At 51.9% G+C, this 54,868-nt stretch overlaps 4 protein-coding genes across 5 annotated transcripts; 3 read left to right on the top strand and 1 right to left on the bottom strand.

Moving 5' to 3' along the window:
* Positions 1-11,821: 11,821 nt before the first annotated feature.
* On the top strand, positions 11,822-31,852 carry SLX4 (SLX4 structure-specific endonuclease subunit). Its single transcript, XM_054180591.1, has 13 exons — positions 11,822-11,864; positions 12,366-12,540; positions 14,190-14,405; positions 15,625-15,839; positions 16,912-17,225; positions 19,324-19,606; positions 20,964-21,046; positions 24,549-24,695; positions 25,589-25,758; positions 26,127-28,567; positions 29,048-29,150; positions 29,357-29,836; positions 30,439-31,852. The coding sequence occupies exons 1-13, from the start codon at positions 11,822-11,824 to the stop codon at positions 30,779-30,781; spliced, it is 5,013 nt and encodes a 1,670-aa protein (XP_054036566.1). The 3' UTR covers positions 30,782-31,852.
* Positions 31,853-35,284: 3,432 nt separating this feature from the next.
* LOC104300297 (zinc finger protein 501) lies at positions 35,285-39,032 on the top strand. The gene is made up of 2 exons (XM_054180484.1): positions 35,285-35,549; positions 37,852-39,032. The coding sequence occupies exons 1-2, from the start codon at positions 35,459-35,461 to the stop codon at positions 39,030-39,032; spliced, it is 1,272 nt and encodes a 423-aa protein (XP_054036459.1). The 5' UTR covers positions 35,285-35,458.
* A 5,784-nt stretch (positions 39,033-44,816) lies between these two features.
* HMOX2 (heme oxygenase 2) lies at positions 44,817-50,324 on the top strand. Its single transcript, XM_009900528.2, has 5 exons — positions 44,817-44,928; positions 46,517-46,634; positions 47,693-48,184; positions 49,435-49,555; positions 49,638-50,324. Exons 1-5 carry the CDS (start codon positions 44,846-44,848, stop codon positions 49,760-49,762), a joined length of 939 nt encoding a protein of 312 aa, XP_009898830.1. The 5' UTR covers positions 44,817-44,845; the 3' UTR covers positions 49,763-50,324.
* A 1,750-nt stretch (positions 50,325-52,074) lies between these two features.
* Positions 52,075-54,312, bottom strand: CDIP1 (cell death inducing p53 target 1). 2 transcript variants are annotated; one of them, XM_009900529.2, is made up of 5 exons: positions 54,236-54,312; positions 53,830-53,928; positions 53,276-53,422; positions 52,757-53,018; positions 52,075-52,283 (listed from the first exon to the last, which is right to left on the bottom strand). In XM_009900529.2, exons 2-5 carry the CDS (start codon positions 53,912-53,914, stop codon positions 52,172-52,174), a joined length of 606 nt encoding a protein of 201 aa, XP_009898831.1. In that variant the 5' UTR covers positions 53,915-53,928; positions 54,236-54,312; the 3' UTR covers positions 52,075-52,171. The 2 variants fall into 2 exon arrangements, with proteins under 2 accessions (XP_009898831.1, XP_054036462.1); XM_054180487.1 differs by having other exon boundaries at positions 52,080-52,283; positions 52,757-53,021.
* Positions 54,313-54,868: the final 556 nt, after the last annotated feature.

Below are 54,868 nucleotides of genomic sequence, written 5' to 3'. Positions count from 1 at the left end.
CACTTCACCTCCCAGGAGAACAGGGCAGATTTTGGTTTATAACAAGTTAATTTAGTCTGCCAGTCTAGCTCCTGCTCTCTGCCTTACCAAATGGAAACAGGCATCTTTTCCTGGCAGGCTTGCAAGAGGAGATGGATATGGTGGCATGCCCCAGCCCAAAATTCACACTTCAGAGGAAAAACAAACAAAAGCAAACCTGCTCTTGAGGAAAATGCTACGCTGGGGCTTGCTTTGCCCTTTCAGGAGAAGCAGTGGGCTGAGCACTGTGCTGAGCTTTGTCATCCAGCATGGTCAGAGTCCGTGAAAAGCAGGGACTAACAAAATAAATTAGTGCAAACCCTAAACTTCACTCATTGGAATTGGCAGAGACAGCTCAAAACCAGAGTGTGGTGGTAAATGTCCTACCTTTCACAATGTGTATTCAGAGTGGTGTAATTTGAGAGAGCTGCCTGCACCTCTACAGCACGCATTAAGCCAAGATTTTCATACTGGAGTCTGAAGCACTGAGGCCTGAGCAACTCTCATCAGTTTTGGGCTCTTCACAAATGACATTGAGGTGCTGGAGCATGTCCAAAAGCTGGGGAAGAGTCTGGAGAACAGATCTAGTGAAGAGTGGCTATGGAGGGTGTTGAGCCTGGAGAAAAGGAGGCTCAGGGGACACCTTCTGGCTCTCTACAGCTCCCTGAAAGGAGGTTGGAGCCAGTGGGGGGTTGGTCTCTTCTCCCAAGTAGCAGAAAACAGGACAAGAGCAAATGACCTGAAGTTGCACCACGGGAGGTTTAGATTGGGTATTAGAAGAAATTTCTTGACTGAAGTGGTTCTCAAGCCCTAGAACAGGCTCTGAAGGGAGGTGGTGAATCCCCATCCCTGGAGGGGTTTAAAGATGCAGAGATGTGGTGCTGAGGGATGAGGTTTAGCACCAGACTTGGACAGTGGTTGAACATGATGATCTTAAAGGTGGATTCTGTGATTCAGCATCACTTCACATGCTGGTTTCTCCTGACCCAGGTGTGTCACAGGTTTGCAGCTGGCCATCAGCTCATGAAGATACCCCTCCACACCCTCCCAGTTATTCTTGTAAATCTTTATGCTTTTGAATTCAGCTCAGGTTTAGGGTTTTGTGCAACAAAGTGCTACAGTGACTTGGCATGGTCATCAGGTGAAACCAACACAGTGCCTCAGTACATCACAACCAGAGTGTTTTCAGCCTGTTTGTGCAATGTGCCCTTGCAAGTTCTTGCAGGATTTTCTTCAGAGTTCTCTTCATTCCCATAAGTATAGCTACTTGAGAAAAAGCTTGAATAAACCAGCCACAAACCAAAGTCTTTATTCACATCAGTTTCAGGTTCTCATACTGACGTGGGCACATTGCACCTCCTAGGGGGGAGGTTTGCTGCAAAAAAATGCACCTTCATCCCGGCCAAAATACCCAGGGGGGACAGTTCCTTGCTTAGAATTCAAGGCTTTCCAGCTAAAATGGTTTGAATTTGGCAGGGGTTAAAAACTATGCTGCTTTGCTGGGAGGGAAAAAGCACGGAATACCCAGGAGGCTGTTCCATGTTACAAGTTAGAGTTGGTGGGGTTTGTTTTGTTTTGTTTTTCGGTAGGATTTCTGACAGGCGATGCCATGGCAGTGTCAGCTGCTTTTGGTGATGGTACAGATCATAGGTCTCTACAACTACCTGAAAGGAGGTGGGAGCCGAGTGGGGGTTGGGCTCTTCTGCCAATGAACAAGAGGCAGGACAACGGGAAATGGCCTCAAGTTGTGCCACGGAAGGTTTGGAGCGGACAGGAGGAACAAGTCATTACCCCCCGAGTGTTCTCAAGCCCTGGCACAAGCTGCCCGGGGCAGCGGTGGGGTCACCATCCCTGGGGGTGTTCAAGCAGTGTGTGGACCTGGCACGTAGGGCATTGGTTTCGTGTTGCCCCTTCAGTGCTGGGTGGAAGGTTGACTGCACGATCTTTGAGGTCTCTTCCAGCCAGACATATTCTGCGATTGTCTTTTCCAGCCCAAGTGATTCTGTGACTATAAACGCGTCGGCCGTTCATGCACCTCCGGACTGCGCCGAGGCCGGGCCAGCCGCCTCTTCCCCTGGAGCACTGCCGCCCCCGGTGGCCGCCGAACCGTTGGCCTGAGGAGGCTCCGCCCCTCGCCGCTGCCTTCCGCGGGGGCTCCTCCCGGCGCTCTTCCGGAGCGAGGAGCCGCGCGAGGAGCCGCCCCAGGAGCCTCCGCGCCCGCCAAGAGAAGCCGCGGCCACAGGGCCCCGCGCAGGGAGCGGCGCCGGCGCGCGGGGGGGCGGGGGGGGAGGGTAATCACCATGGCGACTAGTGGCGGGAAGCGCGTGCGCCTGCGCGGGGCGGGAGCAGCCTTGCCCGCGTGCGCATGCACAGTGGCCGCCGGCGGGAAGCTGACAGACGGCTGGCGCATGCGCCCCGCACCCGTTACGGGCCGAGGCAGACGGTTGTTGCCCCGCGCATGCGCTCCATCAGGGTATTGGGGCTCCTCGTCGTGGCGACGGGGCGCAAGGAGGCGGCGGAAGGCTGTGGCCGCGGCGGAGAGAGGTGAGCGGCGGGCCGGGGTGGCGGGCGGAGCGGGCTGGGCAGTCCCCCGCACAGCGGCGACCATGCGAGCCGCAGCGGTGGGCAGGCGGCGTGACGTCATGACGCCGGCACTATCGGCGCGGCCATGCGCCACCTGCTGGCCGTGAGGCGGTGGCGTCGACCCCTGGAGCGGGCGTCAGCCTCTGGGGTCCTACGTAATGTGTGCGGATGTGACGTCGGTGGTGAGACGTCATAACCCAGAGGAGCGGGAGGAAGGACCCCGCGGGGCCTGGTTGTCCCCGGCCTCCCTGGAGCACGGAGCCGGCGGTGAGCACAGGCGCTTGTACTCGGTGGTCTGTCATAGTCCGCGCCGCGGCGCAGAAGCCTTGGGGCAACTCCGAGCATGGCCTTGTAGTGATGGCGCAGCCAGGGACCTCGAGCGGCTGTGCTGCAGCGGTTGAGGATGATGAAGCTCCATCCTGGGTGGTAACATCATAGCAAAAGTTCAGCAGTAAATCAAAGTGGTACAGTGTGAGGGGAAGTCTGGTTATGAGGGTGTCAGAGTTTTAAGGACTGACAAGAAGATTCATTAAAAACTCTGTTCAGTGCATCCAGTCTCAAACTTATTTCAAGCAGTGTTATCATGCAGAGCAGTTCTGAGAAGTCTGCCTGCTGCTTCATGATGAACCAGTGTGGATTTTATCTTTTTCTTCCAGTCTTGGGGGGTTCTCCTTGAGGAGAGAGAAGGTGTCAGCTGGCTTACTGACAATGCTTTGTCCTTGATCCTGCAGATGTAGAAGTGCTTCTTTTAGCCATGCTGGTTTTAAATAAAGCCCAAATTACACATGCTAGGCAAAAGCACATCTTGGTTGTACTAAGCAATTTGCCCCTCAGTTTAAGAAGGATATTGAGACCCTTGAACGTGTCCAGAGAAGGGCAACGAGGCTGGGGAGAGGCCTCGAGCACAGCCCTGTGAGGAGAGGCTGAGGGAGCTGGGGTTGCTTAGCCTGGAGAAGAGGAGGCTGGAGGAGGTTGGTCTCTTCTCCCAGGCAACCAGCATCAGAACAAGAGGACTCGGTCTCAAGCTGCACCAGGGGAAGTTTAGGCTGGAGGTGAGGAGAGAGTTCTTCACAGAGAGGGTTGTTGGCCATTGGAATGTGCTGCCCAGGGAGGTGGTGGAGTCACCCTCCCTGGAGGTGTTCAAGAGGGGATTGGATGTGGCACTTGGTGCCATGGTTTAGTAGCCCTGAGGTCTGTGGTGACAGGTTGGACTTGATGATCTTTGAGGTCTCTTCCAACCTTGGTGATTCTGTGACTCTGTAATAGTTTAAACAACCTGGTCTAGTGGAAGGTGTCCCTGCCCATGGCAGGGAGGTTGAAACAAGATCTTTAGGGGATCTTACAACCCAAATCAGTTTATGACTCCAGTAAACCCCCACAGGCAGTGGCATTGGCTGATGCTCAGTCTGTTGTCTCCTGTATAAACACTCAAAAATCACAGGCTGGCTCCATATTTTGGCTGCAAACAAAGAAAAGACCACTGATTGGATGTTTTTTAAATCTACTCAAAATCCTGTTCTTCATCTCCTCCTGGTGCCTTCTCCCCCCCTTTCATTTTGCTGTTTGGATTAAAACAGTTTCCTGGGTAGCCAGAAGTCATTGTATCACTTTATATTATACAGATGTGTCAGGGGCAGACTGAAAACAGAAACACAAAGAATTTTTCTCATAAGCTTTACATTTGGAAGACAATGAGCCCTGAGTACTTGTGAGCATTTTCTTGCACTGGATCCATTTTTTTTTTTGTCCCCCCCAAAGAAACTGTCAAATAGTAGAAAACAGCAATTTAAACAGGGTGTTTGACACACATCCCTCTGGGTGACATCCCATCCCTCAGATGTGTCAGCTGCACCCCTCAGCTTGGAGTTCCTGTGCCAGGATGTTATCTTACATAGCTGGTTTTGGTACTACTTTGGTTACTTTCCATTCCCTGAAAACCAAGTCAGCTTTTAATAAGTACCCTTCTCTGTAGTGATTGGTGGGGGGGGGGGACTAAAATGTTTTTATCCAGTCCTTTCATTCTCCATCCTTTTTTCTTTCTGGTGAAATCCCTGCCTTTGCTGTTGTTTTCATTCAAATCAGCATTTTTGAAACCAGCTGCAGCTGTGTGCTGCTGTGTTTGCATACAAGCCATCAGCATTTGCACCTGAGCAGCCGTTAGGTGTTGTTGCTATATTCACTTCCCCTTTGGCCTTCCAGGAGGTAGAAGTTTGGTGAAGTGCTCTGTGATGTGAGGTTGGTTTCTCCAGTGTTTGAAAGGTGGAAGGACATTTTGTCACGTAAGTAGTGACTGCAGAGCCATGTCTGGGGGTGTGATAGTGTTTCCTGGCTATGAAATACTTTGCCATGTGTACAGGGTACTTAGTGGGAGGAGGAAAAGAAATGTAAACATCATGCTCAGGTGGCTCTGCTGGGTGGTGCCCAATGACAGGACAAGGGGCAGTGGTGGAAGTTTCATGTCAATATGAGGAAGATTTTTTTCACTGTGAGGGTGACAGAGCACTGGAACAGGCTGCCCTGGGAGGTTGTGGAGTTTCCCTCTCTGGAGATACTCAGAACTCACCTGGATGTGTTCCTGGGCAATCTGGTGTAGGTGATGCTGCTCTGGTGGAGGGGTTGGACTGGATGAGCTTTTGAGGTCCCTTCCAGACCCTGAAATTCTCTGCTTCTGTGGTATGAGGTGGTAGCAGTGGGAAGTGTTAGGTAGATGCTGGTGCTGGTCATTGCTAAGATTACTCATTAGAATCTGGTTATGCTTTTCTTCACTGTTGTTTTCTTGCTTAGAAAGACTTGAGTTAGTTTCTTATTTCCTGGTTTTGGTGTCTGGCTTTTTTTACCCTTTACTGGAACAGGAGAGTACCTGACTTGGAATTCCTGTTCTGCACTTTAATTTGTTCTCTTCTCACAGAAGGAGCACTCCTGACCTCAGCGTTGATTTTATTTGCTCTTGGACAAACAGAGACCCTGCATTGTACATATCTAGTGTTGTATGGGCTGCCCAGGGAGGTGGTGGAGTCCCCATCCCTGGAGGTGTTCAGGAGGGAATTGGATGTGGCACTTGGTGCCATGGTTTAGTCCTGAGGTCTGTGATGATCTTTGAGGTCTCTTCCAACCTTGGTGATTCTGTGATCTCTGTGGTGTCAATGTTAAAAGTGTTGATCTAAAGGTAGAGAACAGGCTGTAGTGAAGAGTCTCTCTAGAGGTAAGGAGGAGAATGGTCTTTTTCAGAAGTCACACTGTTGACATTTAGATTCTTTTCCATCAGGAACCTGTAGGAAGAATTTTTTTGTTAAGGATTTGGTCTGGAACAATCCCTGGGGACCACCTTCTGGTGTGGTTTCCAGAACAAACACTGCAGGAATTCTTCCCTTTGCAGTATTTAGACTGGCTTGATTGAAAGTTTGGCTCTAACCTTCAGATGTTCAGATTCCTGCAGATTCCACAAAAAGAGAAGGGGAGGAGGGTGATAAAACTTCCAGTGCCAGCTCAGCACCAAGCACCCCATCGTCCTCTCTGCTGTCCACACTAATTAGCAGCCTGGGTTCGTGCAGGCCATGGCAGTTAACTCATTTCTGAAGACTGAAGGTTGTTCAGCCTGGAGAAGAGAAGGCTCCAGGGAGACCTTACAGCAGCCTTCCAGGATTTGAAGGAGAGCTGTAACAAAGGCATGGAGTGACAGGAGTAACAGCTTCAATCTGGAAGAAGCTCAAGTTATATTAGGTATTAGAAGGAGGAAATTCTTCCCCATGAGGGTGGAGAGGCACTGGGACAGGTAGACTAAATCAGACCTTTCCCTTCCATTTTCCAGGTTCCAGCTTTCATTCTGCTCCTGCTTTGTACCATTTTGCTGATCCACCTTTACTTGAAGGGCACAGCTGGGCTGTAGATTTGACATCTGTGTGGACTGGTAAGTGCTGCTATTTATTTTATTGCATAGAATCATTAAGGTTGGAAAATACCTTCGAGATCTTTGAGCCCAACCAATACCCAACTGCCATGACCACTAAACCATATCCTGAAGTACCACATCTACAGCTTCTTGAACACCTCCAGGGATGGGGACTCCACCACCTCCCTGGGCAGCCTGTTCCAATGCCTGACCACTCTCTCAGTAAAGAATTCTTTCCTAATGTCCAGTCTGAATCTCCCCTGGCACAATTTAAAGCCTTTTCCTCTCATCCTATCCCTAGTTACCTGGGAGAAGAGACCAACACCAGCTTCACTACAACTCCTTTTGGGTAGCTGTAGAGAGCAACAATATCTCCCCTCATCCTTCTCTTCTCCAGACTAAGCAACCCCAGCTCCCTCAGCTGCTCTCATATGATGCCCTCCAAAGCCCTCAGCAGCCTCATTGCCCTTCTCTGGACATACTCTTTCCTGAACTGTGGTGTCCAGAATTGAACACAGTCCTCAAGCTGTGGCCTCACCAATGCTGAGTACAGGGGCACAATCACTGCCCTACTTCTGCTGGACACACTGGTTTTGGTACAGATCAGGATGTCACTGGCCTCCTTGGCCACCTGGACACATTGCTGGTTCATGTTCAGCTGTCCACCAGCACCCCCAGATCCTTTTCCACCAGGCTGCTTTCCAGCTGCTCTGTCCCAAGCCTGTATCACCGCTTGGGGTTGTTGTGACCAAAGCACAGGACCCAGCACCTGGCCTTGTTAAACCTCATTCCACTGACCTCAGTCCATGGATTTAACCCATCCAAATCTCTCTGCATTTGGCTAGCTTAGTGATTTGTGGAGTCCTAAAATCTTCCCAAATGAATTGAATACTCCAGTGGAAGAAAGCATTTTCAAAGCCACTCCTTTTTGAGCTCTACAAACTGTTGCCAAAGCTGGCAGTTAGGTACACCAACAGCAGCAGCAGAAATACTGAACAGAGCAGAAGCCTGTAAATACAAGTCTGGAAAGGGAGGAGTAAGAACTGGATTCATAGCTTTACATCCTTTTTGTGTCTGATTTGATCTACTTGGGGCACTGCACATTGGCTGCAAATGCAAAAGTTCTGATCTCTTTCAAAGTTCAGTACCAGGAGCTCACTGTTAGTAACACAACAGTACAAACATGTCTGGGGGAGGTATTTAAAGCCGTGGAGGATGTAGGATTCTGTTTTTCTGCACATGCTGTCTCCTGCTCAAAAGCTAATGCTCCATTTACAGTGATAACTACACCAAGATTCTGCCCAGGAAGGTTAAATTTATGAACTGGCTACATAAAACTTCGGTTTCTCTCTGCACAGGAAATGACTCCAAGATTCACAGCAAAATCCTCTGCTGATGTGGGAGCCAGAGTTTAAAATAAATAAACCCATTAACATCTGTAATTGCTTAGAGGAAAGGCTGAGCCACAGGAGTGTGCAAGCAGCGTTCCTTCGCTTCGCGTGTCTGCAGCCAAGCTGTTGGACAAAACAATCCCCCATGTGTTTTTCCTGCTGGTTTTTTGAGCCTTTCTCTGCCCAGAGCTTTGCTGGAGAAGCTGAACCGCAGCTGCTGCCATTCCAAGTGCAACACTCTGGTTTAGACTTGAAAGAAGTAGGGTTTGGGAGCAGTAGAAAGCCTCTGGTAAAACAGCCTGGATCGGAGTGAACTTCGGACTAGGAAGAAGAGGACAATCAAAAGGTCTAAGAATAGAGATCTAGTTTTAATGTTACCTGGGGGTTGATGGCATTTCCAGCTGCACACTGTGCCCAGTGCTGTTCCAAGTAATCCCTAGCTAGCACTGCTGTTCTCACTGTAGCTGAAAAGGTGATGCAGCTCATTGACAAACATAATTTGTTTGGTCCTTTTCCTCTGACAGCAGTTTGCGAAGCACAGTCAGTGCCGTGGGTTATTGAGTACTCAGAGGAAGAGCTCAGGATCAGTTAGTAGGAGAGCTCATCCTGAAGGTGAACATCCATGGGGAGAAGAGGAGGGAAAGGATCAGCACCTTTGATAGGATTGTTCTCAGCCATGTCCCAGAAACCCTTCTGCAATGCCTGGAGCTGCCTTTATGTACTGCTGAAAAGGAGGTCGGGCTCTGCTCTTTATAGCTGCGCTGTCGCATTTGCGCTCCAGAATAGCTACTGGATCTGAAGGGCTTTTTTTTCCCCTCTTCCTTTGCTGCACTCACTGATTTTGTGTTATGTAAACATAAGTATGAATGCATACAAAAAAAGGACAGGTCTCAAATCCTGAGCTGTGGGACAAAAGCCTAGTCAGGATCAGACAGCTGCTATGAAAGCTTTCCTCTTCTTTCCTAGCCTGCTTTGTGTGTGTGTTTAGTACAGTTACAGGGACAGTGTTTGGGGTCAATGTGTTCTCTTTATAATCTTACAAATTCCTTCTTCAGAGTTCTTCAGCAGCCCTGTCCCACACTGTGTTTGCATTCTCTGTAACCACCTTGTTTTATTTCTTCATTTAAGGGCTTTACTAAGTGTCTTTCTGAAGCGCTGGATCATACCATGAGGATCTACTCATGCTCTGCAGTGATTCAAGTGCTGCTTAACTTAGGGTCTGCATGCCTCTGAAGAACCAGCTTGTGAAAGCCAAGATCCCCAGAGAGAGAGTGTGCTCTACTAAATGGCTGTGAGTTATGTGGAAGAATGAACTGCCAGACCAGCACAGAAGTGCCCATTCTGACCTCATGGAAGTCTGGGGAATGGAGATCTCTCAGATGGTGGAAGGGAACTGGTGAAAATTGCAGGTGATGCAAGCCTGAACTGATTCTCCCCTTGGCCTCCAGTCCTCACAGTGTTGTTAGGCCACAGTGTTACTGGAACTTGCAGGCCAATGGATGACCAGGACAATGATTTCAAAGAGTTGTGGGCAAATATTTTGGGTAGAGCAAAGAAAAAAGCTGGGGGTGCTGAGGCATCAAAGAAGGCTCAGAACAGGTCAAGAAGCACTTCAGCAGGAAGCAAATCAAAAAGAGGCAAAGCTGCTGCCAAAAGACAAAACCATCCTCACTTACCAGCAGTAAAGGAAACAAAGTTTCCTCGAGATTTGAGTCCAAAGGAGCAGACATCGGTGCACAGAGAAGGTGGTGATGCTGTGGCCCACAGTAGTGGTGAGGCTGCACAAGGGGATGGAAGGAGAAGCCCTTTCCCTGCCAGCCAGCTGAGTTCAGGGGCTAGTGAATGCAGCCAGAGGACTCTGACAGGTGAGTCAAACTGTAAACAGGCTAGGACTGAAAAGTCTCTGTGGTTCAGTGGAGCTCCTCAGAAGCCCACCTGGAGAGGACCTAGAGCAGCACTGATCAAAGCAGGCTTGCATCATCCCTGCTTAGGCTTATCTAGAAGTTTCATTTAGGAGCATTCTCTGTGCTACAGCAGGCAGAAGATGTAAGGTGAAGCCTTGGTACAAAGTGATGTGTTGGGGAGTCATTATTCACCATTTTTTGCACCATCAGAACTGAGAAAAACACCCCCAAATCATCTAGAAGCAAGCTTAGAATATAATGAATTATTTTGCCACCCAGTGCCTCACTGTTTGGTGAAATATATTGCCACTGGATCTTGCCAAGGCCAAAAATAGAAATGAGTTAAGAAGGGTGTTGGATTAATTCATAAAGGATTAGCCTTTCAGTGGTTATTAAACATAATGACCAGAATGTGGTCACCAGTGCAGGAAGGCCTTAAAGTGATCAATATGGGCAGCTAGGGAAAGGATTATTTTGTACCTGTCCTGATAAGCATATGGTGCTTACAGCACTCAGAGACAAGATACTGGGCTGGTAAGACCTTTGGTCCCATTTTGCTGCCCACAGCCACAGGATACTTCATCTGGCATGCTGAGCTGTTAGCCTGGCATTGCTTCTGCCTCCTGCTTATTACTACCTCCCTTTGGGAGCTCCAGGTGCTTTCAGCTTAGAGCCTGAAGGTTTGAGCCACAGATGGATCTGGAGATCAGAGCAAAGAGCAGCAGGAACCACAGGACATTCTGTGGTGGGGCTCTGCACAGCTGTAGGAGCTGCCTTGCTGCTTGTTCTAGCTGGTGACCTTCACCAAAGGCCTCCTTAGTATTCAGAAAGATCCCTGAACTCCACTGAGGCACAGAAGCCTGATGCTGTTACTGTGGTGATAAGTATAAAGTCAAGTAATAGCTGGAAAATCAGTCACCACTTCTCCCACAAATGGCTCTTGCAAAACTCAGCCTGGCTACAGCTGTCAGGAAAGGCTTCCCCACAGCCCCCTGGGTAACTCGGCTGCGTGTTTAAAACCGACTGGTAAAGCTCTGCTGATTTCTCTCCCTCCAGTAAATGCTTTGAGTGGCTCTTCCCAAGCTACCTTGTCCTTCCAGCCTGCCACACAGCCAGGGACCTGCTCTTCCCCCACCTCAAAGATACCGCCGCTGGCTGGGTCGAAACTGCGGGTGGCAGAGCTGGTGGTGGAGAGAATGCAGCAGTTCAAGAGAGTGGCACCTGAGCAGCTAAAACACAGCACAGAGGAGAGTTTGGCAAAGCCTGCAGCCAGCAGGGATTTCCCTGATGAAAGCCAGGAGCAGAACGCAGCAGAGAGGGGTATGTGTCTCCTGTTAGCTGTGGTATGTGCAGAAGGAGTGCTGAGGGCTGCTGGGAATGGTTGCACGAGAAGCACTCTGGATTGCTGGGCTTTGTTCCCAGCTGGCCTCGTGGCTCAGTGTACAGCACTGAATAAATCACTCCAGCTCACTGAGACAAACTTACTGTCTCTATTGTTAAAAGAGTCACCATCCCAACTCTTCTCCAAGGCTGAATAACCTCATGGTGGATTCCAGAGGGATAACTGTCTTCTTGGAAACAGACTGATACTCCAATGGGATCAGTGAACTTCTTTGTCCTTCCCTTGGGTTAGTGTTAGGTAGCTGGGAGGTGAATTTGACTCCTAGGTAGCCCTCATTTTTGGTACATCTCCAAGCACTCTATAATGTAAGCTCATAGAATGGTTTGGGTTGGAAAAGACCTTAGAGATCATCTGCTTCCACCCCTCTGCCATGGACAGGGACACCTCCCACTAGACCAAGTTGCTCTAGGGTCCATCCAACCTGGCTTTGAACACCTCCAGGGAGGGGGCATCCACAACTTCCCTGGGCAGCCTGTTCCAGTGCCTCCACACCCTTACTGTAAAGAATTTCTTCCTAATCTGTAGTCTAAATTTGCCCTCCTTAAGCTTCCCTCTCGTCCTGTCACTACCAGCCCTTGTGACAAGTCCCTCCCCAGCTTTCTTGTAGGCCCCCTTCAGGTACAGGAGCTGGTCCATGCAGATGAATTCACAGCAGTTTTATCCCACTGTAGTTCTTTGTAAGTCAAGGCCCTTTTGATTCTGTATGGGCATAAAAATATGTAGTGTTTTAACATGGAGCCTGTGTTCTCCCCAGGAACTTCAGCCAAAACCTACCCACCATGTGGCTCCAACCTGAGGAACAAACTGCCACCTCCTGCTCCTTGGTCCCTGCAGTCCTGTGGCATTGTTTGTGCAGTCCCTTGAGGGAGATCAGATGTGAAGACGCAAGAAGATTGCAATTCATTTTGATGTGTCTAGTTCAATAACCTAATAATGGCAAACACAGCAGCTACAGGCCTTTCACACAGCATTCTTAGAGCAGCTACAGGCCTTTCACACAGCATTCTTAGAGCAGCTACAGGCCTTTCACACAGCATTCTTAGAGCAGCTACAGGCCTTTCACACAGCATTCTTAGAGCAGCTACAGGCCTTTCACACAGCATTCTTAGAGCAGCTACAGGCCTTTCACACAGCATTCTTAGTTTCCAGTCTGAGCTCATCTCTCCTTTCTTTGCCAGATATCCACTGCCTTCTGTCCGTGGAGCATGACAGTGCCCTGGCTTTGGCTCTTGAGCAGCAAACCAAAGAGGAAGCCCTGGCAAGCCTGGAGGATGAAGGCTTGTTTTTCTGTCAGATTTGCCAGAAGGATCTCTCAGCCATGAACACAACCCGACGAGAGCAGCATGTTAACAGGTGAAAGAGCAGCTGATGTGTCCTTTCCACACCCTCCCCTCTTCACCTCTGAGACTGCTCACTCAGTTTAGCTACTGAAGAATTTGGTGCCAAGGGAGTCTGACCTTGATGCCTGGAATTAACAAGTCGTTTTGATCTCAAAGCAGAGGCTGATTGTCTTGCCCTGCAGGGCTCCTGCTTGTGTGTGGTGAGGGCTATGCTGCTTTCATCAGTGGTGTGGCCTAGGAGTGAGTGTAAAAGGGCTGTCCAAATGACTGAGGGCTCACTGCTGCAGGTTTTGAGAGCCTCTGGTTTCAGCCAGCAAAGCAATGTTTGCTCTGCTTTGCTAAAAGTTGGTCAGCTAAGGACACCTAGTGTGTCACTGTGTATCCACACTGTTTGCTGAGGGAAGGGTGATGCTATTCAGAAGGGTGACTTGAAATTAGTGCCCTTAATTTATCAGTTTCTTTGGTGGTAAATACCAAGTAATAGTATGTACAGATAGCTCTGGAAATTAAAAGTCTGTGCCTCTGTTGAGAAAGTACCAGAAACAGCACACCTGAATGATTAGAATGTCCTAATTTGAGCACTTCCAGAAGACAGGAATGGTTAGATTTGTCCCTGCTGAGTGGCTCATATTCATTAGCTTGGCTGCCCCTGCACTTTTAGAGGTGTTCTTGCTGTTTCTTTCTTCAGGTGTTTACTGCTGCTTGAGAGGACAGAGGTTGTGAAACAGTGAGTGTGTCAGAAGTGCTTTTTGGAAACTCAGCCTGCTTTCTGAACTATTAAGCATGTATCATATGCTGAGATCACCAGCTTAGGTTAGCATGGATTTTTGGTAGCAGTCTGCATCACAAGAGGTAAAGCTGATAGATGCAGTGGCAAACTGCACCACTTTGCATCACCAAGCCTAGCCCATCAGCTAGGCTTAACAGGGCCCCGTGTGTATCATTACTTAATCAGGGAGTGATTTTTTTATTACAGGTATTGCAGATCCAGGATTTCACACCCAGAAGCTCTTTGGAGAGGACAGAAAAAGAATAATTGCCCTTCTTTGTACATAGTTTTGGCCTACCAGAAACTGTTAGAAGTTCATCATCCTGCACTCTGGAGTGCAGTGTTGATTTCAGCTGCTCCTGTTTCTGTCACACAGAGCAGTGGCTTTGTCAGGTGGGATACCTGCCTTGGAAAGACTGGTGTTCTCAAGAGTGCATGTGGTCATGCCTACAAAAGTAGTAGGAAGGGCAAGAAGTAGCCATGTTTCAGGTGAGGAAGACTGACCATTTCTGTAGTAGGCAACAGTGGCTTGTCAGCTGGAACGTTAGAAAGGTTTAGTCATGAGGTCTGTGGTGACAGGTTGGACTTGATGATCTTTAAGGTCTCTTCCAGCCTTGGTGATTCTGTGACACACAGTATGGTTAAAGAAGGTAATGACCTGCACTTGCTTTGGAGCAACGTTTTCAGTGTGCCCCTGAGGCCACAGCCTTCATGTGACTGTTAGATGTCATGGGCATCACGGTGGTGGACACATCATTGTTGTTTCTTTAGGGGATGTTTGTGGCTGTTACAGATGTTAGAGATGTTTGTGCTTCCTTTGCTATAACATGGTGTCCATCTTGGCCTGGGCAGTGTCAGAGCCTTCAGAGGTAAGCTTTGTCATCGTCTCACAGGTGTCTGGACCAGATGGAAGAAGCACAGATGTCATCCTCCAGCAAACCAGTGGTCCCTGAATGTCCCATCTGTGGCAAGCAGTTCCAAACCCCCCAGAGCAGAGTCAGTCACTTGAAACGCTGTGCTGTGGAGATGGAGGTTCCTCCTAAGCTGCTGCTGCAGGCAGTGCAGTTGCAGGTGTCCACACTTGGTGATGCACCTCCTCAGTGCCCCAGGTAAGCTGGTAAAAAGAAAAGGTGCTGGTTGCTTTCTTTGACCTGAGACACTGAGCCTGTGCTCTTGGGGATGAATAGTAGAAGCAAGCCATATTTGCAGGCTGGGTGGGCCTCAGGTCAAAGAAGGTCAAGTAGAGCCATGACCTGGCAGTGCCACATGAGGAGAACATGGTAGGTGGTTGGAAAAACCATCTTGCTTTCCTTCAGAAGTGGTCAACAGGCAGGAGCAGAATGGGGAGCAGATAAGCTTACACTGGTTGTCAGAGCTACTTGTGCTCTGAGGCAGTTCCACAGCAGAGCTGTGGTGTCTGAGCTTTTTGAGCAAACCACACCAGTGTGCTGTCTGTCCTGAGCATCTGCCCTGCCAGGGCATCAGCTGCTCAGCCTGTGGCTGTGCTTTACACCCCAAGCCAAAGAGGAAGCAGAGGAGATGGTCTGAGATGTGCTTGGTACAGAGCTGCCTCTGCTGTTGTGGATTTGAGCAGAATCTGCAGAGTGCAGTAAGTGGTGCCTGGATGAATTTGTAGAAGGGCTCTCAAGTCCCTTTGTGCTGTTTCCTCTGGAAGCAGGAAAGTGGGAAAGCATTTTCTGGTGATCTTTTGCCCTGTTTCAGCTTGGTTTTCCCCTTTGGTACAAAGAAGCATTCAAGGTAGAAATAGCATCTGCTTACAGCAGTGCTCTGCTCTTGTGCTTACTTTTTAAAAGTAAGGCTTCCTCTAAATTGCTCTAAGTGCCTTGGATGATAAAAACTTTGCTCTCTGCTAGGGAAGAAGGCACTGAGTGTTTTTTCCTTGATACTGGAGTCATAGAGTCATGAAATGCATTAGGTTTGAAAGGACCTTTAAAGACCATCTAGTCTAACCCCCTGCAGTCAGCAGGAACAGCTGGAGCAGGTTGTTCAGAACCCCAGACAACCTGATCTGGAATGGTTCCAGGGATGGGGCATCTGCCAGCTCTCTGGGCAAAGTGGGTCAGGGTCTCACCACCCTCAGTGTAAAAGAATTCTTCCTTCTCTCTAGTCTAAATCTCCCTCTTTCAAACCATCACCCCTTGTCCTGTAACATCAGGCCCTTCTGAGAGGATTGTCCCCATCTTTCTTACAGCCCCCTTTAAGGGCTGTCTCTGAGCAAGCAGAGCATCTGTTCTGGAGTGCTCAGTGTTTCTTGTCTCTGATCCAGTCAGCTTCACTTGGGCTTCCTGCTGCATTCTTGTATTTCAGCAACCAGCCGAGCAGGCCAAAGCGAAAGGCTTCCTCCAAAGAGGACTCAAAGACAACGCAGAAGAGGCCCAAAATGGAGACTAAAGATGAAGATTTGCTGGTTGCTATGGCAATGTCACGCTCTCTGGCAGAGCAAGAGAGGCAGGAACAAGCAAAAGCAGTTACAAATGTGAAACCAGCGGCTGCTTTCCCAATCAAATGGAAGCCAGGATCAGGTATGTGACAAAGGAGTTGGTGTCAGAGGCTGTGAGGAGTAATGTAGCACAGTCTGCTCCTCACTGAACTTTCTTGTGGGGTGTAGCAGGGATGACAGCCCTGTTCCTGGTTTATTTAAGCTGTCAGAGCTTCAGCAGTCTGCAGTGTCCACACACAGTCAAGAAATGCTCAGGATGTCCATGGGTTTCAGTGAAATCCTTTAAGATCTTGCTGGGTTTTTTTCACTGATTGTTTTGAATCAGTGAAATACTCTTCAGAGAAGCTGTTAGGTTTTGTGAACTCTGGGAGGGAAAATAAATAGCCTCAAAAGATGATTGTTACTTCCCCTGCAGTAGGTATTTCTCTATCCATCCTGCTGCAGCCTGGATTAGTGCAGCTTTCCCAGACATCTCTCCTATCTCTGTTTTCTTTCTGTAGTGTATACTGCATGCTGTTGAGCGTGGGTTCTGTTATTCCAGTGTGCAGAAAGGTTGAGAAAGGAAGACAACTGCCAGGGGAGAGTACTGAGTGCTGTAGAGAGGGGAGACTTCACTCTTCGTGACCCTGCTCAGGTCTCCTGCCAACAAGTACACTCCCAGTTGGATTTGGGGTTGGGAATTAATAAGGCAAAGGCAGTGAGACCAGGATTTCCAAATGAAAGCTGCTCAGTGTTTGTGTGAGCAGGGGTTTGATGTTACCAGTGCCCAGTACACAAGAAGCCCTTCAGGGATTTTCTCTCCCTGTTTTGTGAAGCACTGCCACACAGGCACCGTTCCGTGCCTCTGGCAGGTAGACTGGATGGGCATCAGCTGCTTCCATAATGATGAGAGATTGCAGAGATGTGGCAGCTGCCAAGAGGGAGCCAAGCAGTGTGAGCAGGGGTCAGTCAGGCTTTTCTGGAGTTGATTGCTCCCATAAGGAGGATGTGAGGCTGTGGACCACCTGCGGAAATCTTCAGAGCGGAGTTCAGCTTGTAGCTGCTTTTTGGTCGTAACTGACCACAGCACCTGAAGGAGCTGGCCTGTTCTGCTCCTCTGCCCTGTCTGTTGAGCTGTTTATTTATTTGGGCTTCTCTTCCTTCCCTTCCTAAAGAGAAGAAGCGACGCAGAAGAGGCCCCGCAGCCCCTCCTCCCTTGCTGCTCCAGGACCCCGAGAAGGTTCACAAGAGGATCCAAGAGCGTGTAGCTATGCTGCTTGCAGAGGAGGTGGAATTCCCTCCCACTCCTCAACTTCCCACTAGTAGGATTTTGGAGAATGAATCTGGGAAAGCAACCTGGCTCCAGCCATTGTCCAAACCCAAGGAATGCTTTTTATGGAATATCAGTGCTCTGACAGGACCTCACAGCCCTGAGTCATTCTACACTGCTGCATTAACCCCTCCAATTGTGCCTTGGAAGCCTGTGCAGGTGGGATGCTCTTCTCTCCTTGCTCTGCTATTTGGGTGCCCTGGTTCACTTGCCCTGTAACCCTTCTGTTGCCTCATTTGGTACCTAAATGAGTGATCTCCTGCCTTTGCATGCTCACTGCCTGTGCCCTGTTGTCTTACACAGATGGGTTTTAGGATCATGAACTTTCATTTTCCTCCTTTAGAGAGGAGACTAAGGCTGTTGCTTGAGCTTTCAGAAAATAGAACTAATGGGAACAGAGAGCACTGAGTAAAGGGAGCTGAGCCCATCCTGCTCATTTTGCCACTGGTTTGAGTGTGTTTACAGCAGCCTGACTCTTGTTTTCCTTCTTATCACTTTCCTCTGATGGATTCTGGTATGAGCTTTGCCTGTGAGCTGCACTCTGCAGGGATCTGGGTGAAAAGTTCAACTGAAGACTGGTGTTTGTTTTGCACAGAGGAGAGGGTGGAAAGCATTTGCACCTTCAGGCTTTCCAGGTGCATCCTGCTGCCTCTTGCTGCAAATGAGCTCTGAACCACTTTTCAGTTCCACTCTTTCATTCCATTTTTCACCTAGATCTCCTGCCTCTTTCAGTGCTCTGTATTTTCCTAAGAGCTCTCTGAGAAAGATTTCTCTTCCCTCTCTCATGCTTTCCTTGAAGAATTACTTGGTGCCTCTGTTCAAAAACCACTGTGCATATGTAGTTGCTTTATTTAATCCTCCTTCCCTTGTCAGAGCCCAGAGTTTCTCACTGGGTGATTGCAGGCTTGGGCTGCAGTGGGGTTGACTCCATTCTGTGAACATTGCTAACATTTGTTCAAGCCAAAATCTGCCAGAGAAGTTCTAAAATAGAAAGTAGGAAGGCCTTTAAAATCATGGCAAGAGTTTGTTTTCCTTCTTGATTCTTTCCATTCACAGAAATGGCTGCACCATTTCTACTTTGAAATTAACAAACCAAACTATTTTTATGGGGAAACAGAGACCAGACCTGGAAAAATATCAGCTCCAAGGTGGAAGTCTGATTTAGTTTCATATAACTGCAAAAGCATTTCAGAGCTCAGAACAGGAGCACCTGGAGAGCTTCAGCTGTGACTGTTGCCAGGTGCTCCAGCTATAATGAAACCTGTAGATGTTGGAGCTGGGAGCATTTCCACCATCCTTTCTCCCTGCTTGGAAGCTGAAGAAAAGGATTTGGGGGTGGATGACAAGCTCAGCATGAGCCATCAATGTGCACTTGCAGCCCAGAAAGCCATTCACATCCTGGGCTGCATCAAGAGAAGCATAGCCAGCAGGTCGAGAGAGGTGATTCTCCCCCTCTACTCTGCTCTGGTGAGACCCCCACCTCGAGTACTGCATCCAGTTCTGGAGCCCCTAGTACAGGAAGGATCTGGAGGTGCTGGAGTGTGTCCAGAGAAGGGCCATGAGGGTGATCAGAGGGCTGGAGCTCCTCTCCTATGAGGACAGACTGAGGGAGTTGGGACTGTTTGGTCTGGAGAAGAGAAGGCTCCAAGGAGACCTTATTGTGGCCTTCCAGTATCTGAAGGGGGCCCACAAGAAATCTGGGGAAGGACTTCTTAGGCTGTCAGGGAGTGACAGGGCTGGGGGGAATGGAAAAAAAAAACAGCAATGGGTAGATTCAGATTGGATGTTAGAAAGAAGTTCTTCACCTTGAGGGTGGTGAGAGACTGGAACAGCTTGCCCAGGGAGGTAGTAGAAACCTCATCCCTGGAGTTTGTTAAGGCCAGGATGGAGGTGGCTCTGGGCAATCTGATCTAGAGTGAGGTCTCCCTGCCCATGGCAGGGGGGCTGGAACTGGATGGTCCTTGAGGTCCCTTCCAACCCTGACAATTCTGATTCTATGACATGCTCCTGGAGGGTGGTTTACCTTCTCTGCTTTTTCTGTTGTAGTTCCCTTTGCTTTGTTCAGAGCTGTCCTGTCTGAGTCCTTCGTAAAACTACAGACAGCTTTTGCCTCAGAAGCCCCTGTACCTGAGGAATGCTCTGCAGTCCTTCACTAGATGTTTCAGAAGTGTGAAATGGAGACTGTACTTTGAGCTCTGCAGATACACAACACAAGGCCTAATTTATCAGTATCCTTTTTCCCTTCTCTTTTGGTCAGAATCATAAACCGGAGAACCTTCTGCCGTCGGTGGGATCTGAGCAGCCAGAAGTGTCCCAGCAAATCCAAGCTGACCTCAGTTCTCAAGAGCCCAATTGCACAGAGGCTGGAGGCCAGATCTCTGATGAATCCAAGTCAGGCCCTGAAGGAGATGGGCAGTTTTTATCTCACAGCCAGAGGGATGCTCAGACCCTGCAGGACCTAGCTGAGTTGGCCAGAGAAGGACTTACCCTCACTCAGTGGAAGCTTGATGCTGCCCACATTCAGGCAGCAGAGCAGCCTGGTGAGTTCTGGCAGCTTTGTGAGCCTTGACCCTTGTCTCTTCAGCTACACAGAGCCAGGCTTGGGCTGTGCTAAGTTGGGAGAGCCATGACAGCACCCACAGGATGCTGGTGTTGAGCCAAAAGGTGGTATAGAGAGGGGACATAGTTCTGCAGTAAGCTTTAAGTACAATCAGGCTGATGTTTCTGAAATGGTTCATAAATCCCCAGATTTAAGAGAACTCCTGGACAGCAGGTACTGCATTTTATTTTTAAATTCCTTTAAGATACCAAAGTTTTCTGCCAGGAGGGAGCCCTGGTATGCTCAGCAGCTGGGACAAAAGCCTCATCCCTGCCCTTTGGACAGTCCTTCTGTTATGTGCATTGTCTTTTCAGGTCTTGAGACAACTGGATGAGAGAGATGTGCAAGAGGGATGATTTTGTGTTGCTGCATGGATTTCACAAACCTGAAGTTTGTCTGAAACAGGGTTGAAAAAATACAACAGCTAGAATTCCTCTGTGGGCAGCTCTCTGATGATCCCAGTCATAGCTGCACGTGGTGCATGCCTGCACATTTCAAGGTCAATGACATCCCTTGAAATGGCTGTTCACAGAGGCTATTGTGTGTCTCCTGTCCACCTGTGAAAGAGAACATGATTGCTAAGTTCACCTGGCTGCATTTTCACTTGGGTGTAACACTCCTCACTTCCCTTCCTAAACTGCAGCAAATGATTCCCAGTCCTATAAATCCTTTCCTGGGATTTCAGTACATTTCCCTCCCTTGCTGGGTGAGGGAAATAATTCCTGCACTCAAATGTGTATTGTGTGTGCAATGTACATGAACCCAGGAGGAGCAGGAACACTGCAGACACAAGATGTTAATTCTTTCTGTGGCTCTGATCCTGTTCTGTGCACTCAGAGCTCTGGCTGTGTGGAACTGGTTTCACTGGTTGCCTCTGAGTCCTAGGGCTCCCATCATTTTGTCTAGGTTGAGATACACTCTGCCTCCCTGCTGGGATGAGACTGTGGCATGTCCCATCCCACTTTTCCCCCTGGAGGAGAACAGCATGAAAGCAGAGAAGCATGTGGCATTCTGCAGCTCCTCCATCTGGATGATGATGACACAGACAGATCTGCAGTAGATCAGTGCTGCTCATGGCTGGATGGTGCTGGGGTACCCACAGCCTGGCACAGCCCAGAGCAAACCCTCTGAAACAGACATGAGGGAGAGGCTGAGCCTTCAGCTCAGTCAGACTGGTTGCAGCAGCTGTCTCGGGAAGCTGTCATGGCAGGGATCCTGGCAGGAGCTCTGACTCCACTCTGGTCTCATGAGGAAGTTGTATGTGATTTGTGATGTGCATTTTCTTCTTTGAGGAAAAGAACTGACTCCCAGTGACATTCCATGTAGTGGCTTTGTGCCCCCATCCAAAGAGAAGAGCCTCCTGTCAAGCAGCTGTAAAAGAGTAAGGACAACCCTTTTCTTTCACTTCCTTGGCATTCGCTTCTCTCTGTGAAGAATAATCAGTGTGTGCAATTCCTAGAAACAGGAGTATTTCCTGTTTCTTCCCATAGAAACAAAGAGGTGCTTAAGGTTCAGGATCACTCAGGAAGCATCATGGGCACAGCTGAGATCAACACACATGGTGGTATTTCCCTGGTGCCCACAAACAGGCCTTGGATTGTTCAGCACTTGTCCTGCCTGATGAGAAAGATGATTGAAAATGACAGGTAGCAGGAGGCCAATCTGTGCATAGTTTATATAAAGAGAAGCAGGTTAAAGAGTTATGTTGCAGTATCCACAGTATTCTTAGGATCACAGACTGGTTTGGGTTGGAAGGGACCTTTACAGCTCATCCAGTCCAACCCCCCTGCAGTCTGCAGGGACATCTCCAACTAGCCAGAGCCCTAAACAACCTGGCTGCAGTGGTTCCAGGCATGGGACATCTACCACCTCTCTGGGCAGCCTGGGTCAGTGTCTCACCACCCACTCTGTAAAAAATTTCTTCCTTGCATCCAGTCTAAATCTCCCTGGTTTAGTTTCAAACCATCACCCCTTGTCCTGTCACAACAGGCCCTGATAAAAACCTCTGTCCCCATCTTTCTGCTCAGCCCCTTTAAGCACTGAAAGGTCACAGTAAGGTCTTGGGCAGACTGAACAACCCCAACTCTTTCAGCCTGTCCTCACAGCAGAGGTGCTCCAGCCCTAAGATAATTTTCTAGCCTGCTCTGGTCCACCAGGCCCATGTCTCTCCTGTGCTGAGGACTCCAGAGCTGGCTCCAGCACTGCAGGTGGGCTCTGAGCAGAGTGGAGCAGAGGGGCAGAATGCCCTGCCTTGACCTGGCAGGAGCTAGGGGTGCAGCTGCACCACTCTGCTTTAATGCCCAGGCTATCCAAGAGAAAACTGGCAGCAGCCCAGGAGAGACAGAGCTGCCTGTTGCTTCCTCCAGGCTCACACCCCTGGCTACCTGGGGTGGTTCAGAACGGAGCTGTTCCTCCTCTGTCACCTTCCTCTCCACACTGTGCCTGACAGTGGAAGAGAGACTCACCCTGACTTCTCTCCTGTGCTGTAAAAGCCTGGCAGATGATGTGGCAGGCTGTGAGGTCCATGGGAGATGAGCATTTTCTAGCTGCTGACGTGAGCTTTTGAAAGGTTTAGTCTAGAAAACCCTCAAGAGTGGGAGCACATCAGAGACTCTGGCTTGGAAGCCAGTGTGCTCTCAGTGGAGGCTGGGAGAGGAACACAAGCTAACAGATGACTTTCTTTATCAGGCCAGCAGTGTTCTGTAGATCCCACCTTGCCCCCAGGTGCACCAGTGGATATGCAATCCCTCATGGATGTGTAATGCTTTCTTCAGTTAAAGTACATAAACCCCAAAACCTGATTCATCTTCTTACCAAGGTCATCCACTCTGCCTGCTGAAGTTGATTATCATCCCTGGTTTGCTAATAAAGAATCTTGCCATGAAAGCCAGTGGCTTTTGATGCCAGGCAAGTTTTGATGATTTAAGAAGGGACTTTCATACTGTGCTAACAGAATGAAGAGACTCCTGAAAGGAGACAGTTCACTCAACTTGAGCATCCTAGCTGCTAGCTACAGAAACTCTTTGAGGGGGCTAAAAAACAAACTCCTTAGCAGGAAACCCATTCTTGTTTAATGAGCTTCTGAGTCTTAAGCCTTTAACAATACAGAAGCTGCTCTGGTGAAGCTCAGTTGCTACCAGCAAAACCAGGATGATCATTATTTTTTTTGGCAGATTTAGTGATAGTTCTCCTGAGCAAATGAGGAGTTGCTGAAGGGTTGGGTTGGTAGTGTGAGAGGTTTGTGCTTTATATGAGCACAGTTGAAACACATAGAGCAAATACATGCCACACACACACACACCCCTAAGACCTTTGTCACATCTGTGGTGACCCTTCTCAGCAGGAGAGTGTGCTGGTGTGTTCTCCAACAGGAGCACATGCCCACCCAGAGCTGTCTTCAGTCTGTTTGCTTTGTGCAGCCAGGAGGTTTCTGGCCTTATTTAATTTCTCCATTCCTGACTGATAATTTTAGCACCAGCAGGAAAGCTGTTCTGGGCTTGCTGCCTGGAACAGAGCATCAGGAGTCTGTGTTTGCTGGCTTCCTGAGGTACTGTCTTGCAGGTGTCTTACCTGCCAAGAATAAGAAAGCAAGAAACATCAGATTAGTTTCCAGACTGAGCTTCCTGTCTTCCCCTTGGAGAGCAGTCCACATCCCTGCCATGACACGCAGAGCCTTCTGCAGCCCACCTATGAAGGGCTGGAAGAAGTGTCCTGGTGTGTGTGGCTGTTCTGGTGCTAATTCACGTTGGCTGCCCACAGGCACATGCTGGAGAGAGTAGAAAGGCTGTGTTTCCACAGCCCACTGCTAATGTGGAAACCTGCTAATAAAATAAAGAGCTGTGTTGTTCCAGGTGGAACTACTGCATCTTGTGCAGATGTTCTCTGGAATAAGACTTGCAGTTCCTCAACTCTGCAGTAGGTTTGAAAAGCACAAGGTCAGTGATTAGTATTAACTACAGACTGGTTTCAGCTTACAGTCAACCAGCCTCAAAAGCCTGAGCTGTGAGCATTTGACACTGCTGTAAGGCACTGGCCAGCTCCAGAGCCACGCTTACCTAGAGGGATCTGAGCCTTTAGAAGGTTGTCTGTGGTGGGTTCCTACTGGGAGCAGCCCCAGAGCAGAAACAACATTGACCCAGGCCTGACCTTACCGTCACCAGTAGCAGACACAGGTGTCTCAGTCAACAAGGCCTCCCCAGAATTCCATGAAGGGGTTCCAGACTGATAATAGAAATGTTGTTTCTTTTGTATAATTGGGAACAATTTTCAGAAGGGGTTTCAGTAACAAGCACATCAAGTCCCTCTGAACTCAATTCTTGTATCAGTTTTGTTCTCTGTGGGCCCCTTGTTGCAGAGCTGCTCTTCTCAGCTGTCATTGCCACGCAGTGAACAAGAGAAGAAAGGCTAATTACCCCATCCCTGAGTCATCCTCTTTCCTTTGACTCTAATTATAGTGAATTGAGTTCAAAGTGGAAATTACAGCTTCCTAAAAATGTGGTAGAAGGCAGTAGATCAAGAGGCCAGCTGTAGGCAGTGGGTAGACCACATCAGGAAATGGTGTGGTGAAGATCTGAGGGTGATAATGTGCTGTAATACAAGGCAGAACAAGTACAGCAGGGTACAGCACGACTGCCCTTTCTTCACAACTGCCAGGCTGGAGCAAAAGGGAGCCAGAAAGGTCTGTTAGCCCCACCTGCTTATTTGTCCTATCGACCTGAAGTTGATAATGCCAATTACTGTCTCTAGGAGACAAAGGCAGTGTGTCCAGATTGGGGCCCATAGTACAGCAGTGCTGATAAACTGGGTTATTCCTTCTTATTTTCCAGGGGAGTGTCTGACAGCTGTAATGTAACCTCTGTCTCTGTGTTCCTTCTGTGTTCTAGTCCCCTCTGAAGCTGCTGGCTGAAGAGTTTGGTGCAATGGTCAACAACCCCCACTTAAGTGATGTCCAGTTTCAGGTGGACTCTGGGGAAGTCCTTTATGCCCACATGTTTGTGTTGTATGCACGGTGTCCACAGGCTGTTCAGGTGGTAAGTACTGCTGGGATGCCTTCTCTGCTTCAGGGAAGCCCAGAGTGCCCACACCTAGGCTCAGTTACTGCAACAGAATCAGCACAGAGCACTGCTGGGCCTAAAGGCCAGTTCCTCTGGGCCTGCAGTGGTTTCTCAGCTCAGAATCCTGGCAAACTGGTAGAAAATGGGGTACTTTGTGGAGGGAAGCTGTGTGGAGGCAAAGATCCTTTACTGCATTCTACCTGGGAGCACCTGAGAAGCTTTCCAAGTGCTTTTTGCCCTTGAATTTTCATACCTGTGCAAGCACAGACTGCCTTGTCCATCTCAGAGTGTCCTGCCTGTCACCCAGGCTGAGAGGCCCGAGTCTGGAGTTAGAAAGGTTCTGGGAAGTACTTGAAGATAACCTGTACAGAGGTTTTGTCACCCTCACAGTTGTTTTGGAGGTGGCTGCACTGAACTGTGCTTTTTGCACAGCTACTGAGGTAGATCTTGCAATCAAGAAGCATTTTGGATTGAGTAGTTCCCAGCCTGCTGCTCTGCAGCCTCTTGCTGGGACAGTGAAAGGTGCTGAGCCTAACACCTGAACTCTGCTCATTCATGAAGCTGCCACCATGTGGATGCACACAGCAGCTCCCTGACAAAGGCAGCTCTCTTTGGAGGACTCAAAGACCATCTTGTATATGTGTGACTAAAGCTTTAGCAAAGCTAACAGCTGTAGGGTTAGGAAGGAAATGGCTTGGTCCATATGAAGCTCTGCATAAATGCTCATCTGGGCTTCCCTCTGAAGCATCAGCTCCTGGTCCCAGAGTAGGACTTTGGTGATGAAAGGAGTAAGCTGATAGGAACAGCAGTGTTGGTGTTGCTGTTCCTTTGCTAGCAAACAGGCTCTGTGTGCTTTCTTCTCACCCCAGGTTCACAGTGAGGGGTTCTTGGTGGAGGAGGATGGGAACGCGCAGACACGCAGGGTGCTGCTGAGCGACGTGACGGCAGGGGCAGTGTCTGCCTTCCTCCACTACCTCTATGCTGCTGACACTGCCATCCCTGCTGGGCTGCTGCCCCAGGTCGGGGCTCTGGCTGCCAGGTTTGTATCATCCTTTGCTGGGCAGCTTCCAGCCACTCTGCCCAAAGCCTGGAGCATGGCATGGGGCTGCCAGACAGACAGACTTGTATGACATGACAGACGTTATCCAGCCCCAGCCATTCCTTGGGGCAAAGGGAGGCTAGCACAGCCATGTAGCTGCTCAGTCTCAAAGATAAGGAAGTGTGAGCCTGCTGCTTTCATGTGGGTGACATCTGGAAAAGGGCTTTCCATATTTTAGGAGTATATTGGATGTTGTGCATCTTGGGGAACCAGCATCCTCATGCAGATTCTTTACAAGGCTCAGGCAGCCAAATGGTAAAGAAGTACTGGAGGAGAAAAATACTAACATCACTTTTATACCCTTACAGGTTCAATGTGAGGGAACTGATGGCAAAGTGTGAAAACAATGCTGGAGAGAGTCAGATGTCTTCTGAGCTGGATTCAGAAGATGATCTTATCTCTGTGAGGGATGACAATGATTGTGAGGACAGAGCTGAGAATTTCCAAGACCTCTTGAAGTCAATGTGGGTGGGTGAATGTGAGGATGAAGAAGCAATGCTGAGCCCTGAATGCCAGAGGGAAGATGACAATGGGGTAGGTGAACAGGAGCTGGAAGAAATCTATGAGTTTGCTGCAACTCAGAGAAAGATGGCTCAAGGTGAAACAAAAGTGAGCAAAGGGACAGACTGCAGCATCTGCGGCGATAGTGAGACAGCCCAAGGTACAGACCAGCAAACTAAGAGATCTGAATCTACTTCGGCAAGCAACAGCTCCAAAGCTGCCAGTGATGTGGAAAGATCTCCATGTGACTTGTCTCCACAAGGAAAGAAAACGCAGACCATGAGTAGGTGCAGTAGCATGAGTGATCCACAGAGCACTTTTGTGCCTCCCCACAGTGAACCTGGGAAATGGGACAGAGCATGCCATGGTGCAGTTGCTAATGAAGGAGAGCCTGCTAGGACATGTGAAGATGTGAAGGATTCCAAGTCATCTCAGGTCTCACATGATGAGGCAGATCACTGTGAAAAAGAGTTTCCTGGCTTCCATGGTGATGCTATGAGAAATGGAAGTTATGAACCTGTGTTTTCTGTAACTCAGATTGATTACTGTGAGCCTTCCCCAGTGAAAGAAGTTGTCAAAGGATCAGGGAAGGCTCCTAGTGAAAACCATGTGTTTGGTGTTAATGATTCACTTCTCTACAGCAAGTCACAAAAAGACTTCTCTCCCTGTAGGAATGAGTTTTATGGGAGTCCTCCTCCCAAGCTTTCTGTGCCCATTTTTCCTGCAGTTGGTTCCTCACCTGCCACTCCAGCATCGGAGAGAACGTTTGCCAGAGCGCTGGTGTCGACACCAGAGCAAAGCAAAGTGGAAATACCAGTCCCACCTGATGAAGTGCACTTGCAGAAAGCCAACCACCTGGATACTGCATCAGGAAAGGAGAACCCAGTTTCTCCAGCAGAGCTTCCCCACATTGATTTAAACAAGCATGCAGATGCCCCAGTGTTGTCATCACCAGTCAGCAGAGCTCAGGGTGCTGCAGCTCAGGGGAGCAAGGAGGGTGATGTTATTGTTTTATCTTCTGATGATGAAATGGAGTTAGAACAAGACAAGAGATCACCAGAGTCAGGCTCTGCTCTGAAAAATACAGAAGTCCCTGGGCAGCTCAAATGTGCAAGCACAGAACAAGGTCCTGAGATAACAGAACCTGAACATAACTCATCAGTCACTGAAACAGACCAGAGATCAACCCAGGTCTCATGTGGCATTACAGCTACAGTGCAGATAAGTAATTGTGTAAAGATGTCCACTGAATTCTCTCTCAGCAGACAAAGAGATGCTTGCATGGAGAGCAAGCAGAGTCCAAACCTGAGCCCTGAAGAAAAGCTTGATCATGAAATGTCTTCAGGCACTGACAGCTCCTGGCTGGTGCCAGACACACCAGCTCTGAGCAAAAACAGAAGTTTCTCAACACAGACTGAGGTCTCAAGTATTCATTCTGTAAAGGGTCCAGGATCTAAACTCAGCACCAAGGACTTGGCAGCAGGTAGCAGTAACCACAAAATGGCTGGGGATTTAATAAAGGTTGGAGAAACAACACTGTCAGACAAACAGCCTGTGGACAGCTTGGTCAGTGAACAGAGCCTGCCCAGCAGCCCAGCAGCAGGATCAGCTCCCCAGTACTCCCCAGCAGTTTCTCCAGTGAACCCAGTTCTCCTCTCCCCTGGCCACACCAACACACAAAGCAAATGTGCAGAAGCAAAGGTGTCATTTTTATCCCAATCTGTGCCTCCATGCTGTGAGCAGTCCCTGGAGGATAAAACAAATGTCAGTGTGGTTGTGGTAGAGGACAGTGAAAAGGAAGTGAGTTTGCCTTCTGTGAGCAGCAGCGTCCTGCTTTGCGAAGAGCCCCCGCTCCCCACGGATGACTGCTGGCATGTTGAGGATCTGTCACCAGTCAGAGGCAGCAGCCTGGAGCCCAACCAGGGCAGCCATGCAAAGGCCAGTACTGCCAGCAGCCCCAGGCCTGGCTCTTGGCATGACCACTGGGAGAGCCCAGGCCACGTGCAGGAGGTGAAGGGCAGCACCCCTCTTCGAGGAAGTCCTGCTGGCAGAACTGCTTTGCTCTCTCCTGGAAAAAGTCCTATCGAGGGATGCTCATCAGTGGGTGGTAGACCAAGTTACCTGAACTCCAAAATCTGGGATGACTGGAATGGGGAAGAGGAAGATAACTTTCCAGAGGTCCTTCCTCTGTCTCAGAGGCTGACAGCTGCAGCAGGTGCCTGTCAGACAGACCCTGTGAAGTCTCCTGGTGAGAGCTTGTTTACTGGGTTTGTTGGAATAGGTTAAATTGCTTTTCAAATGGTCATCTCACCTGTGGTTCACTTGATGCATTGAAAGGGGCTTTGGCTTTCTGCTCTGAAGTAGTTTTCATTGGGTACAGAAGGCATGGTCTTCTGATGTGGGAGAAAGCAGATGTAAATGTGGGATTCTTAGACCATAGGTGCTTGTATTTCATTCACACTGGTTCTTTGATGGTGGTCATGCTCCTTGCAGAAGCTATGGGTATCTGGGAGGGGAGGAAAACTAACCAAAATAGATCAAAAAGGAGCCTTCAGCTTGCATGACAGTGGGTGTTTGTTCCCTGTAGTAGTGGGTGCTCTGTACAGTCTTGCTTTTTTAAGTTCACCATGAGTCCAGCAATGTGCACTTGTGGCCACTAGAAAGGGAAGATTGAAGCCATTTTAAGTCCTTCATTAATTGTGATCATGGTAATTTCATTCTGCTGCAGAACCTTCCTGTCAGGAGAGTGAGAAGACTCCCAGCACTCCAATGACACCAATGCCAGCTTACTCCATCATGGAGACCCCACAGCTGAAGAAGGAGTTGAGCAGGTTAGCATTACCTCCATGAGTACATCTCGTTGTGAACAGAAACTTGCTGGCAGGTAGTGTGCAAGAAAGCTCCTGGGCTGGAAATGAAAGCCTGGTGAAGCTCCAGTCAGTGTTTTTTGAGGTCACCTCACACTTTTCCAGCTGACCCCTGGCCTGAGTGGGAGGTGCAGCTTTATTTAACCTAAGCTCCCACCTTTCCCTTTCAGATTTGGAGTCCGTGCTCTCCCCAAACGCCAGATGGTGTTGAAGCTGAAGGAGATATTCCAGTATACTCACCAGGATGTGGACTCTGACTTTGAGGGTGGAGTCCCCTTGTCCCAGCCTCCCCCAAAGAAGTCCCCAGCCAAGCGCTGTCGGCAGCCCAAGGCGGGGCGGGCGGCAGGTGGAACGCGTGCTGGTGCCTCCAGGGCTGTGGGCAAAAGGAAGAAGGTTGCTACAGCATCCTCAGAGGTCCCTGTAGGGATGGCTGGTGATGATCATGTTGGATCCAGTGAAACAGACTGTGCAGCACCCAAGGAGGGAAGTAAAATGCCACATCACCCAGAAGGAGCTGAAGAGCAGAAAAGGTTGTCTGTATCTCCAGAGAGATGGTCTCTGGAAGATGATGGTGAGGAAGCAATGCCTTCATCTCAGCAGTCCACAGCCTCTTCACTGAGTGGAAGTGACATCTCTTTTGGTTCACAGAGGTAAGGCAGGAGAGTATTAAACAAAACAGTTGGTGGTACAGGACAGGGATGAGCTAGGGATGTGGGAAGCAGAGGTGAGTGTCCATGGGGCCTACAGTGGCCCTGACACCTCCTTGGGCATGTCATTTTAAGGTCAACACGCTCCTACAAAAGAAAGTCTTTGGGGTTTTTAGTCTAATTCTCAGTGATTGATTCTCAGAACACAAAAGTGCTTGTGGCTGCACATAGACAAGGCCCAAATCTGCCATGCCTGGTCTGTGCAAGGGGCACAGTGTGTTGAATGAGAACCTACAGCTTGAGCCGGGAGAGGATGGCACAGCACTGTGTGGCAGAAGCTGTGTATCATGACAGCAGTAGGTTCTGTGGGTCAGGAGCAAGGAATGCCAGGCAGCTCCAGGGCTGGGTGGACAGGTCCAGTGCTGTGGCAGATAGGATGGGGAACTGTGCAGCACATGTGCCACGTTCCACTTCACTCATTTTGTGGGTGCCAGTATTGTAGAGCCTGTGATCCCATGGAGGGTAGTCACAGGTGCTGGTCACCAGGCCCTTGGGGAGCTCTGGCCCTGTCCTTGATGAGCTGCTCTACTTGATCTCACTTCTAGTTCTTGGATGAATGGATTCGAAGCCTGTGCTTTTGCATCAGAGGAGGAGGAGGAGGAAGAGGAGTTCTCAGCCTCTCAGGCAGCTGTTCGGGAAGAGGAAAAGCTGGAGGCAGTGAGGTGCTACATCCGTTCAAACACAGCCCTGTACCACAAGGTTCTCTTCTATGAGCCGATCGAGCTGGCTGAGCTGCACGCAGAGCTGAAACACAACGGCATTAAAATCTCCAGGGCGAAGCTGCTGGATTTCTTGGATGCTCAGTGCATCACCTTTACTACAGCCAAAGCTCGGAAAGAGAAGGAAGAGAAAAGAAAGGGGAAAAAAAAACAGAGGAGACGATACTGAGTGGAGCCCCCTCTTTCCTGCAGAGGCTTGCTTGAGAAGCTGGAAGCCCGACTGCAGGCTGGTGCTAGCGGCGGTGCTGTGATGGGTGGGTGAGGTGCTCCTCCTGGTGGCCTAGCCGTGCCGATGACATGCTGGAGAGCCGCCCGAGCTCGGCTCTTGCCGGCTGTCCGCTCCGAATTGCACAAACTCCTCCGGTCGCTGGCCTGTCTTCAATGCAGGGGTCACCTGGGGCCTCTTCCCCCACTCGATTTTCCCACTGTGCTGCTTCTTTTCTCTCCATTTTCTAATAGGTTTGAGGTCCCCAGCCTTTCTTCGTGTTGGTGCTTCTAGAGGCAGGTACTTCCCCCAGGGACACTTGCCAAAAGCTTTTCCCTGGCCTTGGGCTGTGAAACACTTCACCCTTCAAGGTGAACCAGTGTCCTTTCCCTTGTGTAGATCAATGTGTTTAGATCCCAGTGACTTCCATCTTCATTTCTTCAGCACACAGCTTGCCCTGCTGATAGTTAAGGCAGGGAGCAGTGTGGAAGGACAAAGCCTTTCTTGTGTCCTTGGTTCAGTTTGCACTCTGGTAAAACTCTTCTATCTGTGTTTCTTAAATGGCTGCAAAGCAGCAGAAGTGGTTTTGTAGTCTGATGGCTCCCAAAAGTACCTTCTGACACCAGATGTCACATGAAAGCCCCTTAGATTCAAACATTCAGTTGTGTGTGGTCACTCACATGCTGGATCTATGGTAAAGGTTCCATCTGCTCCATTCTCTGAGCACCATTTTTCCTTCTCAGTGTAGATGAATTGTGCCCTTGACAACGATGTTTTCAAGACAGTGTTACAGTGGCCACTGGATCTCTTCAGCACTTCTTACTGCCAGATCTAAACCCACTTCTCTGAGCAGTCTCACTTCCAAACTGGGCTGATCTTGAGTTGCAAACTGTCTGGGACTCTTGGGGAAGTCTGGGCCCTGAACTGTCATCTTTTATGTATTTATTCCTCCCATCTTCTGAATTTTGTCTGTTCTGGCACTTCTGAAGCTGCAGAGAGTCTTGCACAACAAAATGGACCCAAGAATTAAAAACCAAAAATCAGCCATACTTCTAAAAGTATTTATGGATGTGGAACATATAAAGAGATTTTCTATTTTTGATACAGATCTCCTGGGGTTTATTTGGTTTGCTACATACAATAAACAACTGGTAAGGGACAAACTGTAAGTAACCTGACAGACTTGGAAGGGGTTCTAAGCAGCAGTGATGGGTCTAGTTGAGAGCAGTAGAGTCCACAGGCTGTACCCATACTGGCTGAAACCCAAGCAGAGAATTGGAGGAAGAGGAGTTGTCACAGCACGCAGCAGCAAGGAGAGGTGGAAGAGAGATCATCCAGCAGTGGCCAATGGATTCGCTGCCTGGCAAATGGAGCTGCCCAGTTCCTCTGGGCTGCAGCCCAAAAGGTAAGGGAGACCTGGGGGAAGGTCTTTTGGGAGGGTGAGCTGTGAGGAAAAGCTGGGCTGTTGGGAATGGGGAAATGAGTGAGCACTTGTGAGCCTTCTCTTTTTCAGGCATATATATAATGTGGGGAGGACCTCCTAGAAAAGCCTTCTGCTGTACCTGATGGAGTTGCAGGAATTTGGGATACTCTTCCTCCCCTATCTTCTTGTGCAAGAGCTTTGTTACATGCAAAGGGCAAGGCTTGCCTGAGTGGCAAGCCTTATACACAGAAGTGTCAGTCCTACTTACCAGTCTTAGTGTAAGATTCCTGCCCAGCTTTATTGCTCTGTTTTCACATAAGACTGAAATTTATGATCAGAGCTATAGTCAGTTCTTTATTGCACCTTAACCATCAATGAATGCAGTGTCACAGTTCAGTGGGTATAAATCACAACATTCTAACAGGCATAAGAAACTACTTGGCATGCAATGAAAAATCATTAGAACTGTAGTCACTGAAAGCATCTCCATCCTCCTGTCTGTGCCATCTCTAAACCCTGCAACGGGGCAGTCTTTACCTAATGCAGCAAGGTGATTCCACATGCATCTGTGTCATCAGAGTTTGGAGGTGACTGCTTTGCAGAGCCTTGCCTCTGTGCCTCCTTGTTGCTGAAGCTGACACAATGAAATTATGATGATTAGATGCAGAGAAAAGGATTTCAAAGCTTATGCATCCTCCAAGACCGCAAGGACACATCTGACATACACAGGAAATTACCTGAAAGCAGTTCTTCATCCGCCTGCTTCATTAGTCCCCAAGCAAAGCGTGCCTCCCTGGGCTAGCACTGATGGTGCCATCTGCCACGGCCAGTGTGTTGCCAAACAGTTCCATTTGTCCATATTTCTGTGCTTTCTTACCTTCCTCCTGCAGCCTTGTCTTGCAAAATACAATGTCATCATTTGTTATTTCTAACTGTGTAGTAACAGCTATCAAAACTATTTTGATACTTGAACTTCCAAAGGTGCAAGATAAAAGGGCCTTTTCAATTAAGGCATGTGCTGGTTTTAAGCTATAGAAAGGAGCAGATGTGTTAGTGGCACTGCACCAAGCTCCTGTCTTACCAACGTGCACCATGTGGAAAACACTGCTTCGACATTCCCACTGACAATCAGATCACCTGTGGGACCGGCGGTGGACTCTGCTTTGCAGCCACCACGGTGCTGGTTTGTGTGCTGTCACATTTCCTGCCTCAGCGGGCTTATTCTCCAAAGCTCTGCTGTAGTGTTTCTATAATGACCTTGTGTGTGAGGAGAGAGCTGTTCTCCAACATGGGCACAGGCCTGTGTGTCCACTCATTCTAGAATGCCTCAAGGTCTAATGGCATTTCTTGACTGGGTGTGATCCATCACCATGGTGTCTGGCAGGGCCAAGACCCACGGAGGGGACAGTTTAACTACAAACCAGGAGAATGCTGTGAAGCAGTGGGGGCTGCTGTGCTTTACCTCTTTACTGGGCCAAAAGAGCCCAGGTATGCTTACAGTGCCAGCATTTAAATATCAAAGGGGCAAGTCCAAGAACAATCCTGCTTGCAGTTTTCCAAGGGGACTGGAGCTCTTTGGGATGTGCATTTCAAATGGCCTGGTTTGCTTTTCAGATCATTCCAGAAAAATACTTTTCAGAGGCACTGCATTTAAGCTGCTTGGTTATCAAAGTACCTAAAGGTGACACAGCCTTCAGCAAAGACTGATTCAATTGCTCTCCTCCAGAAGAGGGCTTCAGAGGTACCTGCAGTGTTTCTGTGCCCAGGTTCCTCACCTCTCCAGCTGCTCTAGTGCCCTGCCAGTCATCTTGGAGCTTAGATTACTAACAGATGAGATCTCAGTAAGGATTTAAGTGACTGCTAAGGATTTGATCTTAAACCTAAGCTCCTTTCCCAACACTGAAGAACACATCTCCATTCTCTGGACCAAGGAGGCTCCAGCAACCTGACAGTGCCCCAGCAGGTCCTCATTTCTTGGAATACTACTAACTCCAGGATGAATTTCCAGAGCTCTCCTTCACTGTCCTCTAAATACTCTCTTCTCCTCACAAGGTGCTGGCTGCTACCCTGCCTTATTTACTGAGCTCCTATAACAAAGGGTTTGTGTGGCTCCCCCGAGGCAGTGTTTAGTATCAGGGAATTGGTTTGGTTGGAAGAGACCTTTAAGCTCATAGACTCCGGCCGTTAGCACTGCCAAGTCACCATTAAACCACGTCCCTCAGCACCACATCGACACAGCTTTGCAACCCTTCCAGGGATGGGCACTGCACCACTGCAGCAGTTCCAGATGCAGTGAAGAAATTGTTCCCTTGTGTCCAAACTAAACCTCCCCTGGCACAGCTTAAGGCCATTTCCACTTGTCACTTGTTTCTTGGGAGACCAACCCCCGCCTGCCTCCAACCTCCTTTCAGAGAGTTGCCGAAAGCCAGAAGGTCTCCCCTCAGCCTCCTTTTCTCCAGGCTAAACAACCCCAGGTCCCTCAGCTGCTCCTCACCAGACCTGTTCTCCAGACCCTCACCGGCTTCACTGCCCTTCACTGGATATACTGCAGCCCCTCAGTGTCCTTTGAGGGGCCAAAACTGACTTTGCTGTTCGCCTGACACGGATCAGCCTGCCCTCCACAGGCACCCCGGGAGCAGCTCCTCGGTGCGCAGCGATGGAGTCCCGCGCAGCACCGCATCGCTCACCCGGGAGAGGCCCTGCGAGTGCCTGGAGAGCTTCGGCGTGAGCCGGGAGCGGCTCCGGCAGCCGGTAACCCACCCACGGCGGGAGTCGGCCCTGGCCTGCCTGCGGGAAGGACCCGGTGTGGCGGAGCGCACATGCGGGGCAGACCGAGCGCCATGGCGGCCCCGGCGCCGCCATTTCCCTCCCGCTCAGCACCGGCGTTGGCGGCCGCCGTCACATGACGGAGCCCCGGGATTGGCCGCTGCCGGCGGGGCCGGGCCGGGCCCCACGCAGGTAACGGAGCCGTGTCCCGGGGCACCCGGCGCCTGCCGGCCCGCCCCCTACCCCAGCAGTGCGGCTGCACCAGTCCCCCGGGGCCGTGGCGGTACTGGCGAGTCCGGTGTTCCCCGCCGTGGAGCTGGGTCCCTGCTCAGTGCGGAGCTGCCGGCTCCCGGGCGCCGGAGCCCCGCTGCTCTTCGCAGTAGGTTAGAGCCCAGCTCGTCTCGCCCTGTCCGTCTCTTCCCGGACCAGGACTGCCAGGAGCGGAGTTGGAGATGATCGCGTACATGGATCAGAAGGAGGCACGGCGGTTCTGCCACCTGCGCGCCGGCGGCGGGGAGAGCGCTGTGAGCCGCACCTGCGCAGGTAAGGGGCCGGTGCCATCACCTGTCAGACTTCAGCATCCCCGCACCCCGCCGGAACGAGCGAGAGTGGCGGCGCTGGGTCAGACCTTCCAGCTTTGCTGCTGTCTCTGACAGGCTGGCACTGGAGACCCAGAGAAGAGCAACCAGTGGTGTGTCCCTGGCTGCTTTCCCAGGCCCAAGCAATCGGGCTTCACAAACCCCTGAACTAGCCGTGAGATGTCTCAGCGTCTTGCAGCTGTCTGGGTATTTTCTTGCTTTCTGAAGCTGCATGGGCTTTAGAGTCCCTAACAGCTTGCAGCAAGGAGCTCAACAGCTTATTGAGCTGCTTTATGAGTCGCTGCCTTGCTTGTTTTGCTTTGAAGGTGCCTTATAGTAGATCACTTGATGTCAGGAGTTCTTAATTTAGAACAGACAGTGCAGGATGAATCCCTACCCTCACCACATCCCCTATCAGCTGTACCTTTTCCCAGCAGAATGGGCAGTTGAGTCATCTCCCACACAGGAGCTGTTCTGTGCCTGTGGTCATTCACGTCATGCCTCTGTGTCTTCCTCAGCTTGTTAAGAGTTTCTTTGAAATGGGAGATCTGTCCTGCCCCTTGCACGCAGTCAGGATGTGGGCTTTGAGCAGGAAAGCAGAATCCTGTTCTCTTTTAATCTCTCCAAAAACTAAACACCATGGAAGACTGGATTCTTGTGTACTTTGAAGGTTGAGTTCTGTGTCAAGATCCAAAACTCTGTATGAGTACCAAAGGCAGCATAGGCAAGGGAGATCTCTTTGGGCACAACACCAACAGAACAGCTTCACTGCTCAGTAAGTCTGACACACAGGTCAAGAACTTCATGCAGGCTGCCAGAAACGTCCTCTTCTTGGCCTGTCTTTGGATACCGCTCTTCTCTTTGCCTGGAGGCCTAGATGGAGCAGCTGCAGACAAATGACTGCTTCCATGGTGAATAGCAAACTTACAGTTTCTGGAGCTTTTTGTCTGGGATGATTTAAATGAAAAAATATTAAAAGGAAGAAGTGGCATCACTGCAACACCAAAGTGCCACAAAAGGTATCTCAGGGAGTTCACTTTGAGATCACACTGTGACATTTCCTTATACTGAGGAGAAAGAGGAAGATGAAATATGTCCTTGTATTGCTCTAGGCTGAAATGCTAGGCTCCCCTTCCTTTATTGCCCACTTAGGGTTCAGTAGTGACTCTGCTCTTCCAAGGTATCCACTTCCTTGTCTCAGCGCTGTGCCTGTGGTTTGTACATCAGTCCCACGCAGCTGATCTGTTAATGGTTTATTTCACAAGAGTTTTCAGACAGCCACAAAGTAGCCATTAAGCCTTGAAGTAGGCTGATCTGGAGGTCTGCCTGTTTGTGGCTTTAGTCCTCAGCCTGTTCCGTATTTTGGATCTACATAGAGTCAGCAACAAGTCATCCTTCACCCCTGGAAGTCGAGAGAGAGATCATCTGGAAATCTGATGGATCAGTCTTAAACCTGGATGTTATGCCTCTGTTCAGAGATGTGTGTTGCCATTCCTACATCCCATGTACATCCCTCTGACATCGATTTGCCCTTCTCTGACAGCAGAAGGTGTGGGCCACACAGCTCTGTCTTTCCAGTTTGGTGTATAAGCCTTTGGTAAGCCTGTGAAGAGCTGCATTTTCGCCCTGACAGCAGAGCCACAGCACGGTCAGAAGTAGGTGCTTTTCAACCTGCCAAGATGGTCGTCAAACCATGTTAGAGCAGTGGGCTGGGAGAAGACACTGTTCTGTATGAATATCCCAGAAATACTTCTTGTCCTGTCACTGAGCACCAATGGCACGAGTCTGGCCCCATCCTTTTGCCTCCTGCCCTTTAGATATTGATAAGCATTGATAAGATCCTTTGTGCATCTCTCTCTGCAGTACTGGCAGCACAAGATCAAGGATGTTGCTTCTGCTGCAACCCAAGTAACACTCAGCTACACAAGGTAGTTCCTTGTGCCCCTCTTCTGGCTCTCAGTTCTGCTTCTCATAACGTTTCCATCCTTGAAGAGCAGCCACCTTTCCCATTTGAGGACTGAACTTTTACTTCTAATATGCCAATAATTTCTGTAGACTGAGGTTCTGGCAGTGCATGTAGAGCTATTGCTAGGGTTTGTTCCTGCAAATGCTCTGAGAAATCTACTTTGTAGTTTGGAGGGAAATACCAGAACTGCTTATACCTAAAGTCAACTCTGAAGTTTTAGAATTTGACCCCTTCTAATTTCCCCTATCCAAAGCTTTTTGTCCTGCCTATGCCTTCCCTCTGGATTCTCATTTTATTGCAGCTGAAGATGGGATGGTGACCCAGAAGGAGGAAAATGCCCACCAAGGCATCCCTGGGCCAGCAGAGCCTGAAGGTTTACTCTCAGGTTTCTCCAAGAGTTATTCCCAGAGTCCTGCACAGGACCCAGTCCTCCCACACAGGTCAGAAAGGGTTCAGAGACCTCTGGGGAAGAGGCAAAGCCAAGTGACGCTACGTGGAAAAAGTTTCAGGAGGCTGTCAGATACTATCCAGCAGAGAAGTTCTGTGAGGAAACTGATGATATGTGGGGACTGTGGGAAGAGCTTCCAGGTGAGCTCCAACCTGGTCCAGCATCAGAGAATCCACACTGGAGAGAAACCCTTTGCCTGCACCGAGTGTGGGGACAGTTTCCGTCAGCGCTCGCATCTCATCCAGCACCAGAGAATCCACACGGGGGAGAGGCCCTACAAGTGCTCTGAGTGTGGAAAGGGCTTCAGCATGAGCTCAAAGCTGATCCGGCACCAGGTGACCCACACTGGGGAGAAGCCCTACAAGTGTGCTGAGTGTGGGAAGAGCTTCTCTGGGAACTCGCAGCTTGTCCAGCACCAGCGAGTGCACACTGGGGAGAAGCCTTACGTGTGCAGCACCTGCGGGAGGAGCTTCAGCGTCAGCTCAGCCCTGAGGCGACACCAGCGCGTCCACACCGGGGAGAAACCCTACAAGTGCACAGAATGTGGGAAGACTTTCAGCCAGAGCTCTGAGCTTATGAAGCACCAGCGAGTCCACACCGGGGAGAAGCCATATGAGTGCTCCGAGTGCGGGAAGAGCTTTACCGTGAGTTCAGCCCTCATCCAGCACCGGCGGTTCCACATGGGTGAGCGTCCCTATAGGTGCACCGAGTGTGGGAAGGCTTTCACCGTGAGCTCCCACCTCATCCAACACTGCCGCTTCCACACGGAGGAGCGACCCTTTGCGTGCACCGAGTGCGGTAAGAGCTTCCTGTGGAGATCAGCCCTGCTCCGGCATCACCGGGTGCACAGCGGGGAGAGGCCCTACGCCTGCGCTGACTGCGGGGACAGCTTTCGGCAGAGCGCTCACCTTACCCAGCACCGCCGCATCCATACCGGGGAGCGGCCCTACGCCTGTAGCCACTGCGGCAGGGGCTTCACCGTCAGCTCAGCGCTCCTCCGGCACCAGCAGATCCACAGGGGTGGGAAGCCCTAGGAGGGGTGAGTGTGTGGAGCAGTTAGGTGTGAGCACCCCTGAGGAGCAAAGCCTCTGCGTCTCTCCTTTTGCTTTATAGACCACCCTGTCTGAGAAGGGTGAAAGCGATTTCTTCCTAGGAGAACAAGTCCTAGAAGAGAGAGGTGAAGAGGTGGGGCCTGAGGAAGACCGTGTAACACCACAGGGGAAGGAGGTGGTGTCCAGTGGGATGGTGCTTGGGAAAGGAAGGAAGTAGTTTGAAAAAGCTGGAATGTGCATGGTGGTGTATTTTGGAGGAAGGCAAATACCTTGTCTTTTCTCTGTGCATACATCTTTGGGACAATGTACAGAGTGAACCAGATGCACGATCTTGGAGTGTGCAGCCCTCTGACTAGATAAACGAAAGTTCTTGCTTTCCTTCCCTGCTGCTGACTTAATCAGAGGCTCTGAGTTACCCCTCTTAGTCTGTGGCCTGGGCTTGTGGCACAGAGAAGCCAAAAGCCTGATGCCCACTGTGCTGTCCCAGGGTGAGCTGTACTCCGGGCTCCATCCCAGTGGGACCCCAGTTGGTGTCCAGTGGGTGTGTGGTGGGGTGCCCGGTGGTGCACAGAGCTCAGCTGTGCTGGTCGTTAGGGGACTGCGTGGCACTTCGCGCCCGCCTGGCCCCGGTGGGAGCCGAACGGTGCATTTCTGAGGCTCGAGTCTCTGGGAAGGTGCCGAATAAAACCACGGTAGGAAGCCTGCGCCGCCGCTGTGTTTCCTTCCGCGGGGCTGGCACCGCCCGCGCATGCGCAGCCCCACGGAGGCGGCCGTCGGCTGACGGCGAGGAGAGCGTTGGAGCCGCTGAGTGGCGACGCGGCTGCCCCCTCTGCCAATCGGCGGCGCCGGCCGGTGCCGTCAGTGGCTCCTGATTGGCCACGCCGTCACCCCCCCCCCGGTCAATAAATCCGAGGTGGCCGCGCTGGGCCTTTGTCTCGCGCCGCGGGGCAGAGGGTGCGGAGCCGGTGAGTGCGCGCGGCGCGGCGCCATGGCAACGCGGGCGGGGGCGCGGGCAGCGCCGGACGGACCGGACCGGACCGGACCGGACCGGACCGGACCGGACCGGCTCTGCTCCGGAGGTAACGGGCAGCCGGGACCGGGCTGAGGCCCGTGGGACTTACCAGGACTTCCTCCCCTATCCCGTGGGTCTTTCCGCGTGGGTCACTGCTCCGCCGGCTCCAGTCCCTCGCCGCTTCCCCACGGGAGTAGGAGGCCGGGCTTCTCCGGAGCGCCGTGACCTCCCCGCACCGGCTGCGGCTGTCCTGCTCCTGGGGCACAGGTGGGCCCGGTACCCTGTGGCCGGGAAGTCTGTCCACTACCTCTCAGGACCGTGTCCGTGCGCCTCCCGGGCACTGCTGGGGCCGGGCCGGGGCCTGGGAGCAGCGCCGGGCCCGTGGTTCTCCGGCTCTCCTCGGCCTCTTGCCCTCCGAGCCCCGGGGAGGGCTGTCCCGGCCGCCTCGCCCCAGGCCGGGCGTCCTGGGTCCGCAGCGCCGGTGAGCGAGTGGTGTGCTGGTGACTAGCTGAGCTCTGGCAGCCTGCCGGGCGGCGGTTGTCAGCCCTCCCTCATCTCTTCTTCTGCTCCTGTGGCCGAGCGCCTGCACAGCAGCTGAGGAAGTGTGCCAGAACAGTTGCCTCATCCCTGCAGTGGTTCCTGCGGGCAGCTTCTGAAGGATAGCAGAGTTTCGGGACGGGAGCGCGGCGCTGGGTGATCCTGCGGCGTGGGGGCATGTGGCTTCTCTGGACCCAGCTGAGCTTAGTAGAGCACGGAGGCCACTGAGGCCTCTTGCTGTCCTTGCTTCCCCATTGTTGTGTGAAACAAATGTCTTATCCAAGCCTTACTGTGCCTAGCACTTGTACACAGTACCGCATTACGTACATCAGCTCGAAGTGCTGGCCCTGCTTGGGGTGCCCCAGGCACAGCTGACTGTGTGCTGGGACAGGTAGGACAAGCACTGTCTTTCTCCAGAGCAAAGGCAGTTCAATATGTTCACGGGTGCTTGTCATACTGTGCTCCCCTCCCCAGAGCTGACTGACTGACTCAGTTGCCCTTTGCACTGTTCTTCCAACTAGTGTGAGAAAATGGGTTCCTGATGCACTGCCTGACATGAGGGATAAAGTGCAGAACTGGATCAGGTCTGTGAATTCTCCAGGGGTTTCCCTCCTTGGGCAGTTTGTTGAAATGCTGGACCACAGTTCTAGGGGACAGAAGCAATGTTTGCATGGGCACTGCTAGAAGATTTTAATCGTTGCCTACGTTTAGGCTATGTCCAGTTGAAGTGTTAAACTTAGCTGAGCTCAGGTAACGTAGTAACTCATTTTGTGAGGCCCCATTTCCAGCAGAAACCACTGCAAAATACTTCCCCAGAGGGAGGACAAGATGTGAAGCTGTCATGATGTTACCTCTTTGATGATTCTTCAAGCTGCCATGTCTGTGAGCTCTGGGGCTTGTCTCTGCTGCAGTGAAGCTTGGGTAGGTCCAGCCACACTCTGCTGCTTGTTAAAGCAAGGCTGTAAGCCCCACGTGTGGGGATGTACCTCGACATTGCATGCTGGCAGACATGAGCTCTGTGCTGCCTGGGTGCCTGTGAATTAGAGAACTTCTCAGGGTGTCCAAGCAAAGCCAGGACTGACTTCCAGTCCTACAGGGCCTAGATCCTCCAGAAGGCAGGGGATTATTTGGATTAAGTGCCTTCCTGCTTCGAGAACAGCAGCTGTGCATCTTGAGTGTGGAGCTTGCTGTGGAGAGGTGTACATGGGCAAACTAATTGCTGGCCAGATGAGATAGGGATGGTGTCTAAGAGGATTTGAACACCATTAATGGGAAAGAAATGATTGGTGTGCTGAGGTGTTCTGTAGCAAATCTTGCCTCTGCTCTTCAGCCCTGCTGTCCCAGCTCTTGTAGTGGTTGAATTTCTCCTAAGCAGGCTGCTCCCAGGGCACTGAGGTATGTGCTGACTGTGACCATCAGCCAGGATCCTGATGAACAGCGCTCCTCATAGCAAATGAAACACGGTTCCAGCCTCTGCAGTGGTGGTAAGAGGTTTGAACCTCCCTCTTGGTGGGCAGGACAGTGCCACTTTCAGATGAGCAGGATGCTGTGTGAAACTTTGACCAGCAATCACGTTGTGGGGTTTCAGTTTTTGGATTGGAGCGATGATGTGTGGTGGTGAGAGAGGAAATCATTTTGACTTCTCTTCCTCACAGTTCTCACGGAGTAGTCTGATGCCAAAAAGGACAGGGGCTCTGTTTTGTCTCCTGAATTCGTGGGTCACCAGGGATGTGCCTGTACTAGAGACAGTGTCAGGAGAAATCTAAGCTTCTGTGTTTTGCAGTTAGTGAACTGTCCTCACCTCAGGCTAAAGGGACTGGTGTCGTCACTGCCCTGCCTGTTGCTATGTTGCTATAGAGACAAACATGTCAGATTGAGCCTGCAGAAAAAGCACTGGGAGATACAAGGCTGAGAGTGCATCAAAGTCCTTAGATGACTTGTTGTGTGCTAACCCCTCCTTCCAACAGCAGACAGAGCTGCTGGAGCTGTAGTTCACTGTTGTGACCAGTTGTGCCCCTACAAAACCAAGGATGAAAGGTTCTGAGACCCCCATCAGGTGTCCCCAGTGTAGCATGGAGAGCAAGGTTCCATGGTGGTGATTGCTGCCAAACAGGAGCAAGGGGGGAGTGTGGAGTTCTAACAAGTAAATCAGCAGCTGTGTCTCGTACACTAATGATCTTAGGAGCCATGCCCTGTACAATGAGGATCTTCAGCACCTCTTGGCCCTTGGAACAGGCCTGAAGTGCTCTTTGCAGCTCTGCTCTCAGCTGCTGCTTTGTTAGGTGGCAGCAGCAGGCCTGGCAGTGTGCAGGCAGCACACCCTACTTCCAGGACTCTGGCAGTCTGAAGTACAAGAGACACTGGAACCAGTTTGTCTGGTTTAATTTTTGGATCTGCATTTCTTGTGTGGTCTGAAGTAAGCTGAGGAGGAAGCCAGAACTGGTGCCTCTGTACTGGCAAGAGGCTGGCTGTGCTGCAAGGCAAGCAGGCTGTTCCATGGCAGCCTCCTGGCTGAGCCTGGCCAGGTTATTCCCCTCTGCTTTAATTTCCCTTCCCCTCAACGGGCCTTGGGTGTTTGAAGCTGAAGTTGTGTGAGGAGCAAAGGTAGGTCCTGTTTGCTGAATTGGTGTGAAGGTCAAAGGGACACTACAGCACCTGAATGTGATTCCCTCTCATCTGAGCCCCTGTGCTGCCTTTAACTGCCTCAGCTGTGTCATCCTGCTCAGATTTCTCTACCTGAGGGGTGGGTGGGTTGTGCTGTGCCCTCTGCTGTGGGACAGGGCAATAGGGGTGTGGGGCTGCCACCCTGATGATGATTCCTGCAGCTGTGCTGGACCAGCTGGCATCACAAAGTGATGTTTTGGGGTCATTCCTCCCCTTGGGCAGGCTCTGTCCCAGTGAGTCCTGTGTGATGCCAGGGGAAACCTTCAGCCTGGTGATGTCCCCCAGACTGAGTGCTGTGCCTGAGTGGGAGGCCTTGCTGTGCTGCACCTAGAGATGGGTGCTCAGACCCTGCTCCCAGTGCTCCTGTCTGAGGCCTGTGGGGTAGGGTGGAGGGCAGAGAGAGTGGCTGTAAAGCAGGGCTTGGAAGGTCACCTGTGAGGAACCAGAGGGCAGTTAATTTGTAACTGGTGTGTGCTTCCTCACCAGCAACCTGAGGAGCTGCCAGCCCCCAGACATGATTCCAGAAGCAAACCTGCAGGGGCAGCCCACCAAGGGGAACCCTGCTAAAGAGGGAGAGCACAAGGGATGCCTCTCTTGCTGAGGGTGCTTTCTGAAGAGCCAGCAAGCAGCTTAGTGCCTTGCTTCTCTGGCAAGGTGGTGGTGCTCTGCACAAAGCTGATTACAGGGCCCTTGTGTAAATGAGGTGGCTGGATTTGGGGCTTAACAGGACTGCTCAGCTCATGTAGGCCAGGTGTGTTACTCTTGCTGCTGGGCAAGTCTTGTGTGTCCTGATGCATCCAGGGGCTTTTTCCTTTTGCAGACATGGAGAGAGAACCCAGGTACAAGTAAACTCTGCTAGGCAGAGGAGGGCAAGTGGTAGCAGGAGCATCTGCAGCTTGCTCTGTTTAGAAGGCAGCTGCTTTGACTTCTCACAGAGGCAGAGCAGGGAAATCTGCCCCTGCTTTGGAAGCTCCTCTTCATATACTCTGTTGCAGGGAAGGTTCTTGTTTCCCCTGGGGGCTGCCTAAAGTCAGAGCTTAGCTGGCCTGATTTGCTGCTGCTTGCTTCTGGGGGAGGAGGATCTGTATTGCTGTAGAAAACAAGTAGCTGCTTCTCCCTTTTGAGTGGAGAAGTGCTTCCTTCCCCATTACTCTGCTTGGACTTTAACACTGGGTGAGATTTGGTAGCTCCAGGGGAGAGCAGCTTGCTTGCCATTTCAGTGCAGGTGGTTGTCATGAAGGTCTGTGATCATCTTCAGCCAGGAGCCATCCCAAAGAGGGATACCTAATGCAGGCTGCTGCTGTGCTGTAGGTCTCTGAGGATAATGTTTGTGAACTGGGTTAGTGCTGAGGCTCACCTCAGGTAGCTGAACTGAAGAGCAACTCTGCTTCCTTGAAAGCATCTGGTGTGCAGTGGAAGTGGCCAGCAGCTGCCCCTCACCACCCTGCACAGCAGAGCAGCAGCCCTGAGCTCTTTGCTGGACTGCTCAGCAGCTTGTGCCATCCTTTTGCTGAGGCAGCTTCCCTCAAACTCCTCTCTGGTTTTGCCTTTCAGCTTGTCTGATCTGCAGCACTGACCAGCAATGCCATCTGCCATGGAGGGCCCTGAGGGGGCAGAAGAGGCGGAAATCCTGCGCTATGAGGAGACAGAAGACGACAGCGTCAGGTGAGTCCTGTCTCAGTGTGGCACAGACACAATCTTGGGCAAAGCAGGAGACCTTCCAGGTAAAGGAGTGACCTTTCTCTTCATCTGGAGAGGAGTGAGGAGCTCCAGTAGGTGATTAATCCAATATATGTGCAGTGAAAAGTGTCCTGCAAGGAATGGGAAGGAGCAGCCTGCTGAGGGCTGACAACAAGCAGTTACTTTTTCAGTCTCTACTATCAGACTGGCACTTCAGAAATGCTTTGACCATTGGGCAGTTGCCTTGTGCCTCCCTAGCCAAGGTGAGCCAGTTTTCCATGGCTTGTTCACCCTCCTCATGTGACAGCAGCTCCTTGTTTTGAAAGCTGACTCTAGAGATGAACTCTGCTCCAGCCAGCTGCCTCTTCTGCCTTTGCAGTATACCTGCTGGACTAGGCAAGGAGCTTTCCTTGGAGGTTAGTTTGAAAAACATCCACACACATGCTCTGAAAGCCAGGGCTTCAGGTTTGGAACATGAGGAGGGTGGATAGCATGATTCCAGGAGTACCTGGATAGGGTGCTTGGATTCTCTTTGACTTGAGAGGCTCAGTTTCATGAGAAGCTAATGGTACCTGTCTCTGCTGGCACATCCAGGCTAACCTGTTTGCCACAGTGTTCAGCCATTCAGGTGGGTCTGGAACATTCAGAGTGTCTCTTACAGCTAACATGTGCATGCTGTCTGGAGAAAAGTAGTCATCAAGCCTGTGAGGTGCCCTGTGGCATTATCTTGAGGGCCCTTATGCAGCAGGTGCAGGGCAACCAGGTGATCAGGCCCAGTGGTCATGGGTTCATGAAGGGCAGGTCCTGTTTGGCCAAGCTGCCTCCTTCTATGACAAGGTGACCCACTGAGAGGATGAATGGTGTTAAGCTGACAGCTGGGCTTGACCTTGGAGGGTTTTCCAACAGATGCAGTTCTGTGGTGTTGAATGATAGCTCTGTGCCCAACTCCAGGCAGATGTAAGCAAGTCTGGGGTTTGGGGCTACAGATGCTACAAGAGAGCTGTCAAACCACTGGTGTTTGGGATGCAAACTTTTAAAGGATGATCCTGTCCTGTTTTGCCATTTGGCTCTCATCTGCTCTCCTGCAGTTGATACCCAAGTTGGAAAAGCTTAGGGTCCTGCCTGTGCATGCATCTACTCTTGCCTGAGCCTTTCTGCTTCTCCATAGTGACTGAAAGGACACCACCAATGCTCCTGTGCCCTTTACTTGCCCTGTTAGCTGCTGTTCACACTCTCAAGGCCTTCTGTAGTGTTGTTGGGACTCACATGGGTTGAGACACACAAATCATGGTGCAGTTGCTGCAGCATCCTGGCTCTGAGGCCTTTGGAAGCCCAAACTCCCCCAGAACAGTAAATCTGGGGGGCACATGGGTGCCTGCATCTGTGGAAGGAACCTCTCTGCTGCCACCCTGCTGCTGCTTCCTGATAGGACTGGCCTGAGGGAGCCCACCTTGTATCTAATCCAAAGTGGGCCTGAGGTGGTGGGGAGTGAGGGGATTCCTCCAAACACAGCAGAGGCAAAGTAATTTCTGTGTGTGGACATGGAGTGAAAGGAGTTCTCTCTTTCCCACAGTCCCACTGACCTTTCAGAGCTGTTGAAGGAGGGGACCAAGGAGTCCCACGACCGTGCTGAGAACACTCAGTTTGTCAAAGACTTCCTGAAGGGACGGATCAAGAAGGAGCTCTTCAAGGTGAGTACTGCTCTGCTCCTGTGCAGAGCTCTTCAGTGTACCCAGGGACTGATGCAGAGCCCACAGCTGCTTAGGGCATGGGGGAAGTTAAGACTGAAGAGTCAGAACTGTGGGTGGGCACCTGCCTGGTGTATCCCTACAGCTGGGACCCAGGGGGTGAGGAGCACACTGACCCAGCACAGCTTGGCTTAGGTGGAAGTGTTTGGCTACTGGCCATGCTGGCTGCTCAAGGCAGGTGTGGCTACAGCACAGGTTCTGGTGACATAAGCTGTTTAGGAGTGAAATCCTCCTGGAATTACACCACTTACTCCATCCTCTGGAGATGGCTGTTCTCCACAGACTTCAGATTAGATTGCTTTCTCCTCTTTTTTGGGCCTGAGCAGCACTGTCTGATCCTGAAGGTCTTGGCTCCTGTAGCAGGAGGCTGTTGGTGCTAGTTGATAGAATCATAGAACAGCTGAAAAGTGGCCCAGTGCCAACTGCAGGAGGTTGAGCAAGTCAAAGTGCAAGGTCCTGCATCTGGATCGAACCAGCCCCAGGCACAAATCCAGGCTGGGTGCAGAGAAAAACCTTGTGGGTGTTGGTTGCTGAGGAGCTCAGCATGAGCTGGCAGTACCCTCATGCAGCCCAGAAGGCAGCTGTGTGCTGGGCTGCAGCAAGAGGAGTGTGGCCAGCAGGGCAAGAGAGGGGATTCTGCCCTTTTGCTCTTGTGAGACCCCATCTTGAATGCTGTGTTCAGTTCTGGTGTCCCCAGCATCAGAAGGACACAGAGCTGTTGTGATGTGTCCAGAGGAGGGCCACAAGATGACAGAAGACCCAGAGCAGAGAGCTGGTAACATCAGGCTAATTCTGAACTCATGCTCTGTAGGCACTGTCATTGTGAGCAGAGCTTCTGATGTTCCAAGTGACGCCTGCCTGGTGCAGGCTGTCCAAGCTGGCTTTGTCAAGCCTGGGGGAAAGGCTTCCTCTGTGTTGACCCCAGGCACAGGGAGTAGCCATGAGGTGTGATGTGCCAGTCCAGTGAGCAGCTTCTCACTCAAGCTGTGCTTCGTCCCTAGCTGGCCACTGTGGCACTTTACTTCACCTACTCTGCTCTGGAGGAGGAGATGGATCGCAACAAGGACAGCCCAGTCTTTGCTCCGCTCTACTTCCCCCTGGAGCTTCACCGCAGGGCAGCCCTGGGCAAAGACCTGGAATATTTCTATGGAGAAGACTGGGAGGAGAAGGTTCAGTGCTCAGAGGCAACTCAGCACTATGTGGACAGAATCCATCATGTGGGACAACATGAGCCAGAGCTGCTAGTGGCTCATGCTTACACACGCTACATGGGGGACCTCTCTGGTGGCCAGGTGCTGAAGAAGGTAGCCCAGAGGGCCCTGAAGTTGCCCAGTACTGAGGAAGGGATCCAGTTCTACAAGTTTGACAACATTTCCAACGCACAGCAGTTCAAGCAGCTCTACAGAGCCAGGATGAATGCCCTAGACCTGGACAAGAACACCAAGGAAAGGATTGTGGAAGAGGCCAACCGAGCCTTCAGCTTTAACATGCAGGTACTACAGCCCTTGAGCCCCTGGATGTGTGGTGCTGCTGCTTTTGGCTCTGGACCAGGTTAATTCAGTCCAACTGTTCATCAGCATTGGTTTGGGTCACAGACCACCAGAGCCCCTCCTTCTTGAGGGTGTGGGATTCTAGTTTGAATAGCTCTTTGGGAGACACAGCTGGTGTGGGGCAGGAATTCTTCCTCTGCTGCAGCACCACAGCCAAGCCTTTGGTTAGGGCAGAACTGAGATGACTTCATTGCAAGATTCCCATGGGCTGTGTGGCTTGAGCAGTGGTGGGAGCAGAGACAGCCTCAAACAGTTGGAGGTACTGCAACACACTGGTTACATTCCACCTCCTAACTCATGTCTGATGTGGTGCCCAATGGCCAAAACCATCTGTAGCCTTTTGTTCCTCCCCATAGCATTTGCCTTGCACAAAATCTGGCTAAGCTGCTGCTTGCCCCAGGGGTTTGAATCACAGAGCTGTTGAGGTTGGAGGAGATCTTCATGATCATCAAGTCAGCTGGTCACCTAGAGCACAATCCCACCACTACTGCTAAGTTACTAAATTTATCTACTGGGTGCAGGCTTTAATCTGTACCATTAGCAGGTTTGTGTGGCTTAAGCTGGTCAGCCGTGTGGTGGGATGAGGTTGGCTCCTATGTCAGGATCCTTAGGAAAGCCCCATTTTGTGTGGAATGGAGCAGTGAGCCCAGAGAGGGTCTGCAGCTAGGAGGGGAGGGTGTTGTCCCCACAGCAGGCTGGGAGGCAGACAGCAGCAGTGTGTCTGCCTTGCTTCTGGGTCTGACTTGATGCTGTTTGCCTGGGCTGTGCCTTCTGGGAGCCACAGCCTGTGCCTGGTGTCACCACAGGCCCATCTGCAAGGGGCTCTGAAATGGTCAGCACAGGCTGTCTCTGGGGGGAGGGAGGCAGGCAGGAGTGGGGAGGTGTAGGTTGGATGTTATGAAAAATTCCTTCTCCAAGAGGGTTGTCAAGGCCTGGCCCAGGCTGCTCAGGGCAGTGGTGGAGTCCCCATCCCTGGAGGGTTTTCAAAGCTGTGTAGATGTGGTGCTGAGGGCCATGGTTTAGTGTTGACCTGGCGGTGCTGAGGTGACAGTTGGACGTGAGCTTAAAGGTCTTTTCCAAGCCAAACCGTTCCCTGGTTCCATGCTGCTTGCCTGTTCTCCAGACCCTTCCAGGGGTGGGGATGAGAGCTGCCTGGCTCTGCCTCTTCCTCTACTCACTGTCACCACTTGCAGGTGTTTGAGGAGCTGGACAAGATCGGCAGGTCGCTGCCAGAAGCAGCCCAGGACGGAGGCTTTCCAGGGCACGATGGGAAGGGAGACCTGCGCAAGTGCCCCTACTATGCAGACAAGCTGGGTAGGTGTGGGCAGTGCCAGCGCTGCCCCCTGCGCCTGGCACAGCACCCACAGCGCTGACGCCGCTCTCTCTGTCCTGGCAGGCAAGGCTGGACCCAGCTGCCCCTACCATGCTGCTGCAGCCCTAGCGAAGCAGCCCCTGGTGCAGCTGATCCTGGCAGCCTGCGTGGCTGCAGCGGCAGGAGCCGCAGCCTGGTACCTCATGTGACGGGCACAGCGGCGCCCGGCGCTGCCCAGGGGAGAGGCACGCGCCCAGGGGCCTCCCAGCTGTGCTCTTGGTGGTGGTGAGTTGGCTGTGGGGGGAGCAAGAAAATAGGCAGGACTCTGGGAGGGCATCAAAGGCTCTGTGCACCGACAGCTCGAGCACGGACTGGTGTGCTGTGAGGATGCCACTTCAGCACTGCCCTGCCCAGCCTGGGGCAGCTTGCAAGGCTGGAGATGTCCTGTCCCGTGCTGCCACGGGCTTCACATGCTTGGCTTCTCATCTCCTCCCCGGAGCAGCCGCTGGGGGGAGTTTCCTGCCCAGGCCTAGCAGTGGGAAGGTGGGATTAGCCTTTTCAGGGGAGACTGTTCCCTGCCCTGAGGCGCCAGCCATGCTGCACAGCTGTGCTGTGGGGCCGTTAGCCCAAAGCAGTGTCCTGCTCGGTGTGGGGTCCCAGCAACCAGGCCTGAGGCTAGAGGAAGCTCCCCAGGCGTGGGGACAGGACCACACGTGTGGGTTGGGGCACGAAGGTGACCAATGTGCATTGTGCAACTTGGGGGTTGGGGGCTGGGTGTCGTTCTGAAGCCTTGACTAATAAAAAGTTGCGATGCTGTAGCTGAGGAGAGCCAAAAGCATTTCACTTGCAGAGAGACTGTGAGAGGCTGGGCAGGAGGTTAAAGGGGTGAAGCAGAAGGGGTACTCCCTAGGCCTCTTCTGCCTTTACACCTCACCCTGTCCCTGCTGCCTGCCCTTGGCTTTACCCAGCTGCTGTTAGGAGGTAGGAGGGGACCCAGTGCCTTCATGTCAGGTGAAGGGGCTCATCTGAGACAAGGCTTCCCTGGAGCAGGGCAGGTGTTCTGAGGCACACAGCTGCTCTTGGTGCTGTGCTGGGCCTCAATCCCTGGGCTTGATAGCAGAGGTCCCCTCTCCCTCCCTTCACCCCAGGCTTAAGAAGCTTTTCCTTTTCAGCTGAGGGGCTGCCTCATGGGCAGAGCTGGCAAAGCCCCAGCTGCAGGTGAGGGAGGGGCAGGAAAAGCTCCAGTTACCCCTTCTAGGGTCTCTACTGCCCTGCCTCAGGCTGAGGGAGGGAAGCTGCTGATTATTTCTCCATGGGTTGGTGCTGCTGTGTCCTATCCTTCCTCATCCTCAGCTCTCCTGGAGGTGTCTCTCTTGTGTGTTTGGAGCAGGAGAGAAGAAAAGAGGTCTGTAAGAGTTCAGGGTCTGTTATTTATTTACATAAAAACACTGACTAGTGCCCCCTCTGAGCAAACAGCTCCTGTGCAGGCCAGGCTGTGTTTGCACACCTGGGGCCCAGGGGCTGTGCTCCAGGGGCTGCATGCTCCAGCTGCCCTTGCTGCAGGGGCTGGGGCCCAGGGCAGGGAGGAGCAGCCACAAAGGGGCTGGAAAAAAGCTCTAAGGTCCTCTTGCTTGAATCCAATCACAGTGCTCTGGCAGCTCCTGGTGCTGCCTGGTTTGCCCCCTTCCTTCTGTTCCATTTCAGGTGAGCTAAAACCAAACCCCTACATCCACATGCAAGGAGGAGGAACCCAGGGGCTGCAGGGTTGATGCCTGCAGACCCTGGCAGGCTCAGGCTGTGGCTCTGCAGCAGGTGGGCAGAGGTCTGCTCCAGCGCTGGGAGCTGGCTGTGCCGCATGCTGGGGGCAGTTCTGGTAACGGTTTGCCAGGCGGGTGAGGAAGTGCCAGGGGCTTTCCCTCCTGCAAAGAGCCACAGCAGGGGCTGGGAGGAGGTGCATGCAGCTGGAGCAGCCAGGACTGCTCGAGCAGGACGGAGGTGCTGATCAAGGGTGCAGTGTTGCTGCTGGTGCTCTCACTGTGCCTTGAAGATGGCTCTGCCTGGTGCTCCTTGGGAAGGGGCTGCACCTGCAGAGGGCTGTGAACCACACAGCTACCTGGCAGGTGTGGTACTACCCTGGCTCTGAGCCACCACCCACCCCCTTCCTAAAAGTGGTACAGGGACTGTGCTGCCTCTTCTGTGGGCTGATTGGGTCCCTCTTCCCCTCCTGCATGGCAGATTCCCCACCCTTGCATGCAGCAGCTCCCTGCATCCAAGTACTCCTCTGGTGGGTGCCTGCAGCAGCTGCTTTTCCAGGTGAGAGGGACCTCACCAGCCCCCTGGGCCATAATGGGGTGCTGAGGGTCAGCCCCTGCCCCTGTGTGCTGCAGGGCAGCCCCACACACAGCAGCTGGAGGCCTGGCTCCCACCTCCCCTGTGCACCCACAGCAGCGTCACCAATCCAACCGTTCACAGCGAGGAGCAGAGCCGGGGGCAGGCGGTCACAGCTCGGGGGGGCAGGAGCTGGGGGCACGGACAGAGGGACACTGCCGCAGGGTAAGCGAAGGGGGCGGCGGAGGCAGAGCGGGAGGGCAGCAGCGGGGGCTGGTGCCAGGGCTCCGTTAGCACATGCGCTTGTAGGTGTAGATGTAGGCCTTGCAGTTGGGACAGGTGTGTGTCACGTCCTTGAAGTCATCAAAGAGGCAGGGGATCAGGCAGCAGCAGAGGTCACACCTGGAGCACAGGAGAAGGCAGAGCAGGGTGAGTTTGGGCAGCCCCTGGGCACAGTCTGTGAGCACCGAGGGGGGTTGCAGGTGAGCACCTGCCCCTGGGAGCCAACTGTCAGCCCCTCTGCTGCAGGAAGGGCAGCACAAAGCTGGCTGCCCCTGGGGGTGTGCTGTCACTGCAAGAGTGAGAGCTGGGGGGGAAGGGGTGTGGAAATCGCACCTCGTGGAGGGAGGCTTGTGAGACACAAAAGCAAGGAGGCCTGACCTACCTCCAGCTTGGGGAGGGGCTGAGACAAGCACATCATTGCTGCCAGCCCTTGAGGGAGGGATGACTCCTGCTTCTTCAACAGTAACACCCCAGTGCCAAGGCCCTCCCACCATGCCCAACAGCTCAGCCAAGGCTCCCAGGAGCAGAGGTGAGAAACCACAGTTGCTGTGGGGCGGCTGGTGGCAGGAAGCCTCCAGCTCTGCAGCACCTACCCCACAAAGCAGCAGAAGAAGCCAAGAAGGAAGCTCATGAGCCCGATCTCGTAGGTGATCTTGGTGGTGATGGCTTGCTGGCAGTGGGGACACACTGTCTGCACAGGGGCACCCTGGAAGATCTCTCCCTGCAGCACTGTCACTGTGGTGGCAGCACCGGATGGGACAAGCACGGTCGCTGTGTGGCCGCCAGGAGAGGGGTAGTGGCCTGGGGGAGGGTAGTAGCCCATGGGGGGATGAGGGCCTGGAGGTGGGTAATAACCTGCTGGGAATGAGAAGCATGCACAAGTGAATACCCTTGGAGGCAGAAGGAGAAGATAGTTCCTTATGGGGATGGGAGGGGCAGCACATCCTGCTCCAGGCTGCTCACAGCCCAAGCAGGCTCCAGTGCAAGGCCTCAGGCAGCCCCCAAGACCCTGTTGTCACCCCCAAACTCCCCAGGGTACTGAGAGACAGGTATGGAAAGGGAGTTGATCCTTGCTCAGCACCATCCCTGCCTCACAGCCCCTCAGTACTCACCAGGTGGCACATAGGGTGCAGAGCTGTCTGTGGGCATGTGTGGGGGCACAAACCCAGGCTGTGAGGGTGGCTCATAGGGGGGTGGCCCAAATTCAGGAGGGGGAATGGGAACCCCCTGGGGCTGTCCCACAACAGGGGCAACACCATCTGAAAAGAAACACAGAGTCAGCAGCCAGAACAGGAGAGCTGAGGGGGAGATGGAGGCTTGGCTGAGTGAGCTGGGGGTGGGCCCCAGCAGGGAAGGGAGTCACAACATTGTGGGAGTGAGGGAAGCAGGGGCACCCCCCAAAGCCTCATTGTCTAGGCCCCAAGAAGCCCAGAATCACTCCATGTTACCCACAGCAGCAAGTGGAGCTGCATTTGCAGGGCTTTCTGCTCCTGTCACAGCCCTTGGGCCCTCCTGCCTCCCCAGAGCATGGCAAATGGAGCCAGGCTTCACTACATACCCCCAGCACACTGCACACCACAGGGCAGGGCCCTGCCACACAGACTGCACTCACCCTGCTCCTGCCCACCCAGCAACAGCAGCCCAGAGCTGGGGCCACCCCCAGTACCTGTGGCAGGGGGGGGACCATGCTTCTCCTCGATCAGCGGCGCCGAGGGCCCTCCCGGGTAGGGCGGCGGTGGGTCGTTGGACATGGCTCAGGGTGGCCCTGCAAGCACAGAAGCCTCTAGGAGTGATGCCAGCCCTTGGCTGCACACAGACATCCACTGCAGCTCTCTGCTGCCTAGGGAAGGAGGGAGCAGGTGATGGAAGGGTCCAGGGCTGCTGCCATCACTGACCTCACCACCCCTGCCATGGGCAGAAACCAGGCTGCAGCCCCAAGGCTTTGCCCCAGGCAACGAATCCAAGGTCTAACTGCTCCCTGTTGGCTCCCTGAGGCGTCCTCTGTGCCATCCAGGTGCAGAGCACTGCAGTGGAGGCAAGCCCACCTTTAACAGCTGGAGACAACATTTTACCTGGGGTAAGCTTGTCCTGTCCTCTTCCTCGCCGTAAGGAGCTCAGAGGCCTCACCAGAGCCAAGAATGATTCTGAGCAGCACAGGCTGGAAGCCAGCTTACCACACCAGACCTGCATGGAAGAAGACACTGAGTTACAAAGATAGAGAAGAGCCCCTGCTACAGCAGGGCCTTGGCCACCACACCAAACCCCCTCCTGTCCCCAGCGAAGGGATGGGGAAAGCAGCTCTAGGCAGGAACCACCCCCTGTGTGACCCCCTCATGGCAGGCATGAGGCTGCCCCCTCCTGGGCCCGTGGGAAAGCTCCACCAGTGAGCTCTGTGCACCAAGGAACCTGAGCTCCCTGTTTGCTCTGGCTCAGTTACATCTGGTAGGACGTGACTAAAGTGGGAAGCAGAAATGAGAAGCTGCTCACTCTGTGCTTGGGAAGGCTGCCACCAGACAGGGACAGGGTGACATTGCTCTCAGCGCCCAGGCAGCAGCACAAGGAGCTCCCCTTGTGGTCTGAGTAGCACCACACAACCCTTCGGTCTTTGTCCCCAGTGGGCCAGGAGCAAATGTGATGATCCTGCTTGTCCCACTGCCCCTGGGCTCTGGCTGTCCCAGACAGGCCAGCACTCTGCCATGACACTG

Source organism: Dryobates pubescens, chromosome 4, assembly GCF_014839835.1.
Source record: "Dryobates pubescens isolate bDryPub1 chromosome 4, bDryPub1.pri, whole genome shotgun sequence".
In the NCBI taxonomy this organism is placed as follows: Eukaryota; Metazoa; Chordata; class Aves; order Piciformes; family Picidae; genus Dryobates; species Dryobates pubescens.
Note: the sequence above shows the minus strand (reverse complement) of the source record. Positions and strands in the feature narration are given on the sequence as shown.

Coding starts and splice junctions, on each gene's coding strand:
- SLX4 (XM_054180591.1), top strand. CDS start 11,822: ATGCAGATGAATTCACAGCAGTTTTATCCCACTGTAGTTCTTT. Junction 12,541..14,189: donor CGAGAGCAGCATGTTAACAG/GTGAAAGAGCAG, acceptor ATCGTCTCACAG/GTGTCTGGACCAGATGGAAG. Junction 24,696..25,588: donor GTCCACAGGCTGTTCAGGTG/GTAAGTACTGCT, acceptor TTCTCACCCCAG/GTTCACAGTGAGGGGTTCTT.
- LOC104300297 (XM_054180484.1), top strand. CDS start 35,459: ATGATCGCGTACATGGATCAGAAGGAGGCACGGCGGTTCTGCCACCTG. Junction 35,550..37,851: donor TGTGAGCCGCACCTGCGCAG/GTAAGGGGCCGG, acceptor ATTTTATTGCAG/CTGAAGATGGGATGGTGACC.
- HMOX2 (XM_009900528.2), top strand. CDS start 44,846: ATGCCATCTGCCATGGAGGGCCCTGAGGGGGCAGAAGAGGCGGAAATC. Junction 44,929..46,516: donor ACAGAAGACGACAGCGTCAG/GTGAGTCCTGTC, acceptor TCTTTCCCACAG/TCCCACTGACCTTTCAGAGC. Junction 46,635..47,692: donor TCAAGAAGGAGCTCTTCAAG/GTGAGTACTGCT, acceptor CTTCGTCCCTAG/CTGGCCACTGTGGCACTTTA.
- CDIP1 (XM_054180487.1), bottom strand. CDS start 53,914: ATGTCCAACGACCCACCGCCGCCCTACCCGGGAGGGCCCTCGGCGCCG. Junction 53,423..53,829: donor TGGTCCCCCCCCTGCCACAG/GTACTGGGGGTG, acceptor GTTTCTTTTCAG/ATGGTGTTGCCCCTGTTGTG. Junction 52,284..52,756: donor TTCTTCTGCTGCTTTGTGGG/GTAGGTGCTGCA, acceptor CCTGTGCTCCAG/GTGTGACCTCTGCTGCTGCC.